Here is a 72,089-nt window from a genome sequence, read left to right on the forward strand (position 1 = left end):
AGCATAGACGTGATGAAAGGAATTGGAATGGATCATTCTCAGTTATAAGAGAAGCACAAGTGGTGGATGTGCTCGCCCAGTCAAAGGTTACTATGGGTGACTGAATCTTGTGGGAATAGCCAGGTATAGACTTTTAGTAAAGGTCGTGTTGCAGGTTCGCTTGATATATGTCGGGTTTAAGGTGATAAGAAGGAGTTATTTGAACTACGAGCTTGTGATTTTAGGAGAATACTTATTTATGAAGGAAAAACTAGAGGAACATGTTTGATTATGTCGTAGTCTTTTAGGGAAAATAGTGACGGACTAATGGAAATGAATCCAGCGATGGGTGAGTGTGAAGATCTAATTACTTACGGAGTTACCGATCGTTACTCCTAACTTAGGGAAATGTGGATTTTGTGATTGTGGATTTGACTCAACAAGTCCTACGATTAGTAGTGGATGTTAAATAATTCAATTCGCGGTGTATATTTTAGAGGATAAATTGAGGGTCAATGGAAACAGTCTAGGTACAAGGCAGTGAATTCACTAGAGGACATTGGGTATCTATGCGGAGTTGGTAAACTCATGAACCAAGATGGAATAATGATTCGTCTATTAAGAGATTTTGCAAGGAAACTGTTATGAGCTATATGAGGATGTTGGCAGGGATTAATATGTAGTAGTGAAGGATCACATACAGATTCTGGACCATTTCTATGGTGGTTTAGGTTTTGAATCAGCGATGACTAGTTGTTGGGATAACCAGGGTCGGTCAGGTATCTTCTGGTAGGAAGGTATCGTGAAGAATGGTTTATCTGATGAGTTTGACTTAGATGAACATTCAGTTTTAATGTTCGAGTGAGGCAAGGGGAAATTTATGACACTCTAGATCGGGGCTTCCTACTATCTCTATGATTGGTTTAGCTATTTCGTAAGATTTATGATATTTCGATCCACCCCTCTGCAGGTTTAAGTAATTTCTGGTTGATGATGACAAACATGGTTCTGAATGGGATATAACAACTGAAGATTCGAGATAAAATGTATCTTACTATCGGCTTCGAAGGATTAGGGTTCATAAGACATGGATTTGTATCAGCGGGACTGCTTAAATCATGTACGGGTTATGGTGGCGTTATGTTATCCCATTCAAGTTGGGTGTGGGAATGATAAGTCTGATTGAGGAAGTCCGTGGATGTTTTGACTATGTGTCTGGCAAGTGCCAGCGGGACATTGTGATTGAATATTTATGAGAAGGTAATTTGTGTATTACCAAGATAAGTATTTCCACGACATACTTAAATGGACAAGTAAGAGTTGATTAATAAAGGGAAGTCTCTATGATGGAAAGTTGGAGTCATAATTTTGAGGTAAGACTATTTCAGCGGTAGTATACTCTGTGGAAGTGTTGATGGCTAGGTAGAATGGTTGAGTATTTCGAATGCGAACAACTTGCGGTTATTATGCGTGGTAAGAAACATGGATTGTAAGATTGATAGTTTTGGATTTGCTAAAGGCGTACTAAGTATTGTACTTAGAGATTTTAGGGTTGTAAGGGATGAAGCATGGGACCATAAGCCTTACTTTGGATAATTTGAAGTGATGAACAAGTTAGTGGAAATTCGAGGAGGAGAGATCGATGTAATTAGATTCTTTGAAGTTTATCATATTCGGGTAATTAGTGCAAGTTGACATATATGAAAAATTAAAGTCTTAAGGTATAGCTCATGCCTATTTGATTGACCACTTGGGAAAATTTCAGATTTTACGGTTGGAAATGACAGCGTGAGGTTGAGGATTCTGTCACGACCCGACTAGGGGCCATGACAAGTACCTGGGGCTAACCACCGAGCACTACTCATCCTATTAATTATTATACTCATTAAGCGTACATTCATTAATATAATACCCAGATCATAGGAAAAAAAATCATTTGGAAACATAATTACTTTTATATGCATAAGCCTGTTATGTCCCGTGTTTTCGCATATTTGGAAATCGAGAAAAATGAATAAGACTTGTGTGTTATAAGGAAATATTTTGATTCTAGATAATATGACTATGTTGGTTATGAAACTATTGGTGCTAAATCATTGGGGAAGGCCGAGGGTAAATTTGGAATTTCAGAAATTAGTTCCGGGAATTACAAAACGAGACTTCAACGAATTGGGCCAAAAAAAATTGGAACAAAATTTGAGCCCAAGTGTAAGGGGTGGCCGGCCAAGGCTTGGCCCAAGCCCCATTTTAAGTGGTCATGTGATTACCACATGACCCTTAATCAAGTATATAGCATCCTTAGCTATTAGAATGTTCAAGAAACAAAAATTAAAACCATTGAGCTCCAAAAAAAGGCTCTCTGCCGAAACCCCATAGAAGAGAAAAGAAAATTTTCTAGCCTTGATCTTAGTCTTAAAAATCTTGTTCTTCTTGTATTCGTAGAGTACGCAAGACGCTCTCCGACGTGATACAAGTAGTTTGGCGAAAGAGCGACGTTTGCGGCAAATCGGAATTTCAAGAAAAAGGTGAGAAATCTATGTTTTTATTTTATGAAATGGGTTTATATGTTATAGTGATTGATGTTGCATGAAGATTATGGAATGGTGTTGTGTTTGTGCATGGCGTGTGTGTGTGAGAAGGGTGTATTTGGCCGTGAGCCATAATGTGGTGGAGGGGAGGTAAATTTGATTTTGTTTAGTTTGTTAGTTGTGTCGTTGTGGCATTTATGATGTAAATGAATGTTAAACGAATTGAATTGGCATTGAAAATGGTTGCGGATTATTGTAGGAAAGTATATGATTTTGGTATATTTGTGTATATCATTGTATAATTATGATATTAAGGCTTTAAATGTGACTTATGGTTTGTTGTTAATGAATTTGGAATGAAACAATGTAAGTTGGAATGTTCGTCGGAATTTTTGATGTTTCGGGTGAAATATGGAAAGTAAGGACTTCTTGAAATTATGTATAGTGTTTGGAACCTAATTGGGATGTGCTTGAATAACCTTGAATGGGTGAATGAATACAATAAGGTGAACATTAGTTTGGTATTGTGAAGTTTGAATGAAAGTTGTCAACTTATATGGTAAGGAAGAATATTGAAGTTAAAGTGCTTTAGTTGTGGTTTGTGTTGTTTGTGATGTTTGGGTTGTTGTTGTTGATGTATTTTGAGCCGAGCTAAGTCTCGGGGGTGTTAGATATATAGGGGAAGTGCTGCCGAAATTTCGGTAGGCAGAAATGAAGTTAATGGAATTTTTAAGCTTAAGAATCTCTAATAGGTAACTTTGACCATTTGCAGATTTTGGACGAAACGGGATTTGATTTTGGGGTGAGTATAAGACGTTTCTAAGGTATGTAAAGTTTCCCACTTCTTCTTTTGGCATGTCTTAGTATGTTAGGTTGATATCGGAACCCCGGGAGCAATTCTGCTCCTCGAAATCTGATCTAGAAAATGGCTACTATTCATTCAATTCAATTGAAGCCTAATGTTCCTAGTTTGCTAGAAAGCAATCAAACGTCCGAAACTTATGCAAATGCAATCGGATTACTTTGAAATCTTTAGGTATGATCTTATAGACCCAAAATGTTCATAAATTATGTTCGCCACCTCGACTTGACCCGGGGTGGGCCCGCTGACCCCGAGATGCCTTATTTGTCCTACTAGGCTCTGTTTTTGGATAAGCTTCGACAAAGAATCTTTGATTTTGAAATTGTCCTCTATGAAATAATGTTCAGAACACTATGGTGTAACAAACTATGTTTTGAGCCATACGTACCACTTTGGAAACATTTTGTGAAATAAACTTTCGTACTAACTAATTATTTGACTATTTTGGTTAATGAACTGACTTATGAAGTAATCAAGTTTTGAAAGGCTATTTTAATATACAAAGTGCATTGTTTGCTCACGACTCCGCTCGTGCCTTACTATGACTTCGTTCACCGGTTCCCGGGCCGGTTATGATTCGTGCGCTCTATGATGATTCGGCCGTATGCTGTGTTACGGTTCCCCGAGGCCTCGCCATAGGGCCGGGTTCCATTTGGAGTTATGCTGTGATGTGATACGCTCATATGTGTGTGTTCGGGGATGTACGGAGATTTGAACCTTCTGGTGTTATGCTGTGTGTGGCACCAGCGTCGGAGTGGTGACCACGTTCTTGAGCTTTGCATGATTTTGTTTGCATTATGTATATATGTTTTTGATAAACATTTGATATACTGTTCGGCATTTCTCTCCTTTGTGTTCTGTTTGCTTTCAGTTGTGGCCTTTATTTTTGTACTCCATGCTTTACATACTCAGTACATCTTTCGTACTAACCCCCTTTCTTCGGGGGCTGCGTTTCATGCCCGCAGGTACAGACGCCGGTGATCCACCACTGTAGGCTCCACTTCTGCTATTTCGGAGTACTCCTTTGATTCGGAGTCCACTTTTGGTATATATATCTTTCGCCATGTATATATTTCTGCATATCTGACTATTTGGGTACGGCGGGGCCCTGTCCCGTCATATGATTCTGTCGGTCAGTTTAGAGGTCTGTGGACATGACTGTGGGTTATGGTCAGTCTGTATGCTTATGTGTATATGTTGTCTGGGCGATCCCATACGCCGAGGCGGCCGGTCCGCATATGTTTGTGCATTGCTTTGATTAGCCCTGTGTGGCCTCTGTTGGTGTTTGCTGTGTACAGGGTTAGTCCGAAAAATAAAGGAAACTCTGCCGAATTTTTTTTTTCCTGGAAATTATCTGTATTTGGAATATAGCCTTGTCGGCTTCGGCTATACATTTGAATACGTTTGATAGATGGGTTTGGGTGCCCAGATCGGGCACTAGTCACGGCCTACGGGGTTGGGCCGTGACAAAAGTGGTATCAGAGCAGTTTGTCCTCGGAGTGTCTACAGGCCGTGTCTCGTAGAGTCTTGTTTATCGATGTGTTGTGCACCACATCTATAAACAGGAGGCTACAGGGCATTTAGGATGTTACTTTCTTTGGAATCTTAGATCGTGCGATAGAGCTGTGCTAGTAGATTGATTCTGATCTGACCCGTTCTTGTGTTTGCAGTGATACCTCCGAAGAAGGCAACAGCGGCCCAGAAGGGCAAGGCAAGGATGGGAGAGACTAGTCAGGCACAGCGAGCTACCCGGGCTCGTGTCTATGATTTGCCTGAGGTTATGCCTCGTTCTGAGGGGTCCGCTACACCACCATTGGTACAGCCTGGAGCAGGTCCTTCAGCAGCTCCAGAGGCCCGAGTACCCGCTCCCGAGACTCCAGCTCCTCAGCCAGGGGCGGAGGACAGGACCCTGAGGGAGGCTGTACAGTTGCTGACCACATTGGTAGCAGGCCGGGCTCGCAGACGCGGGCGGAGGGACGATGATGATGATGACAGGCGTGACAGCCTGTGGGTTCGAGAGTTCTTATTGTGTGGCCCTCCAGAGTTTTTCGGGTCTAAGCCCGATGAGGACCCCCATGATTTTATTCGGGGCATGCGGCGCTCACTAGACTTGGTCAGGGCTTCAGAGACCGAGTCAGTCGAGTTGGCCTCGCATAGACTTCGGGATGTTGCTGCTCACTGGTATGAGACCTGGGAGTTATCTAGGGGCGAGGGTGCTTCCCCAGCTACTTGGGATGAGTTTACGACTGCTTTCACCCGCCATTTTCTTCCCCCAGAGTTGCGACGGGCGCGGGCTGATCGATTTTTACATCTGCAGCAGAGGGGTCGGAGCGTTCGTGAGTATAATCTGGAGTTTGATTCCCTGGCCCGGTATGCACCTGCCGTAGTAGCAGATATGTCCGATCGGATGCACAGATATGTTATGGGGTTGGATCGCTATTTGATCGACGGCTGTATGGCAGTGTCATTGCAGACAGATATGGATATTGCCCGACTTCAGGCTTATGCGATGGGTATGGAGGACTGTCACAGGACTGATTATTCTAGCAGAGATCGAGACAGGAGGCCGCCCAAGAGGGCTAGGTCCGCGGGATATTCTGGAGATTCTCGAGGCGGACAGCCTCAGCAGCAGCATACAGGCAGACAGCTTCCTCCGTCCGGCCGGAGTACTCAGTCTGGCGGCAGGAGGTTTGATAGTGCAGGACCGTCTGGGGCTGGTCAGAGCTCCAGGGCGGCAGGTTCACAGGTGTATAGAGGCCCCAGCCAGGCCAGACCACCCAGACCCCGTTGTTCTCATTGCGGGAAGTCTCATCCTGGGGAGTGCTATCGAGCCACTGGAGCTTGTTTTTCATGCGGTGGTCAGGGCCATTTTATGCGAGATTGCCCGTTGGCTAGCGGTTCTGGTAGTGTGGCTCAGCCGACAGGGTCAGCCGCCGGTTCATCATCTGCTCCATCTGTTGCACGCCCTGCAGGGCGAGGTGCGCCGACACCGGCGGGACGCGGTCGAGGCCGCGGTAGCGTTTCAGGTTCTAGCGGTCCCTCAAACCGCATATATGCTTTGGCCAGCCGCCAGGATCAAGAGGTTTCGCCAAACGTCGTCACAGGTACATTACTGGTTTCCTCCAGATCTGTATATGCATTGATTGACCCTGGTTCTACTTTATCGTATATTTCCCCGCTTGTTGCTAGTAAAATTGGGATAGTGTCTGAGCCTATAGAGCCATTTGAGGTAGCTACGCCGGTTGGGGATTTTGTTATAGCGAGGCAGATCTATAGGGATTGTTCTGTGACTATTTATGATCGTTGCACTAAAGCTGATTTGATAGAGTTAGACATGCTTGAGTTTGATGTCATTATGGGTATGGACTGGTTGTCTTCCTGTTATGCTAATGTCGACTGCCAGAAAAAGGTAGTCCGTTTTCAGTTTCCAGGGGAACCAGTTATCGAGTGGTTCGGATCTACAGCATCGCTGAGGGGTAAGTTTATTTCATACCTCAAGGCTAAGAAGATGATCCAGAAGGGTTATATCTAGCATTTGGTTCGTGTGCACGATACTCCAGCTGAGACACCTACCCTTCAGTCTGTTCCGGTCGTTAATGAATTCCTAGATGTATTTCCTGACGAGCTTCCTGGCCTTCCGCCTGAGCGGGAGATTGATTTTACTATAGAGCTGTTGCCGGATACGCAGCCTATATCTATTCCTCCGTACAGAATGGCACCGGCTGAGTTGAAGGAGTTGAAGGAGCAGCTGAAAGATTTCTTGGATAAGGGCTTTATTAGACCCAGCACATCACCCTGGGGAGCGCCGGTATTATTTGTGAGAAAGAAAGATGGGTCACTACGGATGTGTATTGATTATCGGCAACTGAATAAGGTGACTATAAAGAATAAATATCCCCTCCCCCGGATTGATGATTTGTTTGATCAGTTGTAGGGTGCTAAATATTTCTCGAAGGTAGATCTGCGCTCAGGTTATCATCAGGTGCGAGTGCGAGAATCAGATATCCCGAAGACTGCTTTCAGGACCCGGTACGGGCATTATGAATTCAGAGTTATGTCTTTCGGGTTGACTAATGCTCCAGCGGTATTTATGGATCTCATGAATCGGGTATTTTGGCCTTTCTTGGATATGTTTGTTATTGTGTTCATTGACGATATTCTGATTTACTCGCGATCAGCTGAGGAGCATTCAGATCATTTGAGGACGGTACTTGGTATTCTCCGTCAGCGGAAATTATATGCTAAATTCTCCAAATGTGATTTCTGGTTAACTTCTGTGGCATTCTTGGGCCATATTGTCGGCGCAGACGGTATTCGGGTCGATACGCAGAAGATCGAGGCTGTACAGAATTGGCCCAGGCCTACTACACCGACAGAGGTACGCAGTTTTCTAGGATTAGCCGGATATTATCGCAGGTTCGTGGAGGATTTTTCTTCTATGGCAGCACCACTGACGAAGCTTACTCAGAAAGCAACAAAATTTCAGTGGACTGATGCCTGCGAGCGCAGCTTTCAGATATTGAAAGAAAGACTAGTTACGGCCCCAGTTTTGGCTCTTCCCGAGGGATCAGACGGGTATGTTGTCTATTGTGACGCCTCTGGTATTGGGATAGGTTGTGTGTTGATGCAGCACGGTCGAGTTATAGCCTATGCTTCCCGGCAGCTCAGACCGCACGAGAAGAATTATCCCACTCATGATCTCGAGTTGGCCGCGGTGATTCATGCTTTGAAGATTTGGCGGCATTATTTATATGGGGTCCATGTCGATATTTATACGGACCATAAGAGTCTCCAGTATATTTTTAAGTAGAAAGAATTGAATTTGCGGCAGAGAAGATGGCTTGAGTTACTGAAGGATTATGACGTTGATATTCTGTACCATCCGGGGAAATCCAATGTGGTAGCGGATGCACTTAGCCGCAAGTCTATGGGAAGCTTGGCTGATGTACCATCTGGTAAGAAAGATTTGGTTCGTGATATACATCAGCTGGCCAGCCTTGGAGTTCGTCTGGCAGATTCTGGAGATTCTAGGATTTCTGTTCGTGCAGTTGCTGAATCATCTATTATAGCAGAAGTAAAGCAGCGTCAGTTCGAAGATCCTATTCTGGTTCAGTACAGAGATGTGGCCCTTACTAAAGACAAGACTCCGTTGGAAATTTTACCTGAAGGGGTATTATTATATGAAGGCAGATTCTGTGTTCCGGATGTTGCAGGCTTACGACGACAAATCATGGGCGAGGCGCATAATGCACGGTATTCTGTTCATCCTGGTTCCAGTAAAATGTATCATGATCTCAGGTGTTTGTATTGGTGGGACGATATGAAGAAAGATATTGCCGAGTTCGTTAGTCAGTGCCCAAATTGTCAGCAAGTTAAAATTGAACACCAGAAGCCCGGTGGGTTATTACAGGAGATGGAAATTCCAGCCTGGAAATGGGAGATGATTAATATGGATTTCGTTGTTGGGTTACCGCGCACTCCACACAGGTATGATTCTATTTGGGTTATTGTTGACAGATTGACGAAATCAGCCCACTTTCTCCCAGTCCGGACTACTTATTCGGCTGAGGACTACTCTAGATTGTACATCAGAGAGATAGTCAGACTTCACGGAGTCCCTGTATCTATTATTACTGACCGAGGTGCCCAGTTTACGGCAAATTTCTGGAGGTCATTCCCGGAGGGATTAGGGACTCAGGTGAGCCTCAATACAGCCTTTCATCCTCAGTCCGACGGGCAGGCCGAGCGCACTATTCAGACGCTGGAAGATATGTTACGGGCCTGCGTTATTGATTTCAGGGGCAGCTGGGATGATCATTTGCCGCTTATTGAGTTTGCCTATAATAACAGTTATCACTCCAGCATTCAGATGGCACCGTATGAAGCCCTTTATGGCAGAAAATGCAGATCTCCTATTGGTTGGTTCGACGTGGGTGAGACTAAGTTAATCGGGCCAGATGTGATCCAGGAAGCAGTAGATAAGGTAAAGCTTATTCGGGAACGATTATTGGTTGCTCAGAGTCGACAGAAAGCTTATGCAGACAGACGACGTCGGCCGTCAGAGTTCCAGATTGGCGACTGGGTGTTTCTGAAGGTGTCGCCCATGAAGGGTGTCATGAGATTCGGTAGAAAGGGTAAGTTGAGCCTGCGGTATATTGGGCCGTATCAGATCGTTCGGAAGATAGGCGAGGTTGCGTATGAGCTAGACTTACCATCCGACTTGGAGGCCGTACACCCGGTATTTCATGTGTCTATGCTGCGGAAATGTATCGGTGACCCTTCCAGGATATTCCCAGTGGATGGCATTCAGGTAACGGAGCAGTTGTCTTATGACGAGCAGCCTGTAACTATTCTGGATCGACAGGTAAGGAGATTGCGCACTAAGGAAGTGCCTTCTGTCAAAGTCCTGTGGCGCAATAACAATCGAGAGGAGATGACTTGGGAGGCGGAGGACGAGATGAAGAAGAAATACCCCTACTTGTTTCCGACGTGCACAGGTAACCTAAACTTTTCAGTTTGTTGTGTTGATTGATAAAATGAATTATGTATGCCATTATTAAAAAGGGACACTCCCGCCATGATTATAAGACCTTATAAGATTAATTTAACATTCGGGGACGAATGTTTTAAGGGAGGGAGAATGTTATGTCCCGTGTTTTCGCATATTTGGAAATCGAGAAAAATGAATAAGACTTGTGTGTTATAAGGAAATATTTTGATTCTAGATAATATGACTATGTTGGTTATGAAACTATTGGTGCTAAGTCATTGGGGAAGGCCGAGGGTAAATTTGGAATTTCGGAAATTAGTTCCGGGAATTACAAAACGAGACTTCAACGAATTGGGCCAAAAAAAAAATTGGAACAAAATTTGAGCCAAAGTGTAAGGGGTGGCCGGCCAAGGCTTGGCCCAAGCCCCATTTTAAGTGGTCATGTGATTACCACATGACCCTTAATCAAGTATATAGCATCCTTAGCTATTAGAATGTTCAAGAAACAAAAATTAAAACCATTGAGCTCCAAAAAAGGTTCTCGGCCGAAACCCCATAGAAGAGAAAAGAAAATTTTCTAGCCTTGATCTTAGTCTTAAAAATCTTGTTCTTCTTGTGTTCGTAGAGTACGCAAGACGCTCTCCGACGTGATACAAGTAGTTTGGCGAAAGAGCGACGTTTGCGGCAAATCGGAATTTGAAGAAAAAGGTGAGAAATCTATGTTTTTATGTTATGAAATGGGTTTATATGTTATAGTGATTGATGTTGCGTGAAGATTATGGAATGGTGTTGTGTTTGTGCATGGCGTGTGTGTGTGAGAAGGGTGTGTTTGGCCGTGAGCCATAATGTGGTGGAGGGGAGGTGAATTTGATTTTGTTTAGTTTGTTAGTTGTGTCGTTGTGGCATTTATGATGTAAATGAATGTTAAACGAATTGAATTGGCATTGAAAATGGTTGCGGATTATTGTAGGAAAGTATATGATTTTGGTATATTTGTGTATATCATTGTATAATTATGATATTAAGGCTTTAAATGTGACTTATGGTTGTTGTTAATGAATTTGGAATGAAACAATGTAAGTTGGAATGTTCGTCGGAATTTTTGATGTTTCGGGTGAAATATGGAAAGTAAGGACTTCTTGAAATTATGTATAGTGTTTGGAACCTAATTGGGATGTGCTTGAATAACCTTGAATGGGTGAATGAATACAATAAGGTGAACATTAGTTTGGTATTGTGAAGTTTGAATGAAAGTTGTCAACTTATATGGTAAGGAAGAATATTGAAGTTAAAGTGCTTTAGTTGTGGTTTGTGTTGTTTGTGATGTTTGGGTTGTTGTTGTTGATGTATTTTGAGCCGAGCTAAGTCTCGGGGGTGTTAGATATATAGGGGAAGTGCTGCCGAAATTTCGGTAGGCAGAAATGAAGTGAATGGAATTTTTAAGCTTAAGAATCTCTAATAGGTAACTTTGACCATTTGCAGATTCTGGACGAAACGGGATTTGATTTTGGGGTGAGTATAAGACGTTTCTAAGGTATGGAAAGACAATGAGTCATCTTTTAATTGTTTAAGAAAAATTCAAGAAAAAGAGAAGAATTCTATAGGAAATGAAGAAAGGAGCATGTGGCCATTTAATAAGTAATGGGGGCTATTTGTAAATTTTAAAAAGTTAGGGGCCAAAGCTTCTTAAGAAGACATTAGTAATCTTCTTTTAATTTTAAGAAAAAGCAAGAATTTTCTAGAGAGGGGCATGTGCCCCTCACATGCTTGGAGGTATATATATATATATATATGAGTCTACCCTCCAATTCAAGACAAAGAAAACAAGAACAAACAAAAAAAAAAGATGAAGAGAGTGAGATAAGGAGGGTTTCGGCCAAGGCTTAACAAAATTAGGCCATGGAAGTTGTGTTCCAAAAATTTATTTCTTCATGCAATCCTACTAATTTGAAGGCCCTCTTTAACATGGTATAGTTGTTGAAACAAAAATCTTCCTCTTTCTTGCAAGATGACAACCTTGGCTAAGTTGAGGAATTTAAGAGAAAAGGTAAGAATTCAATCTTCTTATATGTATTATGGATGGTTGTGTATGTTGTGATACGTAGAAGTGAATGGAACTCATGAAATATGCATATGCATGGTGTTGGCCGAATAGAGTAGTAGTGGTGTAGAAATGATAAATTAATTTTATTAAGTAATTTGATTGTTGTGTTGTGAATTCCATGATGTAAAATGGATGAAAAACATGAAGTCATGGATGTTGTATAGTGGTCGTGTGCATGGTGTGTGTGGCCGTGTGTGTGTTGTTGCATGTAAGGATGATGAACCAATTTTATCTAGTATCTTGATTGTTGTTGTAGTGTATAGAAAAGATGGAAAAATTCATGGAAATATGTATGTAATGTTGTGGCCGAGAATGGTGATATTTTGTAAGCTATGGTGAATTGGTTTCATGTGATGTTCTAGTTGATGTCGCTGTGGATTTCATGAGGCGAAATGAGAATTTAATGGTTAGAAGTGAAGTTGTTATTGTTCTTATGGAAATTGGAAAGTGTTGGACAAAGAAGCATGTTGATTGAATCATTTTAAAAGATACGTGAATTGAATATTAAAGTGTTGCTAGAATAATTGTTGGTATTGTTGATAGTTTGGCCGGGTTGAATTCCCGGATTGTTGTCGATTAAGAATTTGGCCAAGTTAGATTTTGGGGAATGGTGTATTTACAGGGGAAATGCTGCCGAAATTTCGGCAGACAAAGTGTTACTTTATGAATCAACTTTTAAATGCTTTAACTAAGGTTTGGTAAATGTGACCTAATTGTAGATTTTGGCGAATTTGGAACGTGAATTTGGAGAAGCGTAAGGAGCGGAAAAAGGTATGTAAGGCTTCACCATTCTTTCTATGGCTTGTCTTAGATGTAATAAGTTGGATACGAGGCGTGGGGACAACTCCGTTCTCCGGAATCCGCACCCAAAGTTTTCCACGTTTCGTTCATTAGAATTGAGCTAAAAATTGTGCAAAATGTTAGAAAGACTTCCTCAATATCTAGAGCTCGCATAGAGAGGTCCTGACTACCCTAAAACCCTCCCAGGAGACGTCATGAAATGTAACGAACGTGAATTTTATATGACTCCTCATTTGACCCGAGGTGGGCCCATGGATCCCGGATTTTATTTATTGTTCCGGTTGACCTATTTTGAAATAGAACCTAAAGGAAACCTTTGATCCTTATACCGCTTATCTAATGACAAGTAATGTAGCTATTCTAATGAGAATAATCCTACGACGATAATGATAATGACGATGTAAGGAAGAGAATATGTCTATGATGAGAACGACGAGAACGATTGCATGCCTAAAAGTCTTAAGTGAAGGATTCAATATGAATACAAGAATAATGGACTAGTTCTTGAGTCCAACCCTATTCCTTTGTCGTGACTCTATTTTCTAAAGACTCTAAAGTACATGAAATAATGTTTTATAAGCTTTACGATCTTGTCCCATGTTTTCCCTTAATGATATTTTTCATTGATAGTCTCGCCTCATGATATTAGTTCCTTCAAGGTGAGGCATAACGATCATGATTATTTCATAATGTAATCGGAGGCTACCGACCATACGTCACTCCGACGTGGACATGGTTTTCTTGGGCTCTCGAGCGTGTTGTATGCATGTTATAAGTATATGTATATGATAAAAGATCCAGAACGCTATAGACGCTGATATATGTACATGATAAACGTCTATGTATACGATAAAAGAGCCAGAGCGCTATAGACGCTGATATATATACATAATGTATGCATATGTATACGGGGAAGATGGGAATGAGGCCAGAGCGTTATATACGCATATCCACCTGATCAGTTGGCATTATATGACATGACATCGTCCCGGACGCGGGATGCCCGGACGTGGGATGTACATATTTATGGTTAAATGGATCGGCTGCCGACGCCTCGGCAATATGACATGTTCTATTTTTATATATATGAGCAAGAAATGTTTTTTTTAAAGGAAAGCTAAGCATGCATGGTATCCGCCCTCAGCGGCCCTCATATGTACAGGTTACGCTTTTATCCTATGATATGTTCTATGTTTCCATGCGGCTATTGTTCATACGCATATTTCTTGCTAAGTTACTAATCTTGCCTTACATATTCATTACATTACTCGTACTGACCCCTCTTCTTCGGGGGCTGCGTTCATGCCGCGCAGGTACACCCAAAGGATGCGAAGTTAGCATAGAAGATGTTCTAGCAGAGTCGGTAGGCTTCATTTGTCCTGGAGTGCTACCAAGTCAGAGTATATGTGCTATGACGCTATGTTCGAGGTTAGAGAATTTGCAGACAGAGTCGTGGGTATAGAGTGTCAGCTTGTAGACGGCTTCGCCTGTCGATATGTTATTATGTTTCATATCACGGGTCCCATATGATGGTAGACTTTACTTATGAAAAAAAAAATTGAGAGCTCACTATGTATTTTATTCTTAATTGATTCAAGAGTTTATATGTGTAATAAGAGTCAGCGGGTTCGCTCGGCTCCGGATATGGGGTCGGGTGCCCATCACACCCTAGTAAGGTCGGGGTGTGACAGAACACAACGTCAAAATAAAACGGACGTCAGTACGAATATTATACTGAGTATGTAAGACAGGAATGAAAAGTACATGATAGAGAAATCATAAGTCATAAGGTGAAGATACAACCTGCATAACTCTTAAGGGTGGATAAATTTCATACATACATTATATATACAATCACAATACATGTATCATCATAGCGCATACATCATCGTGTCGTATAAGTCATCATCGCTAACCCGCGTCCGAGTAGCCATCATAAGTCGCCCACTAGTGGTGATCATGCCCGGCCCTCTAGGCACGGTGTAAACATAGTAGCCCGCCTTAGCGATGCAAACCTGGGCATTTAGGCACGATGTAAACATAGCAGCCCGCCTTAGCGGTGACACACTCGGCCAATTAGGCGCGGTGGAATTGTATCGTCATATAATCGATCATAAACTTATCATTTTTACACATCTCATAGACATATCATGACTTAGAATCGTTATACATTTATGATCAAAACATACATTAGAACTTGAAGGAAACTATGGCTATGTCGAGGCGACATAAGGTCGTGAACCCCCGACTACGTTACGGAGTAGTCATAATCGTCATGTCTCACCTTGGAGGAACTAGTATTTTAAGGTGAGTGTACACAAGGAAAATCATCAATGAAACAATACTTAGGACCATTAGCTTCATGGACATCTTATATTACTCTAGGATTCTTCATACTTATATTCATCATCATCATTATCATGTTCGTATCGTATTTCCTTTCTTAATCATTTTCATATGTAGCTTTGTATATTCATGGACTCATAGTTTCCATCTTATAGGAAGATCATGGAAAATTAGGAAGATTTATGCCTTAGAAGGAAAGGATTAGCCTTACATACCTCTTTTTTTTAACAGTTTTATCGCTTGATCATTCTCCTTCGATGCTCGCGTTTCTACCTTCAAAGGGATTTGTATTATTGTTAGTTAAGCGATTACAAGAACCTGTTACTATTTCTAGGGAAAATTGCGCAACATTTCCTTTGTTTCAACTACTTTCCCCATATTCTATATCAACTCCTAAACATTGATAACAACATTCACAATATCACAAGCAACAATCGTCATCCATCTATATTATCCACATTTCACAATTTCACTCCAATTTCTCCATAATCATGGTCATAGTTCATTATTGCATTTTCTCGCATATAATACTTATTCCATGTTCTCAATGTCATTTATAGCAGACTTATAATCACAACATACCAATATTCATAGTTCACCCCAAACTACTACTCAACAGTAACACTATTCAGACATTCATGACCCATTTCCTATATCTTTCTACAATCCAAGTGTTTCAACTTTTCAATACCTTAAATAACATGTAAATACCATAAAACTTACCTTTGATGGTGTAGGAATGGACTTTGGATGTAAATACTTCACATGGAGAAAACCCCACTTCAACACCAAAGAGATTCTTGGTTCCCACAAACACTAGAGAGTACTTTTGCACTAGATTCTACTAATTCTTTGTGTTTACTCCTTAATTTCCATAGGATATATGTTGAAATGGTATGGAGAGGGTTCTAGAGGTTTGGAGAATGAGTGAAATGAAAAATGAGGACTTGGGGTCTCTTAAAAAATCAAAAGCTGCCCGACAAGGATTATACGGTACGAACAATGAAGCTTTGATCAGATCAACGGAGCGTCGATCTGACCATTGAAGTCGTGAAATTTCCAGTGAGCCACCTTTCATTATATGGTGAGAAGGATGGTCTGTCGAACTGATCGACGAAGCGTCGATCTGCTCCGTCAAATGGTCTCTGTGCTAAAAAAATTCTACAGCACAATCAACGAGGCGTCGACCCGTCCAAGGGTACAAAGAATGACCGTCGAACCCCCCTTTCGCAGAACTGTAGTGAAGTTTCATTTGACGAACTTTCCTCCCTTGCCTAAAATGTGTTTGGAATCTTAATTAGAATCATTAAGCATCCCTTCTAACTTGTAGGGACATGTATACCTTAACTTACGTTAGTCCATTCACCGCTCAGCAACCCAAAATTCCGAGGTGTAACATTCTTCCCCCTTTATGGAACATTCGTCCTCGAATTTTAAGCAATCGGGAATCCTATGAAAATTTTGCTAGAGTTTCCCCTGTAATAAGGCATTATCGTCCTGTCACAACAGCCCACAATAACATTGCCTCACAGGGCCACAATACAACATCAATATATTTATGGCCACACACGACCAAAAGCATGAAAAAGAAAAAGCATACATACCTCATAATTTTAACGTTTCATCTTGAATCTCTTCTGGGGTTGGCATAAGTGCAGATATGTGGATTTCATTTTCTCTTCCGCTTCCCAAGTCATTTCTTCTCGGTTGGTGTTTCGCAACAAGATTTTGACTGAAGTTACTTCCTTATTTCGAAGTCTTCGTGCTTGTCTGTCTAATATTGCAATGGGCACTTCTTCGTATGTTAGCTTTTCTGTCACTTGAACATCATCTATTGGGACGATCCTTGTAGGATCTCCAAGACACTTGCAGAGCATCGAGACATGAAAAACTGGGTGGACTGATTCAAGTTCTGAAGTTAAGTCCAATTCGTAGGCTACATGACCCACCTTGCAGATAATTTTATAAGGTCCAATGTATCGAGGACTTAACTTCCCTTTCTTGTCAAATCTCATCACCCCTTTCATTGGCGACATTTCAAAAACACCCAATCATCAACCTGAAATTTTAGGTCTCGCCGGCGGTTATCCGCATAAGATTTTTGGCGACTTTGGGCTATCAACAATCTATCTCGGATCACCTTGACCTTTTCTACCGCTTGCTGAATCAATTCAGGGCCTATTAGCTGTACTCCTCCTATTTCAGACCACTAAATTGGGATCTACACTTTCCTTCCATATAAAGCTTCATACGGAGCCATTTGGATACTGGAATGATAATTATTGTTGTATGCGAACTCAATCAGAGGTAAGTGATCATCCCAACTACCATCGAATTCTAGTACACATGCCCGTAGCATATCTTCCAAAGTGTGAATAGTACGCTCGGCTTGCCCATCAGTTTGTGGATGGAAGGCCGAGCTGAGCTGAGCTTGAGTACCCAGACCTTCATGGAAGGATTTCCAGAACTTGGCTATAAATTGTGCTCCTCTATTTGTGATAATGGATATTGGAATGCCATGGAGTCATACAATCTCCTTGAGGTACAACCTTGCATAGTCTTCTGCCGAGTATGTGGTTCTGACTGGAAGAAAATGAGCTAATTTTCTTCATCTGTCCACAATCACCCATATAGAATCATACTTTCCTCGAGAACGAGGTAACCCCACAATAAAATCCATGTTGATTACTTCCCACTTCCAAGTAGGGATTTCTATTGCTTGTAATAATCCTCCTGGTTTTTCACTTGCTGGCAATTTGGGCACTGAGCTACAAATTCTGCTGTCTCGCTTCATGTCATCCCACCAATACATCAATTTGAGATAATGATACATCTTTGTTGCACCTGGATGAATAGAATACCGAGAATAATGGGCTTCTTCTAAGATTCGTCGGCGCAATTCTGCGTCATTAAGTAAACATAGCCTGCCTCGGCATCTAAGAATTCCATCCGTGGAAATTTCAAATGGGGACTTCTCTTTTTTCATGAGATGTGTCTTTGTAATGGCACAAATGAGGATCTTCATACTGACGCTCTTTTACTTCTATATTCAGAGATGAAACTGTGCGATCATTAATACCAATCCCTGCACTACCCGAATCAATTACACGTATTCAAAGATTAGCTAGTTGGTGGAGCTCATGAATCATCTCTTTCGTTTTCGGAGGAACTTCACATAGGCTGCCCATTGATCGGCGGCTAAGCGCATCAGCTACTACATTTGCTTTTCCGGGGTGGTATAAAATGCTCACGTCATAATCTTTTAATAACTCTAACCACCGCCTCTGCCGCAGATTCAACTCCTTCTATTTGAAAATGTACTGAAGACTCTTGTTATCTGTATAAATATCGACATGCACACCATACAAGTAATGTCTCCACATTTTTAATGCATGAATGACTGCAGCTAATTCGAGATCATGAGTTGGGTAGTTCTTTTCATGTTTCCGCAGTTGTCTCGAAGCATAAGCAATGAATCTACCGTGCTGCATTAACACGCATCCTAACCCAACGCCGGAAGCATCACAATACACACATATCTATCTGACCCTTCTTGAATTGTTAAGACCGGAGCTGAGGTTAATCTATCCTTCAACCCTTGGAAGCTGAGTTCACAAACTTCATTCCATTGAAATTTAACTGACTTCTGGGTTAGCTTCGTCGAGGGGGCTGAAATAGAGGAAAATCCCTCCACGAACCTTCTGTAGTAACTTGCCAATCCCAGAAAACTACGGACTTCTGTAGGCGTCGTAGGCCTTGGCCAAGTCTTCACAACTTCAATTTTCTGAGTGTCGACTCCAATACCATTATCTGAAATAACATGGCCCAAAAATATTACAGAATTCAGCCAAAACTCGCACTTTAAAATTTTTTCATACAATTCTCGAGTTCGAAGAATTCCAAGAACGATATGTAAATGATCTGCATGTTCTGATTCTATGCGAGAGTATACCAGAATATCATCAATGAATACTATCACGAATAAATCCAAGAGTGGCTTGAATACATTATTCATCAAATTCATGAACACTGCCGGGGCGTTAGACAACCCAAACGACATCACCCGGAATTCATAATGGCCATATCTCGTTCTGAATGCTGTTTTGGGAATATCTTCTTCTCTAACTCTTACTTGATGATAACCCGACCTCAAGTCTATTTTAGAAAACCATTTGGCACCATGTAGTTGATCAAACAAATCATCAATCCTTGGGAGAGGATATTTGTTCTTTATTGTCTCCTTATTCAACTGCCTATAATCGATGCACATTCGGAGGGAACCATCTTTCTTTCTCACGAACAAGACTGGTGCTCCCCACGGTGATGAATTGGGTCTAATAAACCCCTTCTCAAGCAAATCTTTCAACTGTGCCTTTAGCTCTTTCAATTCTGCCGGAGCCATTCGGTAAGGAGGAATGGAAATAGGCTTGGTGTCCGGCAACACATCAATAGCGAAGTCAATCTCCCTTTCCAGAGGAAGACCTGGAAGTTCATCTGGAAATACATCCGGGAATTCATTCACTACCGGAACAGATTGGAAAGTTGGCGACGTTGATTCGGTGTCGTGTACTCGGACTAAGTGATAAATATAGCCCTTAGCTATCATCTTCCTTGCCTTAAGATAGGAAATAAACCTACCTTTTGGAGATGCTGTATTACCCTTCCATTCAATCACGGGCTCTCCCGAAAATGGAAATCGAAACGCTTTCATTTGACAACCAACACTAGCATAACATGAGACCAACCAATCCATACCCATAATCACATCGAAATCTAACATTTCCAGCTCAATTAAATCAGCTTTAGTCTGGCGGTCACATATCACAATTACACAATTTCTATACACTTGTATAGCTATCACGGGATCACCAACCGGAGTAGATACCTCAAAAGGTTTAATTGGCTCAGGTTTCACCCCAATACAACCAGAAACATACGGGGTAATATAAGACAAGGTAGAACCCGGATCTATCAATGTATATACATCATGGGAAAATATGGATAATGTACCTGTAACCACATTCTGGGAGTACTCAAGATCCTGTCGTTCGGCTAAAGCGTACACACAGGGCTGAGTGGCGCCTGATGTAGATGCTCCCCCTCTGCCTCTACCTCGACCTGCTGAAACTTAGGGATTCTGTCCTACCGGACGCAATGAAGAGGAACCCGTTACTGATGTTGTGGGCTGAACCCCACCTCTACCATACCTCGACGGATAATCTCACATCAAATGCCCAATCTGTCCACAAACATAGCAAGCATCTGTGCCCCGGTGGCATGGCCCCGAGTGTAATTTCCTGCACTGGCTACATCGTGGAACTGGTGGTCTCCTCTGACTATAATCACCCCCAAACTGAGAACCCCAAGCTCTCGAACTCTGACCCTGTCCTGAAGGAAAGGAGCGATCAAATCTCCTATCTGCAAATCGTGGAGGCGTACTAGTCACCGACTGGCCTGAGTGTCTAGAATGGGTCGGCCTTGATCCCCCTCTATAATCACGGCTTGCCCCCATAGATCTGGCCCGCTTTCTTTGCCTTCTATCGATATCACAATCACCCCTTTGTGGATATTGTTGTCCTTCGAAATTATGGGCATGGGCTTGTATTCGAGAAATATCCATCCTATCTTGTAACGAAGTCGTCAAGCAATCCTTGAACAAATATGGCCCTAAGCCACTCACAAAGCGATTCACTCTATCCCCCATGTCGGCCACCATAGTCGGGGCATATCTAGCCAAGGAATTAAATTGAAGCCTATACTCCTGGGCACTCATATTTCCTTGCTTTAAATTTAAAAATCTATCCGCTCTAGCTCGGCAGACTTCGGGTGGCAAATAGTGACGGATGAAAGCATCTAAAATTCTTGCCACACGGGAGGAGGCGCATTTTCTTTTCTTGATGCTAGCCAATTATTGTACCACAATACCGCCACATCTCAGAGTCTATAAGAGGCCAACTCCACAGATTCAGTTTCGGAGGCATGAATAATCCTCAGTGTTCTCATCATCTCATCAATAAAACCTTGCGGGTCTTCATCCGGCTTTGACCTGAAAAACTCCGGAGGATTCAAACTCATAAAATCCCGGGCCCTGGTACTAGCTGTCCGATCACTTGTACATGCAGTCTGCCGCTGTGCCTGGGCAGCAACTAACTGCGTCAATAAATGGATAGCCTCGGTCACTTGTTGACCTGAAGCAACCGGTGGAGGAACTAGAGCTGAAGCCCCTCTTTGTTCTTCTACATTGGGCGGGGTGGAGGAAGTATTAGATGGGGCCTCATTATGTGATTCACCCTCTTCTACATTCATTGGCAGCTCTCTTTCCACCCGCCTTTTCATCGTAGTCTTGCCCTTCTGGGTGGCTGTAGCTTTTCCCTTTGGCGGCATTTCTGAAATCATAGCACACTATTAGGGAGGAGAAATTCTTATAATACAGCTCTATGGCACGATCTCGTAAGCTGAAAGATGGTCATTTTTCCTAAATGCCCTGTAGCCTCCTATTTATTAGTGTGGCGCGCAACATACCATAAACAAGACTCTACTAGACACGGCTCGTAGACACTTCCTAGGACTGAACTGCTCTGATACCACTTTTGTCACGACCCGACTAGGGGCCATGACGGGTACCCGGGCTAACCACCGAGCACCACTCATCCTATTACTTTTATATTCATTAAGCGTACATTCATTAATATAATACCCAGATCATAGGAAAATAATTTTTCATTTCGAAACATAATTACTTTTATATGTATAAGCCCTTCGGCTAACAAAATAATAATATAGGCACAATAGTAACATTGTGAGACCATACCACCCACACATGCGTATCTACGAGCCTCTACTAGAGGACTAGACATATGGACGTGACAAGACCCCGTCATGCCCAAAATACATACACACACACACACACACACACATATATATATATATATATATATATATATATATATATATATATATATATATATATATATATATATACATATACAAAAGAATACACCGAATAGCACCTCCGGAAAAATGGAGTGCTCTCAAGTCAGCTAACAGCTCCTAGGAGTCTGGATCACCTACCTGTCTACCTGTGGGCATGCCCACAGCGTCCAAATAAAACGAACGTCAATACGAATATTGTACTTAGTATGTAAGGCATGAATCAAAAGTACATGATAGAGAAATTATAAGTCATAAGGTGAAGATATAACCTGCATAACTCTTAAGGGTGGATAAATTTCATACAGGCATTATATATGCAATCACAATACATGTATCATCATAGCGCATACATCATCGTGTCGTATATGTCATCGTCGCTAACCCACGTCCGGGTAGCCATCATAAGCCGCCCACTAGTGGTGGTCATGCTCGGCCCTCTAGGCACGGTGTAAACATAGCAGCCCGCCTTAACAGTGACATGCCCGGCCATTTAGGCACAGTGTAAACATAACAGCCCGCCTTAGCGATGACATGCCCGGCCATTTAGGCGCGGTGGAATCGTATCGTTATATCATCGATCATAAACTTATCATTTTTACACATCTCATAGATATATCATGACTTAGCATCATTATACATTTATCATCAAAACATACATTAGAACTTGAAGGCAACTATGGCTATGTTACACCCCAGAAAATTTCGTGTTCCTACGGCTACATACGGCTTAATGTGAGCTCGAGGAGAAGAAAATATCACCAATTATAAAGAATGAAATTCTACTATAGTAGCATGAGTATGATATTTGGAATTCGTACAATAAGATTGCAATGATACGTTAAAAGATATATAGCCCTCGTAACCGTAAGCTGAGGTGGGGCCCACATGATGGGATTTTTATAAAGGACATATGATACGTTATATGGACTATATATGTGAAGTTAAACACAACTCAAGAAGGACCCTTGAGCCAAATCCAAGTGTAAGCCCTCCAAAAAGATGTTTTTAAGTTACGTTTTCGGGTAATCTGACTTCGGGAGACCATAACCCCATCATTATTTGGGAATTTGGGAAAACTCATAAAATGAAAGTTGTAGATAATTGAATTTTATTTCCAACCTTAGGTGGTGGGAATTTATTCGATATCGGAATCAAGAGATATGACTGTTTTACTGAAGAAGGGTGTTGGCCGCAAGTAGAGAGCCTGACACGTGGTGGACACGTGGCAGGACCACCGCCCTTTGTCACTATAAATAGGCTCGAAACAAGTCATAAACAGCATTTTAATGTGATATAAAGTTCAGCAAGCTTATGGAAGGTTAGAGAGAGAGGGAGGAGAGATTAGAGAGAGAAAGTGAGAGTTTTATCAAGTTCGAGGCCCGAAATCCCGAGGCCCGTGAAGAGTGAAGTGAAGAACAAGTTAATGTCGTCGTTTTGAACCAAAATTTATCTTTGGATGGTGTTGATTTCGCGGTTATGGACTACATAAGGTATGTTTAAGTTGTCTGTCATGTTATTTACATGTTTATTGATAGATTTGGCGGATTAGAATGTTGGAAATGTTGATGTAATTGTCGTATATGTTGTATTAAGTAGTTGGGGATTAGGTGTTGATTTGGATGGATTCTTTGGTGGATTTAGTTAGATTATTGTGGATAAATGTTGGGTATTTTTGTTAATGTTGATATTAATGGTTTGTTAGCTGAATTGAGGTATTCAGATTGTTCAGAATAGAAAGGAAATGCTGTCGAAATTCTGTTAGAAATAAAGATAAGTTTAAGGGATTGATTTTAAGGATATATATTGGATGGATTGTTGCAGTAAATTAAGTATATTGTTGTATTTTTGAGATTTATTTGTTGTTGGGCTGTTGTGATGATATACCGAATCGGGAGATACTAATGATATAGGGGAGATGGTGCCCGTTTCGTTTTAGAATTATGTTATTTATTAATATATATGATATACGAAAGCCTTCTTAAGTCACGTGCATATTCTTACGATTATAGGTTTGGCATACTAATTGTGAAAAGTTCGTGATTAAGTTGAGTTCCTTGGACGACGTAAGGTATGTAAAGCTAACCCTTCCTTCTTTTTAGCATTATATTTATGAAACAAATAGACGACGTATATATGAATTCAAAATAAGGCTCCTATTATTAGAGACACTAGGATGACTAATGTCCTTGATACGGATCTATGATTCCTAAAGTTCTATTTGATATGTTCTATAGTGACATTCGAAGGATACTTGATGTGACTATTGTCTTGATTTCCAAATGATAGTTCGTCTGAATATTCCATTGAGTCTCAGATATAATTTAGTTTGCATATGGTTGCTCACTACTCTGCTCGTGCATGCCTCAATATATCTTTCACCGAGTCCCGGGCCGGGTATGTTTTCGTGCACAGTTTCACTGCATTGTTCACCGAGTCCTTCACTAGAGGGCCGGGTACTGTCACGACCCGGCTAGGGGGCCGCGACGAGCACCCGGTGCTACCCCACCCGGGTACCCCCTTATCGTACATAACATAACATCTAGGTGAACCATAAGTCAGTTCGTGCTTTTCTTATCGTTAATCATATTGATCCCATTGGACGACCATCATCATTTAACATATCATAGGAATCTATGCCACATCATAAGTACAAGGCCGACGAGGCCAACAAAAGATATACAAAACATGGGCCAACATGGCCGAACATCTCTACCCACATATAAATGTCTACGAGCCTCTAAGAGTATGACATATCGTATGAGCGGGACAGGACCCCGCTATGCCCATAATTATATACACAAAAGAATGAGTACCCCAAAAGCTGCGGCTCCGAAAGAATTGGAGCTCTGCTATGCAATCTCTGGATAAGCAGCTATGGATCAGGTCTGTCTACCTGTGCACCTGCGGGCATGACGCAGCGTCCACAAACAAAAGGACGTTAGTACGAAGAATGTACTGAGTATGTATAGCATGAGCGACATCAATAAATAAGCATCATGAACAACATATGAATTAGCATAGGAGGGGAGACAATAATATCATCGTCATAGCGCTTACCTGCCTTTCGTAGGACTTTCCATTTTTCATACGTATTTTTACACCTACGTCATCATCCGTATTCCATAATAGTACTCGTACCATACTTGTGCTCATATTCGTATACATGTCCTTATTCGCATTAGAATACATAGTCTTTTCACATTCATATTCATATTATATACATAGCCATACACTTATATACATACATAGCGTGCCCGACCATAAGGTTCGGTGTTTCATACGTACTTAGCCAACCAAGGCTCAATGTTATTTCTACCTGGCCATACCAAGGCTTCAGGGTTATCCGTACCATCTGCAGACGTGCGCGCGCGTTTCGTAATCGTATACATACTTCATACATATTCATATACATATATGCTTCCCGGCATTATAAGCTCGGGGTGTCATTATAGCCCTTCATAGGCACATGTGAATATAATAGCCCGTAGGCACCTTTAGAATCATTATTAATATCATCGTCATCACTATCATCGTCATTATTGCTACCTCCATATCTTAGGCTTACTCGTCATATGAGGGGCGTAGTACAATCGTAGTACATGTTAAGGATCGTGAGCTTATGAGCTCGGAGTGTCAATCACTTGAATACAACATACTCATATAGAGGAATTAGAAATTTGGCCAAGAACCATGCCTTATGAAACAAGGGTTAGCCTTACATACCTTTTCGTCGGACTATTCTACACTTGCACGTTTCCTTCCAATTCTAGCGTCTATAACTTCATTAATATCATAACAATGACCATTAGTCATTCACATTATCCACATTATCTAGATTCCTCAATTTGCCTCTAATTTACCCACATTCATGGTCATAACACCCATCTTCGTCCATTCGTCTAAAGTGTTTAGTTCATGATATTAATACCATTTATAACACATTCATATCACAACACAACAACATTCATAACTCAATCCAAACTATTTCCCAAAATGTCACTATTCATCATTCATGACCTAGTTGACCATATTTTCTACAATCCATGTACTTTAATTCTTCAATACCTTAAACATCATGTAAAAATCATGAATCTTACCTTATAAGTTGTAGGAACAAGCTTTGGTTGATAATACTCTTCTTTGAGCAAAACCCTAGTTTTTCTCCATTTGGATTTCTTGACTTGGATGATCCTTGATGATTCCCTTATCCTTGATTCACTTGTCTTAATGTTATTGATGGCTTATAATCCTTGAAAACTCATATAATAAATGTATAGAGAAGTTTTAGAGAGAAGTGGTGTAATGTTGTAATGAAATAAAACAAGTGTTGGTCCCTTTATTTAATGACTTGTGAAATCTGTGCTGGGTGAACAGTGGTCGTCCATGGAGGTTTACGGTCCGTATTTCAGTTTACAGACCATCCCTCGTGGTCGTTTTTAAGCTTAAGCAGAACCAGAAACTCAAGGCTGCATGCATGGTGATTTACGAGCATGGTTTACGGGCCCGTAAATCACTTTACGGTCCGTCCACCAGGTCGTATTTAACCATTTCCTTGGCTGGCAGAAAGTTGAAGCTTTTGCATGGCAGTTTACGACTGCCAGTTTACGGACCGTATAGCAATTTACGGTCCGTATTTTGCTATATGACCACTGGGTAGTTGCAATTCTGCAACTTCCCATATTTCTTAGACTTCTCATTTTAATCACCCCCGTCCATGCACATGCGTTGCTCACCTGGTATCTCATCTTAACTTAGCCAACTTCCTCGTCTCACATCGGATACTTTCGAAATCTCGCCTAAGGTCATCAAACGTCGTTTCTCGCTCATAGACATCATGCACTCATATTCATCACTAGTTTATCCACTTGCGTACCAACGGAAAATTTTCCGAGGTGTAACATTCTCCCCCCCTTAAGAACATTCGTCCTCGAATTTTAAAGTCTTCGGGGATTCTAAAAAATTTCGCCAGAGTTTCCCCTACATTATGGCACTGCCATCCTGCCACAACCGCCCATAATATCGATGCCACACAGGGCCACCACATAATAACATAAAAATTGGCCACACACGACCCAAAAGCATAAAAGAAAAACATGCATACCTTATGATCTCAACGTCTCATTTTGGACTTCTTCCAAGGGCTGAAATAAATGTGGGTATTTGGACTGCATACTTTCTTCTGCTTCCCACGTCATTTCCTCTCGTTTACTGTTTCTCCATAAAACTTTAAATGAGGCTACTTCTTTGTTTCTAAGCCTCTATACTTGCCTATCTAGTATGACAATGGGTATCTCTTCATAAGTCAATTTCTATGTTACTTGCACATCATTCACTGGGACGATCCTAGTAGGATCTCCAACACATTTCCGAAGCATCGAAACATGAAATACTGGATGAACTGACTCCAAGTCTGGAGGTAGATTTAACTCATAGGCCACTTTGCCTATCTTGCGTACAATTTCGTATGGCCCAATATACCGGGGACTGAGCTTCCCCTTTTTGCCAAATCTCATTACGCCCTTCATCGGCGACACTTTCAAGAATACCCAATCCTTCACTTCGAACTCTAAGCCTCTTCGACGATTATCCGCATAGGACTTTTGACGACTTTGGGCCGCTAGCAACCGATCTTGTATGAGCTTAACTTTCTCTATTGCTTGTTGGACCAAGTCTGGCCCTATCAACTTAGTTTCTCCGGTTTCAAACCACCCGATTGGGGATCTACACTTTCGCCCATATAGAGCTTCATGCGGTGTCATTTGAATGCTAGAATGATTACTGTTATTGTAAGAAAACTCAATGAGTGGCAGATGGTCATCCCAATTTCCTCCAAAATCTATCATACATGCCCGTAACATATCTTCAAGAGTATGAATAGTACGTTCAGCTTGCCCATCGGTCTGGGGGTGAAATGCCATGCTAAGGCGCCCTTGGGTCCCTAAACCCTCTTGGAACGATCTCCAAAACTTGGCTGTAAACTGGGTCCCTCTATCGGAGATAATAGATACTGGAACGCCATGGAGTTTCACTATCTCTTTAAGATAAAGCTTCGCATAATCCTCTGCCACATAGGTCGTCCTGACCGGTAAGAAATGAGCTGACTTTGTGAGTCTATCCACAATCGCCCATATGGAATCATACTTACGTCGAGAACGGGGTAACCCTGTAATGAAATCCATATTAATCACTTCCCACTTCCAAGTTGGGATTTTTATAGCTTGCAATAATCCACCCGGCTTTTGGTGTTCAATCTTCACTTGTTGGTAATTAGGACATTGAGCTACAAATTCCGCTACGTCTTTCTTCATCCCATTCCACCAATATATAGACTTAAGATCATGATACATTTTCGTCGCTCCGGGGTGAACGGAGTAACAGAAACAATGAGCTTCCCTCAATCTTTGGTGACGTAGACCTACCACATCGGGAACATATAAACTACCTCGACATCGGAGAACTCCGTCTTCCGAAATATCAAATGATGACTCCTCCTTATGAGGGAGTGTATCTCTGTACTGCATTAGCATGGGATCCTCATATTGTCTCTCTTTTACTTCCGCTACTAGCGATGAAACTGCTGAATCGTGAATACTAACTTTGCTGCTACCGGAGTCCATTACTCGGACCCCTAGGCTAGCTAACTGTTGGAGCTCGCGGGCCATTTCTCTCTTTTCTGGTCGTACATCACCTGGTTTCATTGGCGACGCATCAATACTTGCAAGTGGCATAATCATTCTTGTGTGATTCGTGTACATATGTTTCTATACATATACAGGTATCGACACCCGTATTCGTATTCGTAATCGTACTCATTTACCCGTCGTATCAATAGTCATATTCATATGCATGTCATGTACATATTTTTATTCGTAATCACATCATACACATATCCTTTACATACCCCTTGAGTTATTTACTCATCAATGTCACATGGTTCAAGGTCTTCGTAAATGATTTCCCTTACCGTGTTAGATGCTTACTCGATTCAAGTTCGTTTATTTAATCGTTGTTAGACTCATTTTTACATAACTCTCATTCTTTATTTTAGAGTCTATATTTGTCACACCTTGGAGTCCATCATTTCAATCTCTACACTTATATTCTCTTCACTCGCTTCCCCCTGGGTTTTACCTGTAACGTCGCCTTTGCTGTTCAGGACCCAAGCCTCATGCGCAACTAATATTCCTTATGCCTCATAATCTTTTACTCTTGTTTTGCACTCCACGTTGGTTACAAAACCAATCGTAATCATATGGCGTTTGTCCTTGGCGATAGCTTTATTCTATCATTTTACTGTCGTACGGTAAGCATTCATAACTCATGATCATCTTTTCTTTTCAACTGTTACTTCATATACTCTACTGGTTCTAACTTGATATAAGATATTCGGAGGAGATGCACCTTCCTTTAGCCATAACACAATTTCTTCTTAAGCATACGTATTTCGCATATTTCCTTTTCTCTCTATTGTCATTCTTATTCCTCTACATACCTTTCTCCTCAATTTATCTTGTTTTATCCCGTTTTATAATCAATCCTTGATTCTTCGCATGAGGGACCTTATTCTCAACTTAGCACCGCTTTGTCTTTTAGAGTATGCTGCCTTTGTACAATTCATTCTTCGACAGTCTTGGTCTTTTACATCCAGCTAAAGATATCACTTGTACTCTTGATTATACCAATCACCCACTACTACGACTTTGCCATATCACCTTTCTCTAATTTCCTTTCCAAGTTAACTCCCCCCCCCCCCCCCCCCCCCTTTTTTCATTGCTACTATCATTTCTTGTCAGCGAAGAACCTCTATGCTGGGCTTTCCTTTAGCAAGGTCTTATAAGCTTTCTCATCTACTTCTCTAGGGCTCACTTGTTGGTTTCATACTTGCATTCACTCCTTATTCATATAGAACATGTCACATCTTTAGTCGTTTCCTTGCTATACTTGACTTACTCCGTATCCCAGTTCTCGCTATGTCTTCATTATATCCTGATAATAATCAACTCTGCAAGCGACACTTTTTGGTCTCATTCGCAAGCCGGTTCGCAGAATAATATAATACTTACAAAGTAAGTATACTCAACCAGTTACTCCTTCTAATCGGCCCTCTTACACTTTACCATGTAAGTCATTTCATCACTGTATTCACATTCACTATAACCCTTCATATTTGTATCTCTGTCTCCGGGCACTGTTACTTTATTTTGCTAATAAACTTATCGTAATTTACTCGTGCTTATACATCCAATCGCTACTCCAGTATCACACTTTATTAGAGTTACACTTTCTCCTCCATGTCATGTTTTAGTGCTTCCAACCCCCCTTTGTTTTACTCTAGCATTTCTCTTTACCGTATCAATATCGCTCTCATCACCGCCATTACTATCAATTCAATACTATCTAACTCGACTCCTGTAGTCATTAACGATACTCCTAACTTAGTCGCATTCTTCCATTACTCTTTTGCACATCATATTTTCCCGTTAGGTCATATTGCAAGCTTATATCTTATCTCCTTTAGATTCTGGGAAAATTTCGGCAGAGTTTCCTCTGTATTTCTTACTATCTCAAAACCAGCACGCAGCAAATACCAACAATGCCTCACAGGGCCAATATATATATATATATATACAAATATATGACATATCTCAGCCACACAGGGCTCCCACTTTCAAATAAAAGCACAAGGACGTCAAAACTTACCTCATATATTGCACTTCGAGGTGTACCTGATCCTGTAGCGATCTGCCCTGTTACCTCTCCCTATTTCTCTTTCATCCTTCAGCTTTACATTTCAATCATATCTCAACATTCTTACTTTATTCGACGCATATCTCTGTTCTTATTCATCCAATTTGCTTAGTTCTCAACTTATAGCTGAACTTATCATCAACAGACACATTTAATCAATTCCTCTATCATATGAACACCGACTTACTTTCACAGCAATACATTCATCATCACAGTAATACATATTACGGTAACGTAGCCTCAACAAAAGGGCTTACCCCCGTAGCTTTCATTGTCATCAATCACTTTCTTCTATCATTACCAACCTTCCGCTGCATTCAGGGGTTAGTATAGGGAATCTCATCTCCTATGGCTTAGCTCTATCGCACGATCTTAGAGATGAAAGAAGGTCATTCATTCCTAAAATGTCCATAGCTTCCTGTTTATAAGTGTGGCACGCAACACACCCATAACCAAGACTCTACTAGAAAAGGCTCGTAGACACATCCTAGGACTGAACTGCTCTGATACCACTTTTGTCACGACCCGGCTAGGGGGCCGCGACGAGCACCCGGTGCTACCCCACCCGGGCACCCCCTTATCGTACATAACATAACATCTAGGTGAACCATAAGTCAATTCGTGCTTTTCTTATCGTTAATCATACTGATCCCATTGGACGACCATCATCATTTAACATATCATAGGAATCTATGCCACATCATAAGTACAAGGCCGACGAGGCCAACAAAAGATATACAAAACATGGGCCAACATGGCCGAACATCTCTACCCATATATACATGTCTACTAGCCTCTAAGAGTATGACATATCGTATGAGCGGGACAGGACCCCGCTATACCCATAATTATATACACAAAAGAATGAGTACGCTAAAAGCTGCGGCTCCGAAAGAATTGGAGCTCTGCTATGCAATTTCTGGATAAGAAGCTATGGATCAGGTCTGTCTCCCTGTGCACCTGCGGGCATGACACAGCGTCCACAAACAAAAGGACGTCAGTACGAAGAATGTACTGAGTATGTAAAGCATGAGCGAAATCAATAAATAAGCATCATGAACAACACATGAATTATCATAGGAGGGGAGACAATAATATCATCGTCATAGCGCTTACCTGCCTTTCATAGGACTTTCCAATTTTCATAGGTATTTGTACACCTACGTCATCATCCGTATTCCATAATAGTACTCGTACCATACTTGTGCTCATATTCGTATACATGTCCTTATTTGCATTCGTATACATAGTCTTTTCACATTCATATTCATATTATATACATAGCCATACACTTATATACATACATAGCGTGCCCGACCATAAAGTTCGGTGTTTTATACGTACTTAGCCAACCAAGGCTCAATGTTATTTCTACCTGGCCCTACCAAGGCTTCAGGGTTATCCGTACCATCTGCAGACGTGTCCCGCGTTTCGTAATCGTATACATACTTCATACATATACATATACATATATTCTACCCGGCATTATAAGCTCAGGGTGTCATTATAGCCCTTCATAGGCACATGTGAATATAATAGCCCGTAGGCACCTTTAGCATCATTGTTATTATCATCATCATCACTATCATCGTCATTATTGCTACATCCATATCTTAGGCTTACTCGTCATATGAGGGGCGTAGTACAATCGTAGTACATGTTAAGGATCATGAGCTTATGAGCTCGGAGTGTCAATCACTTGAATACAACATACTCATATATAGGAATTAGAAATTTGGCCAAGAACCATGCCTTATGAAATAAGGGTTAGCCTTACATACCTTTTCGTCGGACTATTCTACACTTGCACGTTTCCTTCCAATTCTAGCGTCTATAACTTCATTAATATCATAACAATGGCCATTAGTCGTTCACATTATCCGCATTATCTAGATTCCTCAATTTGCCTCTAATTTACCCACATTCATGGTCATAACACCCATCTTCGTCCATTCGTCTAAAGTGTTTAGTTCATGATATTAATACCATTTATAACACATTCATATCACAACACAACAACATTCATAACTCAATTCAAACTATTTCCCAAAATGTCACTATTCATCATTCATGACCTAGTTGACCATATTTTCTACAATCCATGTACTTTAATTCTCCAATACCTTAAACATCATGTAAAAATCATTAATCTTACCTTATAAGTTGTAGGAACAAGCTTTGGTTGATAGTACTCTTCTTTGAGCAAAACCCTAGTTTTTCTCCATTTGAATTTCTTGACTTGGATGATCCTTGATGATTCCCTTATCCTTGATTCACTTGTCTTAATGTTATTGATGGCTTATAATCCTTGAAGACTTATATAATAAATGTATAGAGAAGTTTTAGAGAGAAGTGGTGTAATGTTGTAATGAAATAAAACAAGTGTTGGTCCCTTTATTTAATGACTTGTGAAATCTGTGCTGGGTGAACAGTGGTCGTCCATGGAGGTTTACGGTCCGTATTTCAGTTTACAGACCGTCCCTCGTGGTCGTTTTTAAGCTTAAGCAGAACCAGAAACTCAAGGCCGCATGCATGGTGATTTACGACCATGGTTTACGGGCCGTAAATCACTTTACGGTCCGTCCACCAGGTTGTATTTAACCATTTCCTCGGCTGGCAGAAAGTTGAAGCTTTTGCATGGCAATTTACGACTGCGAGTTTACGGACTGTATAGCATTTTACGGTCCGTATTTTGCAATACGACCACTGGGCAGTTGCATTTCTGCAACTTCCCATATTTCTTAGACTTCTCATTTTAATCACCCCCGTCCATGCACATGCATTGCTTACTTGGTATCTCATCTTAACTTAGCCAACTTCTTCGTCTCACATCGGATACTATCGAAATCTCGCCTAAGGTCATCAAATGTCATTTCTCGCTCATAGACATCATGCACTCATTTTCATCACTAGTTTATCCACTTGCGTACCAACAGAAAATTTTTCGAGGTGTAACAGGTACGGTATATATATATATGATGATATGATGATGTGATGATATGATGATGTGATTATGGCGCCAAGGATGGCATGTGATGACTTTATTCACCGAGTCCCATAACGGGCCGGGTATGACATATGAAATTGATATGCATGATCTATATTTCATAAGGCAAGTGTATTGGTATTTTGAATGTCATACTTGTCTCCTGTGATCTCTACTTCAGTCATGATTCTCTTTATTGTATTTCATACTTTATATACTCAGTACATATCTCGTACTGACCCCCTTTCTTCGGGGGGTTGCGTTTCATGCCCGCAGGTACAAATACTCGATTTGGTGATCCTCCAGCTTAGGATATCTACCCAGCTGTCTTGGAAAGCTCCATTGTTCCAGAGCCTAGACATTTTGTACAGATCTTTCGATGTATATGTATATATGTTTATCTAGGGGTACGGCGGGGCCCTGTCCCGTCATATTTCACTATCGATACTCTTAGAGGTCTGTAGACATATGTGTGGGTTGTGTATAGGTTTTTTTCAGCTGTGTCTATACGATGTGGTATGGATATGTTCGTCTGTAGTGGCAACCTTGTCGACCTGCGTATGGTATTGATATGTAGTGGCAGGCTTGTCGGCATGCGTATCATATTGACATGTAGTGGAAGCCTTGTCGGCTTGCGTATCATACTATGTTTTGATTAATTGTGATTCCTCAGGAGACAAGTTATCGGGATATATATATATGACGACGTTACGCACCTTTGGAGTTCTTTTGTATATTTACATATTGTTCTTAGGTCCAGTTTGACTATATCTAACAGGTACGTATACGAGTGTCCAGCTCGGGCACTAGTCATGGCCCACGGGGCTGGGTCGTGACAAAAGTGGTATCAGAGCAGTTCATCCTCAAAGTGTCGACAAACCGTGTCTAGTAGAGTCTTGTTTATCGGTGTATTGTGCACCACATCTATAAACCGGAAGCTGCATGACATTTAGGATGTTACCTTTCCTTCTTACTCTAGATCGTGCGATAGAGCCAAGGGATAGGAAATGATATCCCTTATATACTGACCTTTGATTTCAGCAGGAGAATAGTGTCGACAGGAGAATAATGCTACTGGGAGTTACAGAGGTAAGATATTTCATCAAGATAACGTTATCAGAAATTGTATATACAGAATGGCAAACTGGCCATCATCAAGGTAAGTTATTGAAGTATAGTAAGAAAATGGATTGAATGTATATATATTGTTGATAAGTTCAGTTATAAGGTGTGAACAGAAGAAGCTGAACGAATCAGTAAAAAGATAGGTAAGCAGGGTACGTGTCAGATACGGTATGAATGTTGCAGGTATGATTAAAACCTGCAGTTAAAGATTGAGAGGGAAAGTAAACAGGAAAGTGTAACAGGTACAGTTTGAGTTGGACATACCAGGTAAGTTCATCATTTTCATACTGTTATTGAGATGGGGAGCCCTGTGCGGCTATGATACGATATAATATATATGTATATGTTGGCCCTGTGAGGCATTGTTGGTATTTTCTGCGTGCAGGTTTTGGGCTAGTAAGAAATACAGAGGAAACTCTGCCAAAATTTTCCTAGAAATAAAAAGAGAATGAGATATAAGTTCATAAAAAGTCGTGAAAGGTCATGTCAACAGTAATGATAAGATTTGACTAAGTTGCAAGTACGTCTGACTTCGATAAATAAAGTTAACGTTTGAATTGATAGTAATAGTAATTATGAGGTCGATATCGATATGGTAAATTTATCAGGTTGGATTGAAGTTTTAAGAGATACCCTCCGTGTCATCCATAAGAGGTATCATTCTTATTTGGGAAATTTTATTTTGAAGAAGAAAATATGGGCAACAAGTTTGGAAATCATTTGAACGGACCAGAATACTTTCCAGCCACATTTTACTTTGAAAGAGCTCATGTTGAAGAGAAAAAACGTCCACAATTAAGTTTCACTTTTATTTGAAGAGTACAAAGCATACAGCAAGTAGTTTATGAACTTAATAGTTCGTTCACGACCCAAGACCAAATCTGGAGGTAAACTATGTGAATCAAATATTAGAAGTCACGTGGTACTTGTCGGATTCTAGTTCTTCCTCTTGTGGTTGTTTTGGAGGATGCTTCATGGTGACGTAATCTTGGAGTTGGAGCGTTCTTGTGTTCTTGAGGTAACATTTCATCATATCTTTATGTCCTTGAGTTTATTAGTTCTTAATCAACTAATTGGAGATGGAATTTGTAGAAGGAAAACTCAAACTTGTGGGCTGTCTTAGATCATGTGTTCCATGTGTTGTTGGTGAAATGCTAGGATAATTTGGAAGGGCTTGTGACCCTAAGGGATGATTTAGAAAAAGGTGGCAAATCTTAACAGAACATTTTATTGAGGTATCGAGTGAACTGATAAGGAGGGATAAATTACGATGAGTTTATAGTTAGAAAAAGTAATAGTATGATTGAGACAAGAGTACAGAAGAAGAAGAATTGTGACGAATATGAATGTATTGATAAGCCAGCTTGTGAGGTATTAAGGATAAGATTGACCAAAAGAGGTAAAAGGTTAAGAAGTGTTACATTATAGGATTGATTACGAACAGGATATAATGCGAATATAATGAGGATTGTTATGAGAATAAGTAAAGCCCAGTGAGGAAGTGACTAAAAGATATGACGTGATTTATGTGATTAAAGTATAACGACGAGCTATAGAATGAATAAGAAAGACTTATAAAGTTCTGTAGGGAAAGTTCAGAATAAAGATTATGTGGTAACAGAAATGATAGCGAGTACAAAAAAAGAAGAAGGATTAATTGAACGAAGGAAATAAGAAGAAAGCGAGATAACAGTGCAGTAATAGGTTATGACATGTATAGCCGAGAACACGAGTAATATCAGTGATGGAACTGTAAAATGCCAAACTATAGAAAGATGAGCGACGAAGCAGAATGAGTGCCAGAAAATGACTGGGATAATAAGAATGAGATGGGATGATCAGAATGAACAAAATAAGTTTTGGAAGCGAAGAAAGGACTGTATAGAAGTAATATATCCTAAAGGACAAGGCGCTATTGGGATTAAGAATAGGGTTCCTCGTGCGAGGACTGGAGGATTGATTATAACGGGAGGTAATAAGGTAAATTGAGAAGGAATGAATAAAAAGGAATTATCAAGACGGAAACAATAAAGTCGACACCAAGGATAAAGCTTGAAATTGACTATAAGAAAAGGATAAGAGTAGAAACACTTGGTCTAAGGTAAGCTCATATGACTACAGTACTATTATACCCTGGGGAAATCTGCGATGGACCATGATAGACGGGCATTGTAACACAAAGACTAAAGCCCAAGAGCGGTATCCAGGAGTTCACGTACCCTGTACATCTTCATGACTAGCTTCATAGCTTGATGGTTAAGAGGGGTATACGTATTAAGCGATTAAAAAAGGTGGCTATTGCTAGTAAGGGGTTCTAAGCTTTACAAGGAGAGGAAAGAGTCCACTACCATCTAACGACTTGGGGCATAATAACTATTCAGGAGGAGCATAAAATCATGGGACAGTATGGAGTGGAAGGAAGTGTATCGAGGGACATGGAAAGGCTACATGAATAGTGTGCTTTCTGATTATGTATAGGTTGGGGTAAATATAATGTTACAAGAAAACTTTGGACACTTATCATCAGAATATAAGTGTTACCTAATTGAGAATTTGGAACGACTATAAGTACTAATTAATTACTGATTGGAGTAAGCAGAATGAGGCCTTGGATGAGATTTTGTACTATATATTGAGAGGTTCTCATTGCGTCATGATTTTGTTAAGGTTTCGTACGTGGATAATCAAAGTTATAAATTATAAAGAAAAGACATGGATATGGTACGGTATACCAAATGAGTTAAAAGGGATCAGGTGAATTTGAGATTGGAAATAAGGACATAGAGCAGAATATAAACAGATAATAGTATAAGTACACCCTTAAGGGGGGAAGCGGGTGAGAGAAATGCAGGTGTAAGATGGAAACAATTGACGCTACAATATATTCGATATGGATACTTAAACATCAAGTGCGATCCCTTGCTGAAACAAGTTAGTAAGATTTGAAAGCTAGCAATAAACGAATAGAAGTCAGGAGGGTATTGGAGACAGTGCCGAGAATTATTTGTAAAGATCATGAATGATATGACATTAAAAGGTGGGTGCTTATAAAAAGGAGTACGACAGGAGAATAGTAACGAGTAACTTGAGAGATATTATAAAGGATGGAAATGTCATACTGAATTTGAGGCTAAGATGTCGACAATAGAGTTGTGCGCTAATGATATTGCGACTTATAAGTAGCGAAGGGAGGGATAGAAAATCTCCTATAGTAGGATATGAGAAAAATCAAAGGGGTGAATAAAGGAAGGGAAAGGAGTATGACAAGATAGGCTACGAGCAAGTTTTAGTACGGATGAGATATGTAAAGCAGAATGAACCAGGAGAAGGAAAGACTATGACTAAGGTTGGATACATGTTATACAAGTTATACAAGAATAGTTATACACTAAGGGCAAATAGGACATGGCCATGGCTGAGCTGAAGACTTATCCCGATACCGATTGTATGATAAGAGAGGAGAAGGCAAGGTAAAGCATGAAAACTAGTAAGACGACGCTAACGTATTTCTTGTGCTAATTTAAGAACCCACGTCTACTCTTGAAAAGATCGCAACATAATATGTGATAGAAAATCTAAGAGAAAAATAAAATAAAGAAACGGCACGGGATAATATGCCTAAAGTGTTAAAAGTTGGAGTAAGGGAAAAGGTGAAACAGTTCAAGCGAGACGATCGGAACAAACTGGTTACTGGATGACATTGAGTTTATATGTCAAAATCAAATATTCTTTTAGAATTGTACTAGTTAATAATAGACGGATCACAGAGCAGCTAGATAAGGTTATCACATGAGGGAACTCCAGATCGAGATTAACAGCTAAAAGCAAAGTGACAATTAAAATCGTTTAATAAGAAAGTCGAGAAGTGATACATGATGCTGAAGATTCTAGAGTATGGACTGTAACAACAGAGCAATGTAAGATTATTTAAGCAAAATAATGTTACACCAAGGGAAATTTCGTCTTATTCGTAGAGTCTGCGAAGGGTCTATAGCTTACCGGAGGAATGAAATACTCCAGGGATTGTAAAGTCTAATAAATCGACGAGGGACGTCTACGTGTAAGAGGTAAGATGAAGTGAACGATACGTCTTAAAGGAGTAACTATAGAAGAAGAAAGAGTCGAGTTAAGACTACGTGCACCGGGAGAGAGTAAGGTTTCAGCGGAAGAGCTCGCAGTACAATCTTCAACCAACTGCGAAATGAAAAGGAGAGTAAAGACAACAGCGTGGAATTATCACCTCGAGAGGCAAGAGCAAGAACAAATATCATGGGAATGGTTACTTAGAGATCTGGAATGCGTTATAATAAACTGAAGGGATCGACCAATGAAGGAGGCATGTGAAGGGCATAATTCAGTAAAAGAACGTTTAAGGAAGTATTGGAAGTGCAGGATTAGTTTAACATTCGAGGACGAATGTTCCAAAGGGGGGAAGGATGTTACACCCCAGAAAATTTCGTGTTACTAAGGCTACATACGGCTTAATGTGAGCTCGAGGAGGAGAAAATATCACAAGTATAAAGAATGAAATTCTACTGTAGTAGCATGAGTATGATATTTGGAATTCGTACAATATGATTGGAATGATACGTTAAAAGATATATAGCCCTCGTAACCGTAAGCTGAGGTGGGGCCCACATGATGGGATTTTTATAAAGGACATATGATAAGTTATATGGACTATATATGTGAAGTTAAACATAACTCAAGAAGGACCCTTGAGCCAAATCCAAGTGTAAGCCCTCCAAAAAGATATTTTTAAGTTACGTTTTCGGGTGATCTGACTTCGGGAGACCATAACCCCATCATGATTTGGGAATTCGGGAACACTCCTAAAATGAAAGTTGTAGATAATTGAATTATCTTTCCAACCATAGGTAGTGGGAATTTATTAGATATAGGAATCAAGAGATATGACTGTTTTACTGAACAAAGGCGCTTGCCGCAAGTACAGAGCCTGACACGTGGTGGACCGTATACAAACATACATCATCATCCGTATAACTGACCGCAAAATTCCACCAGCAACCAACCTCCACTGTGATGGTTTTACGGTCCATTATACGGTTCGTAAAACATTATACGGTCCGTATAATGAGCCGTAAAACTTATCAGTTCACTGAACTTATTCTCATCACTTCGTTTGATCTCCGATCCTTGCAGAACCTTCTTAACACTTGTTCAACACTTCAATACCAATCTAAGGGACGTTATAACTCTTCTCCAAGACATCACTAAGTCCTGGATAACTCGTTGCTCGTAATCCCTTTCCGATACTTATCAAATTCCTTTGCCTTCTCTTGGCAATCCTTTTCCCTCATCTCTAACATCTTTAGAATCTCAACTAGGGTCATCAAATGCCATTCCTCACTAGTTCATTTACTTGCGTGCCAACGGAAATTTTTTCAAGGTGTAACATTCTTCCCCCCTTAAGAACATTCGTCCTCGAATGTTAAAGTGCTCGGGAATCCTACAAAATTTCGCCAGAGTTTCCCCTATAATATGGCACTATCAACCTGTCACAACAACCCATAATATCGATGCCTCACAGGGCCACAACACAATAGCACTTAAAATTTGGCCACACACGACTCAAAAGCATAAAAGGAAAACATACATACCTTGCGATTTCGACGTCTCATCTTGGCCCTCGACTAAAGGCTGAAATAAATGGGGATATTTGGATCGCATACTTTCTTCCGCTTCCCACGTCATTTCCTCTCATTTACCGCTTCTCCATAGAACCTTAACCGAGGCCACTTCTTTGTTTCTAAGCCTCCGTACTTGCCTATCTAACATGGCAATGGGTACCTCTTCATAGGTCAATTTCTCTGTCACTTGAACATCATTTACTGGGATGATCCTAGTAGGATCTCGAATACATTTCCGAAGCATCGAGACATGAAATACTGGATGGACTGACTCCAACTCGGGAGGTAGATCTAACTCATAGGCCACTTTGCCTATTTTGCGCACAATTTCATATGGCCCAATATACCGGGGACTAAGCTTCCCCTTTTATCCAAACCTCACGACGCCCTTCATAGGCGACACTTTCAAGAATACCCAATCTTTCACTTCGAACTCTAAGTCTCTTCGACGGTTATCCGCATAGGACTTTTGACCACTTTGAGCCGCTAACAACCGATCTTGTATAAGCTTGACTTTCTCTATGGCCTGTTGAACCAAATCTGGCCCTATCAACTGGGCCTCTTCTGTTTCGAACAACCCGATTGGGGATCTACACTTTCGCCCATATAAGGCTTCATACAGTGCCATTTGAATGCTAGAATGATAACTATTATTGTAAACAAATTCAATGAGTGGCAAATGATCTTCCCAATTTCCTCCGAAGTCTATCATACATGCCCGTAACATATACTCAAGAGTCTGAATAGTACGTTCAGCTTGCCCATCAGTCTGTGTATGAAATGCCATGCTGAGGCGCACTTGGGTCCCTAGACCCTCTTGGAAGGACTTCCAAAACTTTGCTGTAAACTGAGTCCCTCTATCGGAGATAATCAATACCGGAACGCCATGGAGTCTCACTATCTCTTTAAGATAAAGCTTGGCATAATCTTCTGCCACATAGGTTGTCCTGACCGGTAAGAAATGAGCTGACTTGGTGAGTCTATCCACGACCACCCATATGGAATCATATTTACGTCGAAAATGGGGTAAGCCTGAAATGAAGTCCATGTTAATCACTTCCCACTTCCAAGTTGGGATTTCTATAGCTTGCAACAGTCCAGCTGACTTTTGGTGCTCGATTTTCACTTGTTGGCAATTAGGACATTTTGCTACAAACTCCGCTACATCTTTCTTCATCCCATTCCACCAATATATGGACTTAAGATCATGATACATCTTCGTCGCTCCGGGGTGAACGGAGTAACGGGAACAATGAGCCTCTTTCAATACCTGGTGGCGTAGACTAGCTACATCGGGAACACATAATCTTCCTCTACATCGGAGAACCCCGTCTCTTGAAATATCAAATGATGACTCCTCTTTCTGAGGGAGTGTGTTTCTGTACTGCACTAGTATGGGGTCCTCATATTGTCGCTCTTTCACTTCTGCTACCAGTGACGAAACTGCCGAATTCTGAATAATAGCTCCGCTGCTACATGAGTCCACTACTCGGACTCCTAGGCTAGCTAACTGTTGGAGCTCACGGGCCATTCCTCTCTTTTCGGGTCGTACATCACTTAGACTTCCCATCGATCTACGACTAAGATCATCAGCCACAACATTTGCTTTTCCGGGGTGATAAAAAATATCAACATCGTAGTCTTTCAACAGTTCCAACCATCGTCGTTGCCGCAAATTTAACTCTTTCTGCTTGAAGATGTATTGAAGACTCTTATGATCTGTATAAATATCCACGTAGACACCATATAAATAATGTCTCCATATCTTTAATGCATGAACCACTGCGGCTAATTCTAGATCATGGGTAGGATAATTCTGTTCATGTTTTCGCAATTGCCTTGAGGCATATGCAATCACCTTGCCATGTTGCATCAATACGCAGCCTAGCCCAACACCTGAAGCATCGCAATAAATTACATATCCTTCCAATCCCTCTGGAAGTGTCAGGACTGGGGCAGAAGTCAATCTACTCTTTAGCTCTTGGAAACTGTGCTCGCAAGCGTCTGTCCATTGAAACTTTGCCGATTTCTGGGTCAACTTTGTGAGTGGTGCAGAAATAGAAGAAAACCCTTCAACAAACCTCCTGTAATAACCTGCTAAGCCCAGAAAACTACGAACCTCTGTAGGAGTTGTGGGCCTTGGCCAAGTTTTCACGGTCTCAATCTTTTGACTATCCGCTCGAATACCATGGACTGCAACAATATGCCCTAAAAATGCCACTGAGTTCAACCAGAACTCGCATTTGGAAAATTTTGCAAATAACTCTCAAGTTCGACGAACTCCGAGGACAATACGCAAATGATCCGCATGTTCTGCCTCGGATCTAGAATACACTAAGATGTCATCGATAAATACTATCACAAATAAATCCAGGAAGGGCCTAAACACATTATTCATCAAATCCATAAATACCGGTGGCGCGTTCGTTAGCCCAAATGACATCACCCGGAATTCAAAATGACCATATCTTGTTCTGAAGGCTGTCTTAGGGATATCTTTCTCCCTAACTCTCGCTTGGTGATACCCGGACCTCAAATCAATCTTGGAAAACCATTTGACACCTTGCAATTGATCAAACAAATCATCAATCCTCGGAAGAGGATATTTATTCTTAATCGTCACTTTATTCAATCGCCTATAATCAAAGCACATTCTCAAGGAGCCATCGTTCTTTCGGACAAACAATACGGGTGCTGCCCACGGGGATGAACTAGGCCTAATGAAGCCTTTGTCAAGCAAATCCTTCAATTGCTCCTTCAACTCTTTCAATTCTGCGGGTGTCATTCTATACGGAGGAATAGATATGGGTTTAGTGCCTGGCAATACATCAATGGCAAAATCAATATCCCGCTCGGGAGGAAGGCCTGGGAGCTCTTCCGGGAACACATCCGGAAATTCATTCACTACGGGAACTGACTGAAGAGTCGGCGATTCAGCTTCTACATATTGAACTCGCACTAGATGATAAATACAACCTTTCGTGATCATCTTCCTTTCCTTTAAGTAGGAAATAAACCTACCTTTTGGTGACGCCGTATTCCCTTTCCATTCTAAGACTGGTTCTCCCGGAAATTGGAAACGAACCATTTTCATTTGACAATCTACATTGGCGTAACAAGAAGCCAACCAATCTATGCCCATAATAATGTCAAAGTCTACCATTTCTAGCTCATGCAAATCAATCATGGTATGACGATCACAAATCGTAACTACACAATCTCTATATACTCGGCTAGCTATTACCGATTCACCCACGGGTGTAGACACATCAAAAGGTTTGATCGACTCTGGCTCAACTATAAATTGACCCGCAATATAAGGAGTAACATATGATAATGTGGAGCCCGGATCAATCAAAGCATATACATCATGAGAGAATACCGACAATATACCTGTGACCACGTCAGGAGAAGACTCAAGATCTTGGCATCCAGCCAAAGCATAGATACGGTGCTGAGGATCGCTAGAACTTGGAGCTCTCCCTCTGCCTCTACCATGGCCTACTGGCGCATGTGAACCTGGCCCCGTAGGGCGTACAGATGCCGAAGATTCGGCTACCGACCCTGATGGCTGGGTCCTACCTCTATCATGTACTGAGGGGAAATCACGCATAATATGGCCTGGTCGACCACATGAATAGCAAACATCTGAACCCAATCGACATTGACCCCAATGCGACTTCCCACACAGGGAACATCGTGGTATAGGTGGCCTTGACTGGCCTGAATCACCTCTAAACTGGGACCCCGAATAACTCTGACTCGGCCCGGGATAAGTAGATCTATCAAGGCTCTGGCCTGAAAACTGTGGAGGTGCACTGGTCATAGAATAGCCCGAATATCTAGGGAACTATTTCCTGTGTCCACCTCTGGACTCACTCATTGGGCTCGAAGATTTGGCCCTCTTGCTATGTCCCCTATCTTGCTCACTTATGTGCCTGAATGCGTACAATATCCATACCATCCTGAAGGGACGCAGTCAAGCATTTGTCCATCAAATGTGGCCCTAGGCCCTTTACAAATCGATGTACCCTGTCGCCCATTTCTGTATCCATGGCCGAAGCACACCTAGGCAAGGAGTTAAAACGGAGGTTATAATCTAGGGCACTCATACTACCTTGCCTCAAGTTCAAGAATTTATCGGCCCTAGCTCGCCGAACTTCTGGAGGCATATAATGATGGAGAAAAGCATCGACAAACTCTTGCCATACCGTGGGAGGTGCATTTGCTCCCTGTGAAGCCATCCATACCGTATACCACTGAATCGAGACATCTCTCAATCTATATGACGCTAACTCCACTGACTCGGTGTTCGAAGCATGTATCAACCGGAGCGTCCTTAGCATACCATCAATAAAGTCCTGGGGATCCTCCTCCGGTTTTGACCCAAAGAATTCCGAAAGGTTCAAAGTAATAAAGTCACGGGCCCTTGCGCTAACAGCCCTATCACCATGCCCTGAACATTGCCTCTAAGCCTGGGCCGCAACCAACTGAGTCAACAAATTAATGGCCTCTTTTACATCTTGGCCCAAAGCATTTGGTGGGGGAGCTGGAGGTGCTGGAGCTGGGGCCAAGGCTCCCTCACGCTCCTCAAAGATAGGCACTGTCTGGGAGTACTGAGATTGAGCCGCACTCTGGGACTCGCTTTCCTCTACTACCGGTGGCGGTGCTCTTTCAGCCCGCTTTTCTGCCACCGTCTTGCCCTTTTGGGCTGCTGTAGTCTTTCCCTTTTTGGGCATCTCTGAAATACACTACACACGATTAAGGAACAAGAATTTCATATATCATGGCTCTATCGCACGATTCTTATGAAGAAGGAAGGTCATTTATTCCTAAAATGTCTGCAGCTTCTTGTTTATAAGTATGGCGCGCAACACACCCATAACAAAGACTCTACTAGACACGGCTCGTAGACACACCCTAGGACTTAACTGCTCTGATACCACTTTTGTCACGACCCGCCTAGGGGGCCGCGACGAGCACCCGGTGCTAGTCCACCCGGGCACCCTTTAACTTCTACTTATGCTTGCATCTAGGCGAGCCACATCATTAATCATACATCTCTAAGCATCAATCATACTAGTCCCATTGGACGATAACATCTTTAATCATCATAGGCAGCTATGCCACAACAATGTACATGGGCCGACGAGGCCAACAAAATGATATACAAAATATAGGCCGACAAGGCCAGACATAACTAACTACATACACGTGACTACGAGCCTCTAAGAGTATAACATATCACATTAGCGGGACAGGACCCCGCTATTCCTATAATTATATACACAAAAGAATGAGTACCCAAAAGATATGGCTCCGAAGGAAATGGAGCTCTCTATGTAATCTCTGAATAGGCAACTATGGATCAAGTCTGTCTCCCTGTGCACCTGCGGGCATGATGCAGCGTCCACAAACAAAAGGACGTCAGTACGAAGAATGTACTGAGTATGTAAATCACGAGCAACATTAATAAATAAGCATCATGAAAAACATATGAAATAGGATAGGAGGGGCGGGGGGGGGGGGGGGGACAATAATATCATCGTCATAGCACTTACTTGCCTTTCATAGGGAGTTTCCATTTCTCATACGTACTCGTATACATACATCATCATCCGTATTCCATAATAGTACTCGTACCACAATTGTGCCCGTATTCGTATACATAGTCTTATCACATTCATATTCATATTATATACTTAGTCATTTCATATACATAACATTTACATAGCATACCCGACCTCAGAGGATCGGTGTTTCATACATACTTGGCCAACCAAGGCTCAAGGTTACTCATACCTGACCCTACCAAGGCTTCAGGGTTATCCGTACCATCTGCAGAGGTGTGCGAGCGTTTCCTAATCATATACATACTTTATACATAATCATATACATATATTCTACCCGGCGTTATAAGCTCGGGGTTTCATTATAACCCTTCATAGGCACACATATAAGTATAATAACTCGTAGGCACCTTTAGCATCATTATCATTACTATCATCATCATTATCGTTACTTCTATATCATAGGCCTACTCGTCGTATGCAGTGAGTGGTACAATCTTAGTACATATCAAGGGTCGTGAGCTTATGAGCTCGGAATATCAACCAATTGAAAACAACATACTCATATAGAGGAATTAGGAACTTGGCCAAGAATCATGCCTTATGAAAGAAGGGTTAGCCTTACATACCTTCTCGTCGGACTATTATACACTTGCACGTTCCCTTCCAATGTTAGCGTTTCTACCTTCCTTAATATCATAACAATGGCCATTAGTCATCCACATTACCCACATTGTCTAGGTTTCTTAATTTGCTTCTAATTTACCCATATTCAAGGTCATAACACCCAACTTCGTCCATTCGCCTAAAGTGTCTAGTTCATGATCTTAATACCATTTATAACACATTCATATCACGACACAACAACATTCATGATTCAACTCAAACTATTCCTCAAAATGTCACTATTCATCATTCATGACCCATTTTACCATATTTTCTACAATCCATGTATTTTAACTCTCCAATACCTTAAACATCATGTAAATATCATGAATCTTACCTTAGAAGTGGTAGAAGCTAGCCTTAGTTGATAATATTCCTCCTTGAGCAAAACCCTAGTTTTTCTCCATTTGGGTTTCTTGACTTTAGATGATCCTTGATGGGTTCTTACTCTTGATTCACTTATTTAATGTTGTTGATGTCTTATAATCCTTGAAAACTTGTATAATAAATGTAGAGAGATGTTTTAGAGAGAGGAAGGAAATGTTGAAATGATTTCATGAACTTGGTCCTTTATTTAATAACATTCCACTGATCTGTCGGGTTCTATTATACGGTCCGTATAATGGTTATACGGTCTGTATAATAGACCGTGAAATGGGTCTGCCTGCACCCCTTCACTGTGACCATTTGACGGTTCGTTATACGGTCCGTATTAATTTATATGGTCCGTATAACTGACCGTAAAATTCCACCAGCAACTAACCTCCACTGTGATGGTTTTACGATCCATTATACGGTCCGTATAATGAGCCGTAAAACTCATCCGTTTACTGAACTTATTCTCATCACTTCGTTTGATCTCCGATCCTTGCGGAACCTTCTTAACACTTGTTCAACAATTCAATACCAATCTAAGGGACGTTATAACTCTTCTCCAAGACATCACTAAGTCCTGGCTAACTCGTTGCTCGTAATCCCTTTGCGATACTTATCAAATTCCTTTGCCTTCTCTTGGAAATGCTCTTCCCTCATCTCTAACATCTTTAGAATCTCAACTAGGGTCATCAAATGCCGTTCCTTACTAGTTCGTTTACTTGCGTGCCAACGGAAAATTTTCCGAGGTGTAACACAGGACCACCACCCTTTGTCACTATAAATAGGCTCCAAACAAGTCATAAACAGAATTTTAATGTGATATAAAGTTCAGCAAGCTTATGGAAGGTTAGAGAGAGAGGGAGGAGAGATTTGAGAGAGAAAGTGAGAATTTGATCAAGTTCGAGGCCCCAAATCCCGAGGCCCGTGAAGAATGAAGTGAAGAACAAGTTATTGTCATATTTTTGAACCAAAAATTAGCTTTGTATGGTGTTGATTTCGTGGTTATGGACTACATAAGGTATGTTTAAGTTGTCTGTGATGTTATTTACCTGTTTATTGATAGATTTGGCGGATTAGAATGTTGGAAATGTTGATGTAATTGTCGTATATGTTGTATTAAGTAGTTGGGGATTAGGTGTTGATTTGGATGGATTCTTTGGTGGATTTAGTTAGATTGTTGTGGATAAATGTTGGGTATTTTTGTTAATATTGATATTAATGGTTTGTTAGCTGAATTGAGGTATTGGGATTGTTCAGAATAGAAAGGAAATGCTGTCGAAATTCCGTTAGAAATAAAGATAAGTTTAAGGGATTGATTTTAAGGATATATATTGGATGGATTGTTGCAGTAAATTAAGTATATTGTTGCGTTTTTGAGATTTATTTGTTGTTGGGATGTTGTGGTGATATACCGAATCGGGAGATACTAATGATATAGGGGAGATGGTGCCCGTTTCATTTTAGAATTAAGTTATTTATTAATATATATGATATACGAAAGCCTTCTTAAGTCACGTGCATATTCTTACAATTATAGGTTTGGCATGCTAATTGTGAAAAGTTCGTGATTAAGTTGAGTTACTTGGACGACGTAAGGTATGTAAAGCTAACCCTTCCTTCTTTTTAGCATAATATTTATGAAACAAATAGATGACGTATAAATGACTTCAAAAAAAGGCTCCTATTCTTAGAGACACTAGGATGGCTAATGTCCTTGATTTCCAGAACTTACTTTATTATGTCTTGATATGTATCTATGATTCCTAAAGTTCTATTTGATATGTTCCATTGTGACATTCGAAGGAAACTTGATGTGACTATTGTCTTGATTTCCAAATGATAGTTCGTCTGAATATTCCATTGATTCTCCAGATATAATTTAGTTTGCATATGGTTGCTCACTACTCTGCTCGTGCATGCCTCAATATATCTTTCACCGAGTCCCGGGCCGTGTATGTTTTCGGGCACAGTTTCACTACATTGTTCACCGAGTCCCTCAATAGAGGGCCGAGTACGGTATATATATATATATATATATATATATATATATGATATGATGATATGATGATATGATGATGTGATGATATGATGATATGATGATGTAATTATGGTGCCGAGGATGGCATGTGATGACTTTATTCACCGAGTCCCATAATGGGCCGGGTATGATATATGATATTGATATGCATGATCTATATTTCATAAGGCAAGTGTATTGGTATTTTGAATGTCATACTTGTCTCCTGTGATCTCTACTTCAGTCATGATTCTCTTTATTGTATTTCATGCTTTCTATACTCAGTACATAACTCGTACTGACCCCTTTCTTCGGGGGGCTGCGTTTCATGCCCGCAGGTACAGATACTCGATTTGGTGATCCTCCAGCTTAGGATTTCTACTCAGCTGTCTTGGAAAGCTCCATTGTTCCGGAGCCTAGACTTTTGGTACAGATCTTTCGATGTATATGTATATATGTTTATCTAGGGGTACGGCGGGGCCATGTCCCGTCATATTTCACTATCGATACTCTTGTGTATAAGTTTTGTTCAGCTGTGTCTATACGAAGTGCTATGGATATTTTTGTCTGTAGTGCCAGCCTTGTCGGCCTGCGTATGGTATTGATATGTAGTGGCAGCCTCATCGGCTTGCGTATCATATTGACATGTAGTGGCAGCCTTGTCGGCTTGCGTATCATACTATGTTTTGATTAATTATGACTCCTCAGGAGACAAGTTATCGGGATATATATATATATATGACGACGTTACGAACCTTTGGAGTTCTTTTGCATGTTTCCATATTGTTCTTAGGTCCAGTTTGACTATATGTAACAGGTACGTATACGTGTGTCCAGCTTGGGCACTAGTCATGACCCACGGGGCTGGGTCGTGACAGGCTATGTCGAGGCGACACAAGGTCGTGAACCCCCGACTACGTTACGGAGTAGTCATAATCGTCATGTCTCACCTTGGAGGAACTAGTATTTTAAGGCACAAGTAAAATCATCAATGAAACAATACTTAGGACCATTAGCTTCATGGACATCTTATATTACTCTAGGATTCTTCATACTTATATTCATCTTCATCATTATCATGCTCGTATCATATTTCCTTTCTTAATCATGTGCGTATGTAGCTTTGTATATTCATGGACTCATAGTTTCCATCACATAGGATGATCATGGAAAATTAGGAAGATTCATGCCTTAGAAGGAAAGGATTAGCTTTACATACCTCTTTTGTTTAACAGTATTATCGCTTGATCGTTCTCCTTCAATGCTCGCGTTTCTACCTTCAAGAGGATTTGCATTAACGTTAGTTAATCGATTACAAGAACGTGTTACTATTTCTAGGGAAAATTGGGCAGCATTTCCTTTTTTTCTACTACTTTCCCCATATTCTATATCAACTCCCAAATATTGATAACAACATTCACAATATCACAAGCAACAATCATCATCCATCTATTTTATCCACATTTCACAATTTCACTCCAATTTCTCCATAATCATGGTCATAGTTCGTTATTGCATTTTCTCGCATATAATACTTATTCCATGTTCTCAATGCCATTTATAGCGGACTTATAATCACAACATACCAATATTCATAGTTCACCCCAAACTACTACTCAACAATAACACTATTAACACATTCATGACCTATTTCCTATATCTTTCTACAATCCAAGTGTTTCAAATTTTCAATACCTTAAATAACATGTAAATACCATAAAACATACCTTTGATTGTGTAGTAATTGACTTTGGATGTAAATACATCACATGGAGAAAACCCCACTTCAACACCAAGGAGATTCTTGGTTCCCACAAACCCTAGGGAGTACTTTTGCACTAGATTCTACTAGAGGTTTGGAGAGAGTTGGAGAATGAGTGAAATGAAAAATGAGGACTTAGGGTCTTTTAAAAAAAATCAAAAGCTGCCCGACGAGGATTATACGGTACGAATGACGAAGCTTTGATCAGATCGACGGAGCGTTGATTTGACCGTCGAAGTCGTGAAATTTCCAATGAGCCACCTTTCGTTTCCTTTCAATCTACGGTGAGAAGGACGGTCCATCGAACTGATCGACGGAGCATCGATCTGCTCCGCCGAATGATATTTATGCTAAATAAATTCTACGTCCCAATCAGCGAGGCATCAACTCGTCCGAGGGTACAAAGAACGACTATTGAACCCCCTTTCGCAGAACTGCAGTGAAGTTTCATTTGACAAACTTTCCTCTCTTGCCTCAAATGTCTTTGGAATCTTAATTAGAATCATTAAGCATCCCTTCTTACTTGTAGGGAAATGTACACCTTAACTTACGTTAGTCCATTCACCGCTCAGCAACCCAAAATTCTGAGGTGTAACAGATTCAGGAAGAACGGGTTAGAATGGATCACAACAAACTTATGAAAGGCTTAATGTTCACTTATAAAGATTTGGACTATGATGCGTTTTAACCAGGACAAGTCTATTCATTTAATGTCAGGTCGCTTATAGTTATGCTACCAGAAGATCTATGGCTAATCGAGTAACCCATGTCTAACGATTAGATGGTTTTCAGTTCGAAATAAAGGTGTAGCGAGCTTGCCGCACGCCGCACGTTGCGGAGATTACAATGGAATTTGCTCACATTGTGTGATGATAGTTTACGGGAAACTTTTATCTATCTGTGCAGATACATTGCCAGGTGGTGGAGGTACAAATGTGTTACACCTCGGAAATTTCCAATCTCGTACAGTGAATAGACTAACGAAGAATACGAGTACACAATGTTTTAATCAGAAGGGGATGACGTTTGACGACCCTAAGTAAGATTTCAAAGGCAATGGGAAAAAGAGATAGGTTACGCTCCACAATGACTAACTATAGGTTCTGAAGACGTGAAAGTTGCAGATTTGCACTTTGTCCCAGTCGATCATAAAATGAAATACGGACCGTAAAGTGGTATACGACCCGTCAACTGCCATGTCGTATTCCAACTTTCAAAAATTCAACTTTCTGCTAAATGGTCAAATGGTTAAAAACGACTTGGAATACGGACCGTAAATTGAAATACGGGCCCGTAAACCGCGATCGTAAATCACCATGATCCCCAGCATACCTTTATGATTTTGTTATTCTTAAATACGACCACGAAATACGGCCCGTAAACTGGAATACGGACCGTAAACTGGGTTTACGACCACTGCGTACTTCAACTACTGTTCATTCCGGATCAGATTTTAAGTCATTAAAAGGAGACCCAAGCTCATTAAATTCATTTCATTTCCACGATACTTCTCTCTAGAAACCTCTAGAATACTCTCCACTCTTCATTTACAAGAATATCAAAGGAAATCCATGATCAACAACACCAAATCCATGAGACAAAGTATATGAAACCTAGCTAAAGTTCATCTCTCTCAAGAAAACCCAAAGGAAGTGAAGTAGGGTTTTGGTGCTAGAGGAGTAATTCCATTCAAGGCTTGTTCAACCATCATCTAAGGTAGGTTTCATGACTATACCATGTTGTTTAAGGTATTGGAAGGGTAAGATACTTGAATTGTATAAAGACGTAGGAAATGGGTCATTACTAAGTGAATATGTCATAGTTGAATGGCAGTTGGGTTGAATCATGAATGTTGGAGTGTTGTGATTATCAATACGTTATAAATGACATTTAGACCATGAAATAAGTATTATATATGAGGAAACGCGATAGTAAGCTATAACCATAAATGTGGAGAAATTGAAGAGAAATGGTGGATTGTGGCTAATGTATATAAATTATGATTGTTCATTGTAATATTGTGAATGTTGTTGTGAGCGTGTGGGAGTTGATATAGAATATGGGAAAAGTAGTATAAACAAAGGAAGTGCTGCCCAATTTTCCTTAGAAATAGTAGCGCGTTCTTATAGTCGAATTTACTAACGTTAGTGCGAATTCTCTCTTGATGGTAGAAACGTGATATCGAAGAAGGGACAAGCAAGCGATAGCTTAGTTAAACATCAAAGGTATGTGTGGCTTGTCCTTTCTTTCTAATGACATGAATCTCATCGCATGATTTTCCTTCCTCTCCATGAGTTCCTATATTCCAGAAAGTTAAAAGCCTATGTTTATGAATAGCTATATAAGATAAGAGACATGACATGATGGTCCTATAATGATGATGATGTTATTTATTGCACTCACCTTATGTGCTAATTCCATCAAGTTGAGGCAGAATGTCAGTGATTACTCCGTAATGAAATCGGGGGATCACGACCTTACGTCACCCCGATAATGTAAAGTTGTTCATAAGCCTTACACATGTATTATGATAAGTATATTACGATAAGCATATTATGATGAGCATATATGATGATGATGATATAACATCGTGACTATTTGGCCGGGCAGTCACCACTAAGGCAGGCAGCTATACTATACACCATAGCCAAATGGCATGGGCAGACACCACTAGTGGGCGGCATGAGATGATACCCCGGACGCGGGAGGCCTAGACACAGATTAATGTTATGATTATCACACCAATCCGATATGGACGGGCAGCTTATACAGTATCACACCGTACCTATATGGACGGGGTATTTATACATTATGCATATATGATATGATGGTGAGTATGAGTAAGATGGTATGCATTATTCCTTTTATATTTGACTGTCAGATACATATGTTTCATATTGACATTCCCTTTATATCATTGTCTTATTTCATTGTTCATGCCTCTCATACTCAGTACAATGTTCGTACTGACGTCTGTTTTCTTTGGACGCTGTGTTCATGCCCACATGTAGACAGAGAGGAGAGCTTGACCCAGATTCGTAGTAGTTGTCAACCGATTGAAAGCACTCCCTTTTTCCAGAGGTGCTTGATTTTATTTTGGTGTATACTCATGTATATTGTCACGACAAAACCCCGTAGGCCGTGACTAAAGTGGTATCAGAGCGGTTTGTCCTCGGAATGTCTACAGGCCGTGTCTCGTAGAGTCTTATTTATCGATGTGTTGTGCACCACATCCATAAACAGGAGGCTACAGGGCATTTAGGGTGTTACTGTTCTTTGGAATCTTAGATCGTGCGATAGAGCTGTGCTATTAGGACAATTTTGATCTGACCCATTATTGTGTTTGCAGTGATGCCTCCGAAGAAATCAGCGGCGGCCTAGAAGGGCAAGGCAAGGATGGGAGAGACTAGTCAGGCACAGAGAGCTACCCGGGCTCGTGTCTATGATTTGCCCGAGGTTGTGCCCCATTCTGAGGGGTCCGCTACACCACCATTGGTACATCCTGGAGCAGGTCCTTCAGCAGCTCCAGATAGGCGTGATAGCCTGAGAGTTCAAGAGTTCCTATTGTGTGGCCCTCCAGAGTTTTTCCGGTCTAAGCCCGACGAGGACCCCCATGGCTTTATTCAGGGGATGCGGCGCTCACTAGACTTGGTCAGGGCTTCAGAGACTGAGTCTGTTGAGCTGGCTTCGCATAGACTACGAGATGTTGCTGCCCACTGGTATGAGTCCTGGGAGCTATCCAGGGGTGAGGGTGCTCCCCCAGCTACTTGGGACGAGTTCGTAACTGCTTTCACCCGCCACTTTCTGCCCCCAGAGTTGCGACGGGCCCGGGCTGATCGATTTTTACATCTGCAGCAGAGGGGTCGGAGCGTTCGTGAGTATAATCTGGAGTTTGATTCCCTGGCCCGGTATGCACCTGCCGTAGTAGCAGATATGTCCGATCGGATGCACAGATATGTTATGGGGTTGGATCGTTATTTGATCGACGGCTGTATGGCAGTGTCATTGCAGACAGATATGGATATTTCCCGACTTCAGGCTTACGTGCTGGGTATGGAAGACTGTTACACCCCGCGTTTTTAGAGCAGGAGTATGACATTTACCTCACCGTAGTAAGGGAGTGTCGAAGACGTCCCATAATGTTTTGAAAAGCACAAGCCATGGAAAGTACGTAACAACGAAGAAAGAGGGTGAATTACGATCTCGTAAGTCGTAATCGGGAAAGAGTATTTTGAAACACGAGAACATGATCATTATTAGTATAATAAGTGATAAATATCATGTATGGAGAGTTTCAGAATATTTTGAGATCGAGCAAATTGAAGAAAATAAGTTCGATGAAAATTTGAGAAATGCTGGAAAGATTTTTAGTCAAATTTGGAGGGGTATATCTCCATGTATATTTGGAGTTTTAAGGCGTTTCAAAAGCCTAAAATGAAGTTCGTCGAGTCTAGTTTGTAATGCAACAAACCGCTCGTCGATAGGGCGTCGGAGTAGAGAATTATAGATGTTACAAACTGAACTGTCGCGCAGAAACAGAGCTGCTACAGCACTGCTACAGTACCGCTACAGCACTGCAGCAGCACTGTAGCTACAGTACGTCGGCCCACCCTCTATAAAAGGGCTAAAAACCCCCATTTTGATCACAAAAAAATGCTACAAAGTTCCAGAAAATTCAGCCATTAAAAGGCTCTTAATCTCACATAAAAGTGAAGATTTTGGGCGAAATTTCAAGCTACGAAGTACTAATCGAAGTCCGAGCAACGCATAGTCACAAATATGATTTCATTTTGGAGTTGGAGTGGCTTGGAAACAAGTAAATGTTGAAGATTTGGCTACCTTCATGAAAAACAAGGTATGAATTTGTTGAATCTCTTTCTCTATCAATATGAATTAAGAAATAATGGCAAGAACAAGGTGATAGTTTGTTGTATTGATGTTGTTAATTTGTGGGTTGAGATTTGAAGAGAAATTGGACGAAATATACATATATCTATCTTGTAGGATGTTGGGGATGTTATTATTGATGTTGTTAGTACTAATTTCAACTTCTTTACGGAAATAAAGTTATTAAATAGTTGTATCACAAGTGGGTTGGTTGAGAAATTTGGAAAATAGTGTGTGGGTTGTTTTATGGCATATGTTGGTGTTGGAAATGATATTACGACTATTGGTATTGTTGAAGAATAATGAGCAAGTTATATTTAGTGTTTTAGTTGTTGTGTTGTAGATTGCATATAGCAAATAAAGACTTGATAAGTGTGGTAAAGTATTGGCAATTGGAAGTTTGTGTAAATTGAAAATAATGTTTTTGTATGGAAGACATGTAATGGTATTACTATGATGTTGTTGGAATATATGTATTATAAGGTTATTGTTGTTTCATTGGAATTGGAGAGTATTGAAGGAGGTAGAATGTTAATTGAAGTGTTGGAATGCACCTTGAATGGAATATGTGAATTTTTAGTGTGATTGTTGAAGTATGTTAATAGTTTGGCCGGGTTTGAATTCCCGGATTGTGATTGATGAGAATTTGGCTATGTTGAATGTTGAGGATGGTATATTTACAGAGGAAGTGCTGCCGAAATTTCGGTAGCCAAGTGGTTCCTTAAGATTCTAACTCTAAGTACCCTAATGAAAGTTTGGGTAAATGTGACCAATTTGCAGATTTTGACGAGATTGCAACGTGAATTCGGAATAGCAAAAGAAGCGGAAAGAGGTATGTAAGGCTTCACCCTTCTTTCTATGGCATGTCTTAGTTGAAATAAGTTGGGTACGAGCCTCGGGGACAACTCGGTTCCCCGGGATCCGCACCTAAAGTTTTCTCCTTTTTGTTCAATAGAATTGAATTAGAAAGTGTGCCAATTGTGGGAAAAAACCTCCTACACCCTTAGAACTTGTATAAATGGGACCCGATTACCCTAAGACCCTCACAAGTAACGCTATGACACGTAACATACGTAAATCGTATACGCTACCTCATCCGGCCCGAGGTGGGCCCGCTACTCTTGGATTTTTCCTTACAGTCTTGCTTGACTTACTTGAAGTGAATCCAAAGGGAACCTTTGATCCCGATTTCAATACCAAATGATAAATACTATGACGCCTCTAACGAGGGAACTTCCATGACGATAATGATAACAATGATGTTAGATAAGACAATATGCCTATGATACGTACTACCGGAACGACTCTATGACTAAGATGACTAAGCTAAGTATCTTATGTAAACATGAAAATGATAAACTAATTTTTGAATCTTATTTATATTTCCTAGCTATGACTTTATTTTCTAAAAGATTTCAAAGTCTATGAACCGTCATCTATGATGCCCCGATTTCATTCTACGTTTACTTTAATATTATTTCCCGTTGGTAGTCTCACCTTAAAATACTCGTTCCTTCAAGGTGAGACAAAGCGATCACGAGTATTCTATAATATAATTGGAGGTCACCGACCTTACGTCACTCCGATGACTACATGATTCTTCTTTGGGCTTTCCTGCGTGCCTATGAGACATATGTATATAGGATACGTAAATGCATATAAGATATGTAAATGTATGTAAGATATGTGTATATATTTTTTTAAAACATGCACATGACGAAAGAGCTAGAGCGCTATAGATGCTGATGTACCTACACGACACACGTATATGTATATGATAAAAGAGCTAGAGCGCTATAGACGCTGATATATGTACATGATATATGCATGTGTATACGGGGAAAATGGAGGTAAGGGCAGAGCGTTATGAACGCATATCCACCTGATCAGTTGGCATTACATGATATGATATCGTCCCGGACGCGGGATGTGTATATTTATGGTTAAATGGATCGGCTGTCGACGCCTCGGCAATATGAGATGTCCTATTTTATATGTATATGTATATGAACAAGGAAAGATTCTTAAAGGAAAGCTAAGTACGCATAGCACCTGCCAAGGGTATATATATATACAGGTTATGTTTCTATCCCAGGACATGTGTTGTAACTCTCTTATGTCATTATACATGATTCATATTTTCTGTATATTACTATTCATGCCTTACATACTCGGTACACTATTCGTACTGACGTCCCTTCTTGTGGACGCTGCGTTTCATGCCGCGCAGGTCAGCAGACAGGCGGATTTGATCCTTAGAAGCTCTACCAGCAGTGTTGACAGTGCTCCAGTTATTCTGGAGCCTCACTTCCTTGGTACTATTTTGTGTATATATATTCGGGCATGGCAGTACTCAGCCCTTTCTATGTATAAGTGTACTACGTCTAGAGGCTCGTAGACAGATATGTACAGTCAGTTAAGTATAGTTAGGTATATGGTGTTTTGGCATGCTAATGTTGATGTATAAGTGATAACGAAGTTTATTAGTCTATGTTCAGAATGACGCCACTAATGTTAATGTTTCAAAAAAAAATGGCTCTGTTTACATGGCTTGCTAAGAGGTAAAGGTAAAACCATAGACAAGGGGTGCTCGGTACAAGTATCGGGTACTCGTCACGGCCCCTAGACGGGTCGTGACAAAGACCGTCACAGGTCTGATTATTCTAGCAGAGATCGGGACAGGAAGCTGCCCAAGAGGGCTAGGTCCGCAGGATATTCTGGAGATTCTCGAGGCAGACAGCCTCAGCAGCAGCAGACAGGCAGACAGCTTCCTCCGTCCATCCGGAGTACTCAGTCAGGCCGCAGGAGATTTGATAGTGCAGGACCGTCTGGGGCTGGTCAGAGCTCCAGGGCGGCAGGTTCACAGGTATCTATAGGCCCCAGCCAGGCCAGACCACCCAGGCCCCGTTGTTCTCATTGCGGGAAGTCTCATCCTGGGGAGTGCTATCGAGCTACTGGAGCTTGTTTGTCGTGCGGTGGTCAAGGCCATTTTATGCGAGATTGTCCGTTGGCTAGCGGTTCTGGTAGTGTGGCTCAGCCGACAGGGTCAGCCGCCGGTTCATCATCTGCTCCATCTGTTGCACGCCCTGCAGGGCGAGGTGCGCCGACACCGGCGGGACGCGGTCGAGGCCGCGGTGGTGTTTCAGGTTCTAGCGGTCCCTCGAACCGCATATACGCATTGGCCAGCCGCCATGATCAGGAGGCTTCGCCGAATGTCATCACAGGTACACTACTGATTTTTTCCAGATCTGTATATGCACTGATTGATCCTGGTTCTACCTTATCATATATTTCCCCGCTTGTTGCTAGTAAAATTGGGATAGTGTCTGAGCCCATAGAGCCATTTGAGGTAGCTACGCCGGTTGGGGATTTTGTTATAGCGAGGCAGGTCTATAGGGATTGTTCTGTGACTATTTATGATCGTTGCACTAAAGATGATTTGATAGAGTTAGACATGCTTGAGTTTGATGTCATTATGGGTATGGACTGGTTGTCTTCCTGTTATGCTAATGTTGACTGCCAGAAAAAGGTAGTCCGTTTTCAGTTTCCAGGGGAACCAGTTATAGAGTGGTTCGGGTCTACAGCATCGCTGAGGGGTAAGTTTATTTCATACCTCAAGGCTAAGAAGATGATCCAGAAAGGTTATATCTATCATTTGGTTCGTGTGCACGATACTGCAGCTGAGACACCTACCCTTCAGTCTGTTCCGGCCGTTAGTGAATTCCCAGATGTATTTCCTGACGAGCTTCCTGGCCTTCCGCCTGAGCGGGAGATCGATTTTACTATAGAGTTGATGCCGGATACGCAGCCTATATCTATTCCTCCGTACAGAATGGCACCGGCTGAATTGAAGGAGCAGCTGAAAGATTTGTTGGATAAGGGCTTTATCAGATCCAACACATCACCCTGGGGAGCGCCGGTATTATTTGTGAGGAAGAAAGATGGGTCACTGCGGATGTGTATTGATTATCGGCAACTGAATAAGGTGACTATAAAGAATAAATATCCCCTCCCCCGGATTGATGATTTGTTTGATCAATTGCAGGGTGCTAAATATTTTTCGAAGGTAGATCTGCGCTCAGGTTATCATCAGCTGCGAGTGCGAGAATCTGATATCCCAAAGACTGCTTTCAGGACCCGGTACGGGCATTATGAATTCAGAGTTATGTCTTTCGGGTTGACTAATGCTCCAGCAGTATTTATGGATCTGATGAATCGAGTATTTCGGCCTTTCTTGGATATGTTTGTTATTGTGTTCATTGACGATATTCTGATTTACTCGCGATCAGCCGAGGAGCATTCGGATTATTTGAGGACGGTACTTGGTATTCTCCGTCAACAGAAATTGTATGCTAAGTTCTCCAAATGTGAATTCTGGTTAACTTCTGTGGCATTCTTGGGCCATATTGTCGGCGCAGACGGTATTCGGGTCGATACGCAGAAGATTGAGGTTGTACAGAATTGGCCCAGGCCTACTACACCGACAGAGGTGCGCAGTTTTCTGGGATTAGCCGGGTATTATCGCAGGTTCGTGGAGAATTTTTCTTCTATTGCAGCACCACTGACGAAGCTTACTCAGAAAGCAGCGAAATTTCTGTGGACCGATGCCTGCGAGCGCAGCTTCCAGATGTTGAAAGAAAAGTTAGTTTCAGCACCAGTTTTGACTCTTCCAGAGGGATCAGATGGGTATGTTGTCTATTGTGATGCCTCTGGTATTGGGATAGGTTGTGTGTTGATGCAGCACGGTCGAGTCATAGCCTATGCTTCCCGGCAGCTCAGACCGCACGAGAAGAATTATCCCACTCATGATCTGGAGTTGGCTGCGGTGATTCATGCTTTGAAGATTTGGCGGCATTATTTATATGGGGTCCATGTTGATATTTATACGGACCATAAGAGTCTCCAGTACATTTTTAAGCAGAAGGAACTAAATTTGCGGCAGCGGAGATGGCTTGAGTTACTGAAGGATTATGACGTTGATATTTTGTACCATCCTGGGAAAGCCTATGTGGTAGCGGATGCACTTAGCCGCAAGTCTATGGGCAGCTTGGCTGATGTACCGTCTAGTAAGAAAGATTTGGTTCGTGATATTCATCAGCTGGCCAGCCTTGGAGTTTATTTGGCAGATTCTGGAGATTCTGGGATTGCTGTTCATGCAGTTGCTAAATCATCTATTATACAGGAGGTAAAGCAGCGTCAGTTCGAAGATCCTATTCTGATTCAGTACAGAGATGTGGCCCATAATAAAGCAAAGACTCCGTTTGAAATTTCGCCTGAAGGGGTATTATTATATGACGGCAGATTCTGTGTACCGGACGTTGCGGGCTTACGGCGACAGATCATAGTCGAGGCGCATAACGCACGGTATTCTGTTCATCCTGGTTCCACTAAAATGTATCATGATCTCAGATGTTTATATTGGTGGGACGGTATGAAGAAAGATATTGTTGAATTCGTTGGTCAGTGCCCAAATTGCCAGCAAGTTAAAATTGAACATCAGAAGCCCGGTGGATTATTACAGGAGATGGAAATTCCAGCCTGGAAATAGGAGATGATTAATATGGACTTCGTCGTTGGGTTACCGCGCACTCCACGCAGGTATGATTCTATTTGGGTTATTGTTGACAGATTGACGAAATCAGCCCATTTTCTTCCAGTCCGGACTACTTATTCGGCTGAGGACTACGCTAGATTGTACATCAGAGAGATAGTCAGACTTCACGGAGTCCCTGTATCTATTATTACTGACCGGGGTGCCCAGTTTACGGCAAATTTCTGGAGGTCATTTCAGGAGGGATTAGGGACTCAGGTGAGCCTCAGTACAGCTTTTCACCCTCAGTCCGACGGGCAGGCCGAGCGCACTATTCAGACGCTGAAAGATATGTTGCGGGCCTGCGATATTGATTTCAGAGGCAGCTAGGATGATCATTTGCCGCTGATTGAGTTTGCTTATAATAATAGTTATCACTCCAGCATTCAGATGGCGCCGTATGAAGCCCTTTATGGTAGGAAATGCAGATCTCCTATTGGTTGGTTTGACGTGGGCGAAACTAAGCTGATTGGGCCATATGTGATCCAGGAAGCAGTAGATAAGGTAAAGCTTATTCGGAAGCGATTATTGGCTGCTCAGAGTCGACAGAAAGCTTATGCAGACAGACGACGTCGACCGTTAGAGTTCGAGATTGGCGACTGGGTATTTCTGAAGGTGTCGCCAATGAGGGGTGTTATGAGACTCGGTAAGAAGGGTAAGTTGAGCCCGCGGTACATTGGGCCGTATCAGATTGTTCGAAAGATAGGCGAGGTCGCCTACGAGCTAGACTTACCATCCGACTTGGAGGCCGTACACCCGGTATTTCATGTGTCTATGTTGCGGAAATGTATTGGTGACCCTTCCAGGATATTCCCAGTGGATGACATTCAGGTAACGAAGCATTTGTCTTACGACAAGCAGCCTATAACTATTCTGGATCGACAGGTGAGGAGACTACGCACTAAGGAAGTGCCCTCCATTAAGGTCCTGTGGCGCAACGATAACTGGGAGGAGATGACTTGGGAGGCGGAGGATGAGATGAAGAAGAAATACCCCCACTTGTTTCCTGCGGCCACAGGTAATTTAAACCTTCAAGTTTGTTGTATTGATTGACGAATGAATTACGTGTGCTAACTATAAAAGAGGCTCCCCGTTATGTTATAAGACTAATTTAACATTCGGGGACGAATGTTTTTAAGGGGGGGAGAATGTTATATCCCGTGTTTGCGCATAATTGGAAATCGTGAAAAATAATTAAGACTTGTATGTTACAAGGAAATAATTTGATTTTAGTTAATATGTTTATGTTGTTTATGGAAGTATTGGTGCAAAGACCTTGGGGAAGGCCGAGGGCAAATTTGGATTTTGGAAATTAGTTTCGGGAATTACAAAAAAACGAGATTTTAATGAATTGGGCCAAGAAAAAATTGAAGAAAAATTGAGGCCCAAACATTAGGGGTGGCCGGCCAAGAGGCTTGGCCCAAGCCCCATTTTAAGTGGTCATGTGATCATCATGTGACCACTTAATCAAGATATTTATCTATGATTATCCATAGAAAGCTCAAGAAACAAATTGAACTCATCTTTGAGCTATTTGGAGCTCTCGGCCAAACCCCTTAAAGAAAAAAAAAATCTCTAGCCTTTGTTGTTGATCCAAAAATCTTGTTCTTCCCATATTTGTAGTGTACTCAAGACGCTCTTCAACGGGATACAATTAGTTTGGTGAAAGGAGCGCGTTTGCGACAAGTCGGAACTTCAAGTAAAGGTAAGAATTTTGCCCTTTTAATGTTATGGAATTGGTATGAATATGTTAAGGATTGAGAATAGACGAGAATTTCGTAGTTTTGATGTGTGTATGGAACCGTAGGTGTGTGCATATATGGTGTTGTGGCCGTGACTTATGTGGTTTGGAAAGGAAGGCGAATCGAATTCTATTTAGTTGATTAGTTGCGCCGTTGTGGTATTTATGACGTAAATGAATGTTTAACGAATTGAATTGGCGTTGGGAATGGTTGCGGGTTATTATGGGAAAGTATATGATTTCTGTATATTTGTGTATATCCTTGTATAATTATAATAGTAGGCCTTTAAATGTGACTTATGGTTGTTGTTAACGAATTTGGAATGAAACAATGCGTGTTAGTATGTTCGTCGTAATTGTTGACGATTCGGATGAAATATGGAAAGTGACGAACTTCTTGAATTGGTGTATATTGTTTGGAACATAATTGGGATGTGTTTGAATAATCTTGAATGAGTGAATGAATACAATAAAGTGGACATTAGTTTGGTATTGTGAAGTTTGAATGAAAATTGTCAACTTATATAGAAAGGAAGAATATTGAAGTTAGAGTGCTTTAGTTGTGGTTTATGTTATTTGTGATGTTTGGGCTGTTGTGTTGATGTATAGTGAGCCGAGCTAAGTCTCGGGGATGTTATATATATAGGGGAAATGCTGCCGAAATTTCGGTAGACAAAAATGAAGTTAAGGGAATTCTTAAGTTTTGAAATCTCTAATTGGTAACTTTGACCATTTGCAGATTCTGGACCCAACGGGATCTGAGTTTTGGGTGAGCATAAGATGCTTATAAGGTATGTAAGGCTCCCCACTCTTTATATTGGCATGTCTTAGTATACTAGGTTGATATCGGAACCCCGGGAGCAATTCTGCTCCTCGAAATCCGATCTATAAAATGGTTACTATTCATTCAATTCAATTGAAGCCTAATGACCCTATTTTGGCTAGAAAGCAATCCAATGTCCGAAACCTATGTAAATGTGATCGGGTTACTTCGAAATCTCTACGTATGATCTTACAGACCCTAAATGTCCATAAATTATGTTCGCCACCTCGACCTGACCCGAGGTGGGCCTGCTAACCCCGAGATGCCTTATTTGTTCTATTAGGGTCTCTTTTGGGAAAATTTTTGATAAGGGATCTTCGGTTATGAAATTGTCTTCTATGAAAGAATGTTTTGATTACTATAATGTACTAAACTATTTTTTGAGCCATACGTACCACTTTGAGAACACCTTTGTGAAATGAACTTCCGTACTAACAAATTATTCGACTACTTTGACTAATGAGATGACTTATGATGTAATCAAGTTTCGAAAGACTATTTTGATATACAAATTGCATTGTTTGCTCACGACTCCGCTCGTGCCCTTATTATGACTTCGTTCACCGGTTCCCGGGCCGGTTATGATTCGTGCGTACTATGATAAATTCGGCCGTATGCTGTGTTACGGTTCCCGAGACCTCGCCATAGGGCCGGGTTCCATTTGGAGTTATGCTGTGATATGGCTGGTGATATGTTATGCTGATTTGTGTGCTCGGGGATGTACGGAGATTTGAACCTTCTGGTGTTATGCTGTGTGTGGCACCAGCGTCGGAGTGGTGACCACGTTCCTGAGCTTTGCATGATTTTAATTGCATTATGTATATATGTTTTGATACAAATTTTGTTATATCATTCAGTACTTCCCTTTGTATCTGTTTGCTTTTAGTTGTGGCCCATATTTCTGTACTCTATGCTTTACATACTCAGTACATCTTTCGTACTAACCCCCTTTCCTCGGGAGCTGTGTTTCATGCCCGCAGGTACAGACACAGGTGATCCACCACTGTAGGTTCCACTTTCTGCTATGTCGGAGTACTCCCTTGGGTCCGGAGTCCACTTTTGGTACATACATCTTTTGCTATGTATATATATTTCTGTATATCTGACTATTTGGGTACGGCGGGGGCCCTGTCCCGTCATATGATTCTGTCGGTCTGTTTAGAGGTCAGTGGACATGTTTGTGGGTTAGGGTCTTTCTGTATGGTTATGTGTATATGTTGTTTGGGCGATCCTCTACGCCGAGGCGGCCGGTCCGCATATGTTTATACGTTGCTTTGTTAGCCCTGTGTGGCCTTTGTTGGTGTTTGCTGTGTACAGGGTTATTCTGGATAGTCCGAAAAACAAAGGAAACTCTGCCGAATTGTTTTTAGAAATTATCTAAATTTGGAATATAGCCTCATCGGCTTCTGCTATATACTTGAATGCATTTGATAGATGGGTTTGGGTGCCCAGATCGGGCACTAGTCACGGCCTACGGGGTTGGGTCGTGACATATATGTATTTTGGGCATGGCGGGGTCTTATCCCGTCCTTGTGTTTAGCACTCCAGTAGAGGCTCGTAGATACGCAGTGTGGGTTAGATGGTCTCACGAGATTGTTACTATGTATATATATATATATTATATTTTGATGGCCGAGAAGCTTATGCGTATAAAAGTATTTTATGTTCTCAAATGAAAGATAATTTTCCCATGAATTGAGTATAAAATTGATAAAAGAGCATTAAATGAGCATAATAGGTAGTAGAACGAGCGGTGCTCGGTGGTTAGCCCCGGGTACCCGTCGCGGCCCCTAGTTGGGTCTTGACAAAAGTGGTATCAGAGCGGTTCAGTCCTAGGAAGTGTCTTCGAGCTGTGTCTAGTAGAGTCTTGTTTATGGTATGTTGCGCGCCACATCAATAAACAAGAAGCTACGGGGCATTTAGGAAAAATGACTATCTTTCTTCTTATGAGATCGTGCGATAGAGCCGTGTATAAGATTTTATCCTCCCTAATAGTGTGTTATGATTTCAGAATGCCGCCAAAGGGAAAGGCTACAGCCACCCAGAAGGGCAAGACTATGGCAAAGAGGCAGGTAGAAAGAGAGCCTCCGATGAATATTTAAGAGGGTGAATCGCATAATCAGGCTCCATCTAATACTTCCTCTGCTCCGTCTAATGTGGGAGGACAAGGAGGAGCTCCAGCTCCAATTCCTCCACCGGTTGCTTCGGGTCAACAAATGACCTAGGCCATCCATTTATTGACACAATTGTTTGCCGCATAGGCACATAGAGAAAATACGAGTTCAAGTGATCGGGCAGCAAGTACCAAAGCCCGTGATTTTATGAGTCTGAATCCTCCGGAGTTTTTCGGGTCAAAGCCGGATGAAGACCGGCAAGGTTTCATAGATGAAATGTTGAGGACATTGAAGATGGTCCATGCTTCCGAAACTGAATCCGTGCAGTTGGCTTCTTATAGACTCCGGGACGTAGCAGTCTTATGGTATAATAACTAGGTATTATCAAGAGGAGAAAATACGCCTCCTCTGGTTTGGCAAGAATTCGTGGATGCTTTTATTCGTCAGTATTTTCCACCTGAGGTCCGCCGAGCTAGAGCGGATAGATTCCTAAATTTGAGGCTAAGGAACATGAGTGCCCGGGAGTATAGCCTTCAATTTAATTCATTGGCTAGGTATGCCCCGATTAGAGTAGCCTACATGGGAGACCGGGTACATAGATTCGTGAGTAGCTTAGGGCCATATTTATTCAAAGATTACTTGACAGCTTCGCTACAAGATGGGATGGATATTTCCCGGATACAGGCTCATGCTCAGAATTTAGAGGGGCGACAACAACCACAAAGAATTGATCGTGATAGTGATAGAAGGCAGAGCAATAGGGCCAGATCTATGGGAACAGGCAATGATTATAGAGGGGGATTAAGGCAGACATATTCTAGGCACCCAGGCCAGTCGATGATGAGTGCACCCCCTCGAATCGCAGGTAGGAGATTTGATCGCTCCTTCCGTTCTGGACAGGGCCAGAATTCGAGGGCCTCAGATTCCCAGGGCAAGGAAGATTATAGCTAGAGGAGACCCCCAGTACCGCGATGCAGTCAATGCGGTAGATTACATTCCAAACAATGTTGCTAGCGTTCGGATGCTTGCTATACTCTTGGCCAAGTTGGGCACATGATGAGGGATTTTCCGTCTATGAGTGGTAGAGTCGGAGTTCAGCCTACAGGTTCAGCAGCTGGTTCTTCTTCAGTGCGCCCGGTAGGGCAGGCTCCTCAGATGTTAGCAGGCCGAGTTAGAGGCAGAGGGGAAGCATCTACTTCAGGTGCCACTCAGCCCTGTGTATATCATTTAGCCGGACGGCAGGATCTTGAGTCCTCCCCGGATGTGGTTACAGGTACATTGCCTATATTTTCCCGTGATGTGTATGCATTGATAGTTCCAGGTTCTACATTCTCTTATATTACTCCATATGTTGCTAGTTGTATTGGGGTGAAACTTGAGCCAATCAAACCTTTTGAGGTGTCTACTCCGGTTGGTAATCCCGTTATAGCTAAACAAGTGTATAAAAATTATGTAATTGTGATATGTGATCGCCAGACCAAAGCTTATTTAATTGAACTGGAAATGTTAGATTTCGATGTAATTATGGGTATGGATTAGTTGGCATCATGTTATGCTAATGTCGATTGCCGAACGAAAGTGGTGCGATTTCAATTTCCGGGAGAGCCCGTGCTTGAATGGAAGGGTAATACAGCATCTCCAAAGGGTAGGTTTATTTCCTACCTTAAGGCAAGGAAGATGATAGCTAAAGGCTATATTTATCATCTAGTTCGAGTTCTCGACATGAGGCAAAGTCGCCAACTTCCAAATCCGTTCTGGTAGTGAATGAACTCCCAGATGTATTTCTTGATGAGCTTTCAGGTCTTCCTCTAGAAAGAGAAATTGATTTTGCTATTGACGTGTTGCCGGACACCAAGCCTATTTCTATTCCTCCGTATCGAATGGATCCGGCAGAATTGAACGAGTTAAAGGCACAGTTGAAAGATTTGCTCGAAAAAGGGTTTATTAGACCCAGTTCATCACCGTGGGGAGCCCCAGTCTTATTCGTGATAAAGAAAGACGGATCCCTTTGAATGTGCATCGATTATAGGCAATTGAACAAGGTGACGATAACGAACAAATATCCTCTTCTGAGGGTTGATGATTTATTTGATCAGCTACAGGGTGCCAAATGGTTTTCAAAAATAGACTTGAGATCGGGTTATCATCAAGTGAGGGTTAAAGAAGCGGATATTCCCAAAACAGCCTTCAGGATGAGATATGGCCATTATGAGTTCCGGGTGATGTCGTTCAGATTAACTAATGCTCCGGCCGTGTTTATGAATTTGATGAATAATGTATTCAGGCCACTCTTGGATTTATTCGTGATAGTTCTGTAATATTTCTGGGCCATGTTATTTCATATGATGGCATTCGAGTCGACACTCAGAAAATTGAAGCTGTGAAGGCTTGGCCAAGGCCTACGACGCCAACAGAAGTTCGTAGTTTTCTGGGTTTGGCAGGTTATTATAGAAGATTCGTAGAGGGATTTTCATCTATTTCATCCCCATTGACGAAGCTAACCCAGAAGTTGGCTAGATTTCAATGGAGCGGTGCTTGTGAGTGCATTTTCCAAGAGTTGAGAGGCAAATTGACCTCGGCTCCGGTGTTAACACTTCCAAAAGGGTCAAACGGCTATGTGGTGTATTGTGACGCTCCCGGTGTCGGATTAAGATGTGTATTGATGTAGCATGGTAAAGTTATTGCATATGCTTCGAGACAATTACGGAAACATGAAAAGAATTATCCAACTCATGATCTCGAATTGGCTGCGGTTATTTATGCCCTAAAAATGTGGAGACATTACTTGTATGGTGTGCATGTTGACATTTACACCGATCACAAAATTCTTCAATACATTTTCAAGCAAAAGGAGTTGAACCTGCGGATGAGGCGGTGGTTAGAATTGTTAAAAGATTATGATGTAAACATTTTGTACCACCCCGGGAAAGTGAATGTAGTAGCCGATGCGCTTAGCCGCCGATCGATGGGCAGTTTATGCGAAGTTCCTCCGGAAAAGAAAGAGATGGTTCATGAGCTCCGCCAACTAGCTAATCTTGGAGTGCTTATAATCGATTCGAGTAATGTGGGGATTAGTATCAATGATCCCGCAATTTCATCCTTGAATACAGAAGTGAATGAACGGCAATATGAAGATCCTCAATTATATCGTTACAGAGACACATCTCATGGGAAAGAGAAGTCTTCATTTGAAGTTTCTAGGGATGGAATTCTTAGATACCGAGGTAGGCTATGTGTGCCGAATGTGACAGAATTACGCCAACAAATTCTAGAAGAAGCACATTGCTCCCGGTATTCTATTCACCCAGGTGCAACCAAGATGTATCACGATCTCAAGTTAATATATTGGTGGGATGGCATGAAGAGAGACATAGCGGAATTTGTAGCACAGTGTCCCAATTGCCAACAAGTAAAGATTGAACATCAAAGCCAGGAGGCTTATTGCAAATAATGGAGGTCCTTACATGGAAATGGGAAGCAATCAACATGGATCTTATTGTGCGGTTACCTCGTTCCCGTGGCAAGTATGATTCCATATCGGTGATCGTGGATAGGTTGACGAAAGCATCCCATTTTCTTCCAGTTAGAACTACCTACTCAGCAGAAGATTATGCGAGGTTGTACCTCAAGTAAATTGTGCGCCTCCATGGTACACCATTATCCATTATCACAGATAGAGGAGCACAGTTTACATCCAAGTTTTGGAAGTCCTTTCAAGAAGGACTAGGCACTCAAGTAAAGCTTAGCACGGCGTTTCATCCGCAGACGGATGGGCAAGCCGAGCGTATTATTCAGACCTTAGAAGATATGCTACGAGCATGTGTGCGGGATTTTGGTGGAAGTTGGGATGATCATTTGCCACTAATCGAATTCGCATACAACAATAGCTATCATTCCAGTATTCAAATGGCTCATATGAAGCTTTATATGGGAGGAAATGTAGGTCCCCAATCGGATGGTTTGAAATAGGAGAAGTACAACTAGTAGGCCCGAATTGATTCAGCAAGCGGTGGAAAAAGTTAAGGTGATCCGAGATAGATTGCTGATAGCCCAAAGTCACCAAAAGTCTTATGCGGATAATCGCTGACGAGACTTGGAATTTCAGGTTAATGATTGGGTATTTTTGAAAGTGTCGCCAATGAAAGGAGTGATGAGATTTGGCAAGAGAGGGAAGCTAAGTCCTAGATATATTGGACCCTATAAAATTATCCGCAGGGTAGGGCATGTCGCCTATGAATTGGACTTGCCTTCGGAGCCTGAATCAGTCCATCCAGTTTTCCATGGTTCGAAGCTTCGCAAGTGTGTTGGAGATCCCATAAAGATTGTCCCGATAGATGATGTGCAAGTAACAGAAAAGCTAACCTATGAAGAAGTGCCTATTGCTATTCTAGACAGGCAAGTGCGAAGACTTCGAAATAAAGAGGTAGCTTTAGTTAAAGTCTTGTGGCAAAACAATAACCGAGAAGAAATGACTTGGGAGGCGGAAGAGAAGATAAAATCCACGTACCCATATTTATTTCAACCCCCAGGAGAGATTCAAGATGAAACGCCAATGATATAAGGTATATATATGCTTACTTTTCATGCTTTTGGTCGTGTGTGGCCATAGATATGTCGATATTATGATATGGCCCTGTGAGGCAATGATATTATAGGTTGTTGTGACAAAATGGAAGTGCCATATTACAGGGAAAACTCTAGCGAATTTTTTTTAGAATCCCCGATGACTTAACATTCGAGGACGAATGTTCCAAAAGGGGGGAAGGATGTTACACCTCGGCAATTTCCAATCTCATACAGTGAATAGACTAACGAAGAATATGAGTACACGATGTTTTAATCAGAAGGGGATGACCTTTGACGACCCTAAGTAAGATTTCAAAGGCAATGGGAATAAGAGATAGGTTACGCTCCACAATGACTAACTATAGGTTCTGAAGACGTGAAAGTTGCAGATTTGCACTTTGGCCTAGTCAATCGTAAAATGAAATACGAACCGTAAAGTGGTATACGGCCCGTAAACTACCATGTCATATTCCAACTTACAAAACATCAACTTTCTGCTAAATGTTCAAATGGTTAAAAACGACTTGGAATACGGACTATAAAATGAAATACGGCCCGTAAACCGCGATCGTAAATCACCATGATCCCTAGCATATGTCACACCCTAACCTCGCTTGGGTGTGATGGGCACCTGACCCTTACTTAGGGCCGAGCGAACCCGCTGACTCTTACTACACACATAATCACTTAGGACTCTTAAGTCAAACAAAAATGAAATACATAATAAGGGCTTGCAGAAACATTCTTTTCGTCGTTCTCAAGTCAAGTAAAATCTGTAGTCATTTGGACTTTGTAACAATATGCATAATGGTACGTCGGCTTCAGAACCGATTACAAGACTAACTTTCTATACCCACGACTCTGTCTGCAAAGTCTCTAACATCGACCAATATACCATAGCATGAATAATCTGACTCGGCAACACTCCAGGAGGAAATGGAGCTCGCCAATTCCGCTGGAACATCTTCTATAATGGCTTCTACTCATCTGTGTATACCTGCGTGGCATGAAACGCAGCCCCCGAAGAAAGGGGGTCAGTACGGAATATGTACTGAGCATGTAAGGCATGAAATATAGTAAAGAGGATCACAACTAAAACAGAGATTTACCAAAAACAAGTATGACTTTTAAAAACATCAATGCATTTGCCTTTCGAAATGAAAATCATGTATGTCAACATCATATATCATATATACATATAACGTGCCCCGGCCCTCTAGTGAGGGACGCGGTGAATAAAATCATGTATGTCAATGTCATGTATCATTTATGCTTGTAACATGCCCCGGCACTCTAGTGAGGGACGCGGTGAATAGAGTCATCATATGCCATCCTGGCCGCCACCCCGTCATCATATCATCATGTCATCATATCATATATATATACATATAACGTGCCCCGGCCCTCTAGTGAGGGACGCGGTGA

This window comes from Lycium barbarum, chromosome 5 (assembly GCF_019175385.1).
Source record: "Lycium barbarum isolate Lr01 chromosome 5, ASM1917538v2, whole genome shotgun sequence".
In the NCBI taxonomy this organism is placed as follows: domain Eukaryota; kingdom Viridiplantae; phylum Streptophyta; class Magnoliopsida; order Solanales; family Solanaceae; genus Lycium; species Lycium barbarum.